The sequence below is a fragment of the Petaurus breviceps genome, unplaced genomic scaffold (genome assembly GCF_028583685.1).
Source record: "Petaurus breviceps papuanus isolate PSGF00001 unplaced genomic scaffold, PetGlider_PUasm1.0 470, whole genome shotgun sequence".
Classification (NCBI taxonomy): domain Eukaryota; kingdom Metazoa; phylum Chordata; class Mammalia; order Diprotodontia; family Petauridae; genus Petaurus; species Petaurus breviceps.
In genome coordinates, this window is record NW_027186350.1 from 4,295,933 (window position 1) to 4,363,241 (window position 67,309).

General features: G+C 38.6%; 1 long non-coding RNA gene across 1 annotated transcript; it reads right to left on the bottom strand.

Moving 5' to 3' along the window:
• Positions 1–5,792: 5,792 nt before the first annotated feature.
• Positions 5,793–39,073, bottom strand: LOC138171880 (uncharacterized). Its single transcript, XR_011170993.1, has 3 exons — positions 38,926–39,073; positions 24,357–24,446; positions 5,793–7,057 (listed from the first exon to the last, which is right to left on the bottom strand). It is a non-coding gene; the product is annotated as an uncharacterized lncRNA (long non-coding RNA).
• Between the last annotated feature and the right edge of the window lie 28,236 nt (positions 39,074–67,309).

Genomic DNA, 67,309 nt, shown 5'->3' on the forward strand with positions numbered 1-67,309 from the left:
GTCAACAAGCATTTATTAAGTACTCTCTATATTCTAGGCACTGTAGAGCTAAGGAAAAAAAGAAAGGCAAAAACACAGTCCATGCCCTCAAGAAGTTTACATTCTAATGGGAGAGACAATATACAGATAACTACATACATACAAAATGCAAACGGGATAAATTGGAGGTTGTAATGGCAAGCAAAGAAATAGTTAACACCTTGTTTCAGCCAGTTAGTTGATACCCAGGCTGGAGTCAGCAGAACGAAGAACTGAGAAGAAAACTCTTGTGGTGGCAGAGATGAGGAGAAAACTTGTAATATCCCTGCATTCTACGTTTGTCAGTTCTGTCTGTGTTGATATCTGTTTGTGATACATTGTACAGAAGCCCTGGGACTTTACTGGAAGCCCTGAAAGAGGATTTTCTGGTTGTCTGTTTACAGAAGTCCTGGAGGAGCATTTTGGAGGTCCTGGGACTTCACTGAGGATTTATGTTGACCTCTTGGACCTTATTTGTGGGTCTGTGTTGATTTCATAGGTAGACAGTGAATTGATATGTATGAATGTTGTTTTGGCTCTCTTAAGCTTTGTCTTCCCAGAAACAGGTAGACTGGATACTATGCACTTCAATATGGAATGGGAGCTGGACGTGAGGAGCTGGACAAGGAGCTGAGAGCTGCCTTTGAATCCAGGTGACAGTTGGGTAGATTCAGGCAGGAGCTGGGACCATGGAAGAGGAACCATGGAAGCTGAGAGTCAGCCTCGAGTCAAGATGAAAGAAGACTTTACTTGGATACTGTGTGTTGATTGAGAAGATCATGATTTACTGTGACATAGGGGTGGATAACTTTGACCTTTGTACTTTGTGTCCCTTAAGGAGGACTGCCCCTTAAGGATGATTGAATTAAGGACTTACTGAATGATATCTTTTCTTTAAAACTATGGTGAAAACTATGTAGCCATTTTAGTGATAAGTTACTATGTTATAATATTGTGAATGCTGTACTTTGATTTCTGTCAATGTTTTGTCTTAGTTTGTTACTGAATAAATAGAAAGTTCACTATACTATGTAATCAGAACCTTGAAGCTGTTCACAGCAGCAACCCTCTGGAAAGCTGCTTATGCTTGGCTTTAGAGGCAATCTCAGAATGAAGGCACTTATATTGGGGGTCATCTGGAAAGGCTTCTTTCAGTAGGTCTGATATGAGGTGAGTCTTAAACCAGGGAAAACAGAAGACAGCAATGAGAGGGAACATTCCAGATATGAGGAATAGCTAGTAAAAAGGTACAGTCAGTAAAATGGTATGTCATGTTAAAGAACAGCAAGAAGGCTATTATTGCTAGGTCATAGAATATGATCACTAAACAATTAACAAAAGGAGGTTTACTGGTTTTAATACTGCAAGGATATTCAACAAGCATACAAAATTGGGATTTTGTCAATTTCTCTTGATATGGAAATGCATGTGGTCATCGGGGCACAATATGATGAAGGACATGGTCATTCACGTAGTCTTCAGAAATTCAAGTTGGATTAGCCCCAGTTGCCCACAGATAGTACTTTTTAAGCTTTTAGGAGGCCATGAAGATGCTTTGGGGAAGCTGGAGCCAATTAGGTTCTGGGACAGCTTTGTCTACTTTTAAGGAAAGCTAATCCCTAAGGATTAGAGAAGGAAAAGAACTCTATGCCTCCTTAAGTGAGTGGAGAGTGGGTGAGGGAAAAACAACTGGTTCTGTTACATACCACCCCTTGGTAGCAAGGTCCTAAGGATCTTCTAAAGGGCTTTCTACCATTTAAATGTTTATAGGGTTTTTACTTGTTAGTTCTCCTGGCATTGTCGGTAAAGGAAGGGGGTGAGGATAAAAGAAGGAGAAATTATAGCTACATCTCCCACGGAATCACCACACCGTGTTTCCCCAATAATAAGACACTGTCTTATTTTTTTTGGAAAGAAAAACACCAGAGAGCTTATTTTCAGGGGAGGGCTTATGTTGTCCTGCCTCAGCTCTCCTCCGCAGCACTGCTCTCAATGGCGCCAGCAAGCAAAACACTGGGGAAGAACAGGATGACGCTCTCACTGCTGCAGTTCTGATTGAATGCAGCTCAGAGCGCGGCAGGGGGGACAGTGCATACAGAGGGTACCGTAATGTAGCGTGTAGTGCAGGGGAGCACCTTTACTACAGTAGCAATCTCAATAGGGCTTATTTTCGGGGGAGGGCTTATTTTAGAGGAATCTTACACAGTAAGGGGAGGGCTTATTTTCGGGATAGGTCTTATCAGGGAAACATGGTAATAGGAGGAGGAGGAGGTAGAGGAGGAGGAGAAGTAAAAGAAGAATGATATGGAGGAGAACCAAAGCCAAAGATCCCCTTCCCCCCTACCTCTAAAAGAATCAAGTCTCAATATCCATGTGGTAGATGATGGCAAATCTTTGCAATTCATGGTAAGTCTTCTAATGAAAAGTGAAATGTGGATAACTATTAATCCTGTCTCAAGGATATATACAAGATATGTTGCAAAAATACCAATAACAAGTCTTGGCAACATTTGGATATGGGAGGGGATGAGGGAGAGAAGAGTTGGGGATGACACCTAGGATTTGAGTCTGATGGATTTATAGAAATCCAGGAAGACCTCTATGAACTGATGCAAAGCGAAGTGAACAGAACCAGAAGAACAATTTATACCACAATAATAACAAAGACCAACAATTTTGAAAGACTTAATAATTCTGATCAATGCAATGACTAACTATGATTACAGAGGACTAATGAAGTTCTGTTCTTCCAGCTTCCTAATAGAAAGGTAATGGATTTAAGATACTGAGTGAGCCATACATTTTTGGGCACAGACAATGTGAAAATTTGTTTTGCTTGTCTATGCATATTTGTTACTAGAGTTTTCTTTTTCTTTTAAACTGAGAGTAGGTAGGAGGGAGAGAAAATAAATGCTTGTTAATTAAAAAGTAAAATTAATGAAAGAAAAAAGAGGAATTATAATTACAAAGAAAAAAATAGGCTATTGCTCTACACAGGACTACTGCTAGAGATCATCAAGATTAATTCTCCTGTATTATTGCTCACTTTCATTCTCCCCCTGTCTTAAAAGTGTTGCTTGCTTCCAGTGGCTTTTCCTTACTCTTGCTATCAGCAGATACTACTTGCAATACTTTTCTTGATTGCTGGTCTTTCTCCAAATCTCCACTGTAATTCCCTTCACCCTTCATCAGGTGTTAGTTATCATCTTACTACTGTTGCTCTGCTCTGCTCTCCTTGCCACTCAGATGTCCTTCTATCCACTGCCATCTGCAGGATGGCACTTCCTTTCTTCCTGATACCATCATTTCTTTTTTTCTCTTTTAAAAATTTATTTTTATTTTTTAAGTAATAAATGTTTTTACAAAATTAACCTGTCCTTCCCAATTCCCCCTTCCCCCACTGAAGAAAATTTAAAACAAACAAGGTCAAAAAAATAAATCTTTCAGTAAATATCTACATAGTCTGACAAAATAAATTCCCACATTAACTATGTCCAAAAATTACTATCTCTTTCTGCATTTTAAGTTTGCTACCTTTCATTAGGTGAGTAATATGTTTCATCTTCATTCTTCTGGATTCATGGTTTATCATTGCACTGATAAAATCTTTCATTTTTTTCTCTATAATATCGTTGTTTTTATATAAATTATTGTCTTAGCTCTGCTCACTTTCCTCTTAGTTCATAAAGCTCTTCCCAATTTCCTCTAAAATTTTCCATTTCATCATTTCTTAATGCAAAATTGTATTCCATTGCATTTATATACCACAATTGATTTGATTTTTTCATCAGTTTCCAATTTTTGGCTACCACAGACTGCTATACATATTTTTGTATATGTAGATCCTATTCTAATGTTTTTGGTTACAGTTTGGCAACTTTCTGGGTATAGTTCCAAACAGTTTTAAAGAATAGCTGGATAAATTCACAGCTCCACCAATACTACACCAATGTACCTGTTTTCCCACAGTCCTTCCAATATTTGTTCTTGTCTTCTTTTGCAGACTTCTCCAATTTGTTAGATGTGAAATAAAACTTCAAGGTTGCTTGAATTTGCATTTCTCTAATGATTAATGATTTAAAGTGCTTTTTTTTCATATGATTGTTGATATCTTGAAATATTTCCTTCAAAAAATGCCTGTTCATGTCTTTTGACCACTTATCTATGGGGGAATGACTCTTATTCTTTACAAATTTGCATCAGTTCTTTATAGATCTTGGAAATAAGAATTGTATAAAAAAAATTTGTTGCAAAGATTTTTTCCCCAAGTTTTGTTTATATTAAATCTTTTTAATTTTATATGATCAAAGTTGTCCATTTCGTCTTGTATGATTTTATCACACACCAACATTTCCAAGGAATCAAGCTCTCTAATGATGGCCTAGATGGGGACTTCACAGAGTATGTTTTTATAGCTTAAAAAAACAACCCCCCCAAAAAAACAATCCCTAAAAAAATTATATACCCACATTTCCAAATTTAAAATACATACTCCCTTTCCCACACTTGATGGGCAAAACCAGGGGTAAGGAACTGCAGCCTTGAGGTCACATGTGGCTTCTAGGCCCTCAAGTGTGGCCCTTCAACTAAATCCTAACTTCATAGAAGAAATCCCCTTAATTTTGTAATGTAAAACTTGGACTCAGTCAAAATCTACACCCAAGGACCTAGAAGGCCACAGGTTCCCCACCCCTGGGCAAGACAAATTGACTTTCTTGCTGCACCTCACACATGACATCCCCATCTCCATGCCTTTTCATAAATGTAGACAATGGCATATCAAGTGGACTGGAGACAAGAGTAGAGTTGACCAAGACTTAGGTGAAGAGAGCTATGTCATGTGAACCTAGAAAGAGGCATACACCAAAGGCTTATGTGTCCGCATGAGCCTGAGAGGTAGCAGAAGGAACCAGCACCATAAAGCATCACTGAATTTGTCTTGTGGTTTGTGCAGGTTCTGACCTACAGGTGGTGGGGTGCAGTGTAGGGGAGTGGGGAAGGATAACCCTAGTGACCTAGAACCATGAAAGTTGGTGTTATAACTCAGAGAAACTTTGTCCCTATGGGAAGATGAGGAGAGTTTTTCTTGACTATTGATGGGCTGGGGTGTGGATACTTTCTACATTTTGTTGAATAAATAAACCTTTAATTGTCTTTAATGCCTTTGTTAGTCTGTTTATAGGGCTACTAAGGACTCTTTGGTGAAGAACAAAACAACCTGGGACCTGAAATCACCAATGTCTCTGAGTGGGGTCACAAACCAGAGAGATTTTGTGTGTGTAACTTTCAGAATAATATTCATATGCCAAGAGGTATACTCAGGCACCAGGTCTACAATATAAATATTGAATGACATAAAGGAAGTTTCATTTCTGTGTTAAAAACTATTTATATAAGTCTCTAAAAGGAATAGTCAACTATTTTCATGTGTTCCCTTTTGTCCTTCTCTGCTGATCAGAAAATTTAAGCATGAATCAATTATTCCCAGTTCTAGTTTTGAAATATCCCAGAGTGTTTCCAGTTATCTCAAGAACTATTGTGGAATTCTCAAAGAAAGTCATAATGCAAAACTTAATTTAATCCTATTCAGAAAGTAAATATGCAGCATCAGTAGGAAAGAAGCAAAAGAGAACTGAGAAACTGGCTGACAGTTTGGTAGTATAACAACCACCAAAAAGTTGTAAATCACTAAGAGGAAAGGAATTCAGCTTTTTGTAAAACCCTAAAGTTGGAGTGAACACAATGATGTCCTACTTCTGATTGAAAGGGTATTTATAAATAATTAATGTTTGTTTTTAGAGGGCGATGGTTTCAAAAGGACTAGTTCTTCCATTTTTTAAGTAAACATGGGTTTCAACTATGCCCCAGTTTAAAATTACAGTGACTTTCAGTACGAACAATGGCAACATTCAATAATAACATTCGTGTTTATAAATGTAAACATTTCCCTCCAATGACAGTCCTGGACCAATAATTGAACCTATTGTAAAATTCTATTTGAACTGGTAAATGGAACATTCTAACTGAACCTTTAAATATCTGTTTGATTTTTTAAAAATTTATGTAAAATTAATTTTTAGAAGGAATGACAAAGATAAAAAAAACTATTCCTCATATTATTCCTAAATTTCACAAATATCTCAATCCATTACAAAGTAAAAATTTTTAACCCATTACCAACAATCTCAATAAAGAATTTTGAATTAAATGCTATCTGGATATTGAACAAATATTATACATTTAAATCAAGTTAATTATGTTATGTGTTGTACTTAGCTGCCATGGAGAACACATAGAAAGAAGGACAAGACAGGATTCTGCCATCATAGAGGATATAATCTTTTTAGGGAGGCACAACATCATAGGATTTAGTCTAGGAAGACAACCTAGCATCCTGCTAGATCAACTCCTGCATATTTTTATTTAAAAATTATGAATGTTTTTGATGTTATATCACTTTCGTTTTCAAACATATTTGTAAGGGGGGAGGATTGAGTCACACTGATACCTTTATCTGGTGAGAACATAACTCAGTTGAACAATGTTTGTTTGAAGTATGAGCTAGCTATGAACAAGGCCTAGATGTCTCCTTGAATGAATCAGTTGTAGTCTTTAGACTAAGTACAAAAAAATTCCTAGATCAATTTAAATGTCTTTGAAAATCACTGTATAAACTGAAATAAGTTGCATAAGAAGCATGATCAGATTGGTTGATAAAACTTGGTCATACCCTATGAGTTATAGATAAAATATTAAGCAAGTTTGGAACCAAGGACTTTGGGCATATAGTAACTTAGGTAGCAGCCTTCTATCCAAGTCACTGAGAAGGAATCCCTTGGGGGGAAGAAGAAGAATCCCAGGCCTGGACTCAACCTTCGTATCAGTCTCAGTTTCCTCCCCAGCTCTCCCCCGCTGGCTTAAGGAACACCTCGTGAATTTTGGAGGACCAGAGGATTCGGACTTTTTCATCAGCATTCTAGCAGTATCTCTAGGAGAGCAGCAGGTGATAGTGGTGTCTCCATCAGGAATAAGAGACAAACTGAATGAAAAAAGAAAAGACAAGTTCAAGGCTCTACAAGGGGACCATCCAAAAAACTCAATCATACCTTAGAAGAACTTCTAGAAGATTCCTTCCTAAGGACTTCTGGGAGCGATGAGTTATACCCTTTGCCACATGAGCTCCAAGTTTGAGCCTACTTTCCTCTGGACCCTATGATTTTGTTGGAGTATTTTTGTGGCAGAATGTGTCACAGACTTTGGAAAATTGTTTTGTACCAATTACATCATCATAGTAAATTATTGTTCAGTCATTCAGTTGTGTCCAACTCTTCATGACCCTATGGACACAGTAGGCCAATACTATCCATGAGGTTTTCTTGGCAAAGATGCTGGAATGATTTACCGTTTCCTTCTCCAGGGGCTTAAGGCAAGCAGAGGTCAAGTGACTCACCCAGGATCACACAGCTAGTATCTGAGTTCAGATCTGAGCTCAGGTCCAGTACCCTGTATACTGACCCACGTAGTTGCCTCCATCATTAGAACCTGGCTCTAAAAGCTAAAAAGTCTAATTATGTGATATCAATCGATAATTATGGGGGAAAACACATTGATGAGGACTTCAGAAAGATACTCCCTAGCCTTTACTTCAGGCCTGCCCCTAGAGTTTTGTAGAGACTAGAATTTAACAAATGGCAGACTGAGGTAATACTCCCATTGAGATATCTTTTATTAGCAGCTGCATGTAGCTTGGTAACAAAGGGTTCTTGGGTACCCTCCATTTGAACCATAAGACTCCAAGGCCAGCATCTTTTACACCTAGATGTGTCTTCCTTCTGACTGGCCTGACAGTACATAATTTGGACCTCCCCTGGCAACCCTGATTGGTAGATATTTTAATGAGGAGGCAGGCTAAGAGCCTCAGCTCCTTCCTATTATTTCATTGTTGGGGTGTGGAGCAATGGAGAAATCCCCTGGGGAGGGCCTTAGCTTAAACTGGCTTCTGTTTACAGGGTAAACAGAGGATAGAGGCCCCACCCAAAATAATTAACAGATGCCATAGGGCTGGGAATAATTACCTTATTCTATTACACCCTTCAGGAAAGCTACCTCTTCTTCAGAGGTTGGAGTCTGAGGAAATGGATATATTCACATAGAAATATTGGTAATAAGTACAATCCAGCATTAATTTTCCTCAGTTTTGAGGGGTCAAGTAGCACCTGTCCTCTGAGGACCTTACCTGTCAGTATGAGTTGGGATTAGGAAAGTAAACCTGAATTACATATTCTTCCCCACTCCCCTAGCCATTGAACCATCTCTTATAACAATGAAGCAAATCCAACCAACATATCAACCACATCTGGCAATATTTATAATATTCTACAACCATAGTCCTCCAGTTCTGCTAAAAACAAAGGCTGTACATTTTCTTAGCTCTCCTCTGGGGCAAATCTTGCTCTTTATCATTATACAGTCTTCAGTTTGTTTTTTGCTACCATTCTTTTGTTTTTGCTACCATTCTTGCTGTTTACATTATTGTAGTGTGCATATTGTTTTCTTATTTCTGCTTACTTCCCTCTGCATTAGTTCATATAAGTCTTCCCTTCTCTAAATTCTTTATAGCTAGGGCCCTCTTCTTCTCCAAGTACTGAACTCTCTTTAAGTCCCTTCCTTTAAGTCCCAATTAAAATCTTACCTTTAACAGGAAGTCTTCCTCAACCTCTCTCAATTCTGGTGCCTTCCTCTGTTAATTATTTCCTATTTGTCCTGTACATAGCTTGCTTTGTATATATTTGTTTTCATGTTGTCTCCCCCATTAGATTGTAAGCTCCTTGAGGGAAGGGACTACTTTTTGTATGTCCATTACTTTTTGGTACTTTTCCTTCTATTTTCAATCTTCTTGGCCCTATCCTCATTTCCTACAAGAAGAAACTGAAACCTGGAGATGTTAAGTGACTTGAGTAAAATTCCAAGGTATTGGTGTGGTTTGGGGTTGCTTGGAACTCCAAAATATCATATTCTGCTGGGAAAGAATTCAAGCACTCAAGCCTTCTTTCAGTCAAAATAGCAAGGTTTATTGTAATTTGGCAGGCAAGATTCCTAGTGAATCTGCAGCTTGGTGGGGGTGAGATTGATAAGTATATACAAAATAGGAGCAGTGAGAAAGTCTGGATGGGATTAAGGAGTGGTAAATAGACTGGGGTGGGCCACAGGCAGATAGCGAAAGGAATTAAGTACTCTGGGGTAGGTCTGTTAGAGAGCAACAGTGAAAGGGCTATTGGGTATCTAGGTGGACTGGGATGGGCCAGAAACTGGGAGAGAACTGCAAGGGACTGTGTTGTGTGGGAAAATTCAAGGACTGGGTTGCTGAACTGTATGAGAAAATTCAGAGTCTAGGTCCATCACCCCATAAGTATCAAAGGCAAGATTTTAATAGGGGGACTCCTGGGTCTGGATCTAGTGCTCTTTCCAAACCATGCTTCTTCTTAATAAGCAATTAATTAATGATAGAAAGGTTTTTTTAATTGAAAATATTAGAAGCAATTAACCACAAGCAATTATAAATTCTTTTTTTTTTGTTGAGTCATTTCAGTTATGTCTGACTCTTTGAGATCCAATTTGGGTTTTTTTGCTTTTTTGGAAGGGGGAAAGCAGGGCAATTGGGGTTAAATGACTTGCCCGAGTTCACACGGCTAGTAAATGTTAGGGCCAGATTTGAACTCAGGACCTCCTGGCTCCAGGGCTGGTGCTGGAGTGCCATCTAGTCGCCACTATTTGGGATTTTCTTGGCAAAGATACTGGAGTGGTTTACCACTTCCTTCTTCAGATCATTTGACAGATGAGGAAACAGAGGTAAACAGGGTTAAGTGACTTGCCCAGGTTCACACAGCCAGTAAGTGTTTGAGGCCAGATTTGAACTCAGAAAGATGAGACTTCCTGACTTCAGGTCTAGCACTCTATCCACTGCACCAACCAGATGTCCCATTAGTTCAATTACAACATGATTATTTGCAAAGCTAATAGGATAGATATGAATTCAGAAAAAGAAAAAATTACCGTGTGTTAAAGGTTTGAGTCCTAATTCTGGCTACTTGCTCAGTTGTTTAATTTGTGTGAATTTGAGTAGGTCATCTCACCTTTTTGGGTCTCTCATCTGTAAAATGGGGATATTATATCAGATGATTTATGAAGTTCTCTCAAAATCTACATTTCTAATAGCAGTGATGGTATGGAGGGGGTGAGAAGAGCTATTCAAATATTCCTATTTGCCCTCTTCAGTCTACTATTGACTTATTGCCTGAATGGGTTACTGAATATAAAATTTCTCATCTATTTTGGGAAGTTGTATCTAAAGACTGATATAATTCTGTCTTTTTTTAGTCCCCATTAAGAGACAGCAATCTGGTAAAATGCATCAACAGTATTCGTTCTAGTTCTCCCTTCTTTTTGAGAAGGCTTCTTGCCTTCTTATTTCCAGTAAGTACACTCTGTCTGGGCAAAGGCCTGTGATTAACACTACTTATAGAGACAAAGTAAACATTCGAAACAAAGAAAGGCAAATAGACTCTCCAGTGCCCAGAAAGAGCGATTCCAAGCTTCTATAAGGGAGCTCATGGGGGAATTGGGGGGGGGGGTCTGGGAAGGCTGTATGGGATTAGGTTCAGAGGGGATTTCAGCAATAAAGCCTTCTTGTTGCCCTGTCAATCCCCACCCCTGATCTACATAGTTCCAGAGTCCTGGCTCACTTTGTGATGGCAACATCTGCCCACATTTTTACTCTCTCAGCTCCACATGCCTATTCCCTTGGATTCTCCTTCTCTGGCTCCATGCATCTTCTGGGTACCTTACTGAGTGCCTCAAGAAAAATTGAGTTCTGCATGGAGTCTAGCAGCAAACTAATTGGATTGTACCTTTTAAGAGTCATCAGGGGGAGTGGAGCCAAGATGGGGGAAAGGAAGCAGGAACTTTTCTAAGTTCCTCCATGAATTCTGTCACTAAATTTTAAAAAATTAATCTGAATGGACTTTAAAGTAACAGAACTCGTTGGAAGAGGGAGTGTGGCAGATTCCCAGCCCAGGAAAGTGCCCAGGTCTGGGCAGGGGGAGCACAGAGCACTCAGGGGCTGCACCAGCACGGACCTGAGAGCAGACTCCAGTAGAGTGAGAGCAAGCTCCAGCCAGCAGACTCATCTACCACAAGGATGCTTTGCAGCCATTTCACCACAGGATGGAGGATCTGTTAGAACTGAGTAAGAGAAAGCACAGGGCCCAAAGAAGCGACAGCAGCTTCTCCTGGGGCTATCAGCCCACAGCCTGGATGTTTAAAAATCACCTACCTGATTTTCCAGGAGCCAAGATGGTGGAGTAAATCCTAGCTACTCTGATTCCCCCTCCCTGACCCAGAAAACCCAGAGATAAATGTCCCACACAGAGTAAAATACTGAATTAATGGAAATAGCCTCAGGTGCAGGAGACCTAGAAGAAGGGCTTAACTGAAGAAGTACTGAGTCTGAAGTGAAGGGTAGGAGAGGTCCCAACAAGCCCCACCTCAGTTGACCAGCAGGAGATCCCAAAGCCCCAGGTGATGGAGCCAGCAAGCACTAACAACAGAAGCCCAGGTGTGCCTTAGCACCACCAGGGGAATCTGCAGACAACAGCGCTGCTGGCTGCCAACTGCTGAGCCTGTAGCTCAGCTGTGAGCCTCAGGGTAACTGAGGGGAAACACTGAGGGTCCTGGCCTTCACCTCAGTCTAGACACCCAGAAGCTACAGCACACAAAGTTAACAAACAAACCCCTACTGCCCAGCCTGAGAAGCATGGTACATCTGTACCCCAGAAGCAGATATCCACTCTAAAAACTCAGGACATAGGCAATCACAATGGGCAAGAAGGAATCTGTCAAATCAAGAATGATACGATCCTATTATAGTGAGCAAGAACAACCAGATTCAGAGGACAACATGGACTCTATACTCATACCTGAGACCACATAAGGAAATATGAACTGGTCTCAAGCCCAAAAAGCATTCTTGGAGGAGCTCAAGAAAGATTTTAAAAGCTAAATTAGAGAGGTAGAAGATAAATTTAAATCTACACTGACCAAACTGGAAAAAAAAAGTCACTGAAGAAAATAAATCCTTAAAAAGTAAAATTGGTGAACTTGGATGGGAGGTTCAAAATCTAAATGGAGAAAATACTTCCCTAAAAATGAAAACTGAACATATGGGAAAGGAGCTTCAAAAACTAACCAAGGAAAATAATTCACTAAAGATTAGAATCAGTCAAATTGAAGCCAAAGACTCTATGATGCATCAAGAGTCAGTTAAACAAGCAGAGCCAAGATGGCGGAGTAAAAGCAAGACCTTCCCATGGCTCCAGCTTCCACCTTCCCCAATCCATGTAAAAAGGGGACTTTAAACAAACTTTGGAGCTGCAGAACCCACAAAATGACACAGAGAAGCTAACCTCCCACTGAGGACAGCCAGGCAGGCCGGCAGGAATCAGCCAACACAGTGTTCTGGGAGCGGAGCCCAGCCCCACCCAAGGCTTTAGCCCCAGGGCATGCCTGACCAGCTGCTGGCCAGAGGGACTCCAGATCAGCAGCAGCTGTGGCCATTTCCAGATTTATCAACACATAGACACAAAAGACAAAGTGATAAGTCAGTACAGTCTGGACTTTGGGACCAGTAAGTGGGAGTGCATGGCTTTTACCCCCAGGGCGAAAAGCCACTGAGACACCGGCACAGCTAGCCAGCGCAGCGTGGCAGCTTCAGCTCTTGGCTTGCAGAGTGTAGGGGGACCAAGCACTAGTCTGAGGGGTAATCCCTCTTGCTTTAACCTGCTTGGATCTGGATTGCAGTCTAGGGTGGTGGTTCTTGGGTGTGTGTCCAGCTTGCCAGAGCATGTGGAGACCTCAGAGAGGGCACCCATCTAATACCTCCAGCAGCTGAGAAAACCCCAGCGTTTGGGACGAAAGCTCCTCTGTCTGGTGGCAGAGTCCTACTGTGGCAAAAAGCCCCAAAGTCAAGTAATTGAGTGGCAAAATGAGCAGGCAAAGGAAACAAAGCAGACAGAAGATTTCAACAATACACTCCTATTTTAGGGACAAAAAGGAGCAAAGCATGGAACAAGAGGAAAACAGTGAAGTCAGAACTCCTGCACCAAAAGCTTCAAAGGAAAATACAAGCTGGTTACAGGCCATAGAGGACCTTAAGAAAGATTTTGAAAACCAAATAAGACAAGTGGAGGAAAAATTGAGAAGAGAAAGGAGAACAATGCAAGAAAATTATGAAATGAGAGTCAACAGCCTGACTGAAGAAAATAATACCTTAAAAAACAGACTGACTCAAATGGCAAAGGAGGCCCAAAAAGGCAATGAGGAGAAGAATGCCTTAAAAAGCCAAATTTTGCCAAATGGAAAAAGAATCTTAAAAACTCAATGAGGAGAATCATTGCTTCAGAATTAGATTGGAGCAAATGGAAGCTAATGACTTTATGAGAAATCAAGATGCTGTTAAACAGATCCAAACAAATGAAAGAATAGAAGGCAATGTGAAATATCTCATGGGAAAAACCACTGACCTGGAAAATAGATCCAGGAGAGATAATTTAAAAATTATTGGACTGCCTGAAAGCCATGACCAAAGTAAGAACCTAGAAATCATCCTCCAGGAAGTTCTCAAAGAAAACTGCCCTGATGTTTTAGTACCAGAGGGCAAAATAGAGGTTGAAAGAATCCACCGATCACCTCCTGAAAAAGATCCCAAAAAGAAAACTCCTAGGAATATTATAGCCAGGTTCCGGAATTCCCAGATTAAGGAGAGAATATTACAAGCAGCCAGAAAGAATTTGAATATTGTGGAAACACAATCAGGATAACCCAGGATCTGGCAGCTTTTACACTGAGGGATCGAAGGGCTTGGAATATGATATTCCGGAGGGCAAAGGAGCTGGAATTAAAACCAAGAGTCACCTACCCAGCAAAACTGAGTATCATGTTTCAGGGGAAAATATGGTCATTCAGTGGAATAGAGGACTTTCAAGCATTCTTGCTGAAAAAAAAACAGAGTTGAATAGAAAATTTGACATTCAGATACAAGAAGCAAGAGAAGCATGAGAAGGTAAACAGGGAAAAGGAATCAAAAGGAACTTATCAAAGTTGAACTATTAACATTCTTACATGGAAAAACAATAATTGTAACTTATGAAACTTTTCTCAGTAGTTTAAGGGATTAGAAATATCTATATTTGTCTATATATGAGGGTATATGGGCATATGAATACCAAAAAAAAAGAGTCAATTAAACAAAAAACAAAGATTGAAAAATTTGAAGAAAGTGTAAAATATCTCACTGGAAAAACAAGTGACCTAGAAAACAGATCCAGGAGAGATAACCTAAGAATTACTGGTCTACCAGAAAGCCATGATGAAAAAAGCAGCCTGGATAACATCTTCCAAAAGATTGTCAAAGAAAACTGTCCAGAGGTCCTTGAATCAGAGGGCAAAATAGTTATCAAAAGAATTCACCTGCCTCCTCCTGAAAGAGATCCCAAATTGAAAACTCCAAGAAATATAGTAGCCAAATTTCAGAATTTCAAGGTCAAGGAGAAAATACTGCAAGTAGCCAAAAAAGAAACAATTCATATATCATGGAACTACAGTCAGGATTACACAGGATCTAGCAGCTTTTACATTAAAAGACCAGAGGGATTGAAATTTGATATTTTGTAAGGCAAAAGAGCTAGGACTGCAACCAAGGACCAACCACCTGTCAAAACTGAGCATAATCTTTCAGGCAAGGAGATGGTCATTCAATGAAATAAGGGACTTCCAGACTCCCAATGAAAAACCCAGAGCTCAATGGAAAATTCAATCCCCAATTACAAGACTCAAGAAAGACATAAAAAGGTAAACAAGGAAAACACACACTCACACACACACATAACTTTGGATTCAATAAAAGCAAACTATTTACATCCCCATATGAGAAGCAGATACCTGTCAACGTTGAAATTTATATAATTATAGGAACATTTAAAAGGGATATACATAGAGGGTGTGAGTAAACTAATATGAAGATAAAAAACCTTATTAAGAGGTGCAAAAGGATTGTAATGGGAGAAAAGGAAAGGATGAGGCAGAAAAAGGTAAACTATGCCACACAAAGAGGCATAAAAACATACTATCGAAGAGGGAAAGGAAGGGCAGCCAGGTAGTGCATTGAGTAAGAGCGCATGCCCCGGAGTAAGGATACCTGGGATCTGTTCCAGCCTCAGATACTTAACACCCACACAAAATAACTGGACATGTAACCTTTAGCAAGTTATTTAACCCCAATTGCTTAAAAAAAAAAAGAAAGAAGAGGGGAAGGAGGGAGGAAGATGAATATCATATGAACTTTATTCTCATTGGTTCTGGTTCAAAGAGGAATCAACATAATCAGTTAAGTTTAGGATTCTAACATGAAAAGACACAAAAACATTATAATAAAGGGGAAAGAGGGAGGGAGAGGAGCACTGCATGTTATTTTCTTTCATGGGTTTGGGTTGAAGGAAGGAATAGCATACTCCATTAAGTATAAAAATCCATTGTGCCACATAGGCAGTTGAGAGGTAAGGGAGAGGTAAAAAGGGGGGGGTGGGTTAGAAGAGAGGGAAATAGTAGTAAGGGATAGGGGTAGGGGGGCGCAGGGAGGGAATAGTGAGGGAGGCAGTGGTCAAAAAGAAAACTCTTAAGGAGGGGAAGGGAAAAGGAAGAAACAAAAACATAAACAGAGGAGGGAACAGGATGGAGGGAAAGACACAGATAGTAATCATAACTGTGAATGTGAATGGGATGAACTCTGCCATAAAACAAAGGCAGATAGTAGAATGGATTAAAAACCACAATCCTACAATATGCTGTCTACAAGAGACACATTTGAAACTCGGGGATATGCACAAGGTAAAGGTAAAAGGCTGGGGTAGAATATATTATGCTTCAGGTAAAGTAAAAACAGCAGGGGTAGATATCCTTCTCTCAGATAAAGCAAAAGCAAAAACAGAACTAATTAAAAAAGATAAGGAAGGAAGCTATATCCTGCTAAAAGGCACTATCGAAAATGAAGCAATATCATTACTTAACATATATGCACCAAGCAGTATAGCATCTAGATTCCTAGAGGAGAAGTCAAGGGATTTAGAGGAAGAAATATATAGCAAAATTATACTAGTGGGAGACCTCAATCTCCCCCTCTCTGAACTTGATAAATCTAACCTCAAAATAAACAAGAAAGAAGTTAAGGAGGCAAATAGAATTTTAGAGAGGCTAGACATGATAGATCTCTGGAGAAAAATAAATGGGGATAAAAAGGAATATGCCTTTCTCTCAGGGTATGTTGCACATACACAAAAACTGACCATGTACTAGGGCATAAAAACCTCACAATTCAATGCAGAAAGGCAGAAATATTAAATGTATCCTTCTCATATCATGATGCAATAAAAATCATATGCAATAAAGGGCCATGGAAAAATAAACTAAAAACTAATTGGAAACTAAATAATTTAATCCTAAAGAATGAGTGGGTCAAACAAGAAATTATAGAAACAATTAGTAACTTCATTCAAGAGAATGGCAATAATGAGACAACATACCAAAACTTGTGGAATGCAGCAAAGGCAGTTCTTAGGGGAAATTTTATATCCCTGAAAGCATACATTAATAAATTAGAGAAAATAGAGGTCAATGAATTGGAGAGGCAATTGATAAAGCTAGAAAAAGGACAAATTGAAAATCCCCAATTAAATACTAAATCAGAAATAATGAAAACCAAAGAAGAGATTAATAAAATTGAAACTAAGAAAACTATTGAATTAATAAATAAAACTTGGGGTGGCCAGGTGGCACAGTGAGTAAGAGCACTGGCCCCAGAGTCGGGATGACCTGGGATTGAATCCAGGCTCAGACACTTAGTACCCACCCAGAAACACTTGGCCGTGTAACCTTGAGCAAGTTACTTAACCCCAATTGCTTTAAAAATAATAAATAAATAAAACTAAGAGCTGGTTTTATGAAAAAATAAAATTGATAGACCTTTAGTCAATATAACAACAAAAAAAGAAGAAAACCTAATTACAAGTATCAAAAATGAAAAGGGTGAATATACCTCCAATGAAGAGGAAAATAAAACAACAATTAGGAATTATTTTGCCCAATTTTATGCACATAAATTTGACAATCTTAGTGAAATGGATGAATATTTATGAGAATATAAGTTACCTAGATTAACTGAAGAGGAAGTAAATTACTTAAATAACCCCATCTCAGAAAAAGAAATTGAACAAGCCATCAATGAACTCCCTAGGAAAAAAATGTCTGGGGCCCCAGATGGATTTACTAGTGAATTCTATCAAATATTTAAAGAACAATTGATTCCAATACTCTCCAAACTATTTGGGAAAATTGGTGGACAAGAAGTCCTACCAAATTCTTTTTATGACACAAATATGGTACTGATACCTAAATCAGGAAGAGACAAAATGGAGAAAGAAAATTATAGACCAATTTCTGTCATGAATATAGATGCAAAAATTTTTAATGAAATATTAGCAAAAAGACTACAGCAATTTATCATAAGAATAATACACTTTGATCAGGTAGGATTTATTCCAGGAATGCAAGGATGATTCAATATTAGGAAAACCATCAGTATAATTGACCATATCAACAATAAAGCTAGCAGAAACCATACGATTATCTCAATAGATGCAGAAAAGGCTTTTTGACAAAATACAACATCCATTTCTATTAAAAACACTAGAAAGTATAGGAAAAAATTGAGTTTTCCATAAAATAATAGGTAGCATCTATTTAAAGCCATCAGCAAGCATTATATGTAATGGGGATAAACTAGAAGCATTTACAATAAGACCAGGGGTGAAACAAGGATGTCCACTATCACCCCTCTTATTCAATCTGGTACTAGAAATGTTAGCAGTAGCAATTAGAGAAGAAAAAAAATTGAAGGAATCAAATTAGGTAAAGAAAAGACTAAGTTATCACTCTTTGCAGATGACATGATATACTTAGAGAATCCTGGAGAATCAAATAAAAAACTACTTGAGACAATAAATAAATAGGGCAAAGTTGCAGGATATAAAATAAGTCCACATAAATCCTTGGCATTCCTATATATTGCTAACAGAATCCCACAGCAAGAGATAGAAAGAGAAATACCATTTAAAGTTATTGTAGACATTATGAAATATTTGGGAATCTACCTGCCAGAACAAACCCAGGACCTATATGAACACAACTACAAAACACTTTTCACACAAATAAAGTCAGATCTAACTAATTGGAAAAACATCAATTGCTCGTGGCTGGGTCGAGCTAATATAACAAAAATGACAATTTTACCTAAATTAAATTACATGTTTAGTGCCATACCAATCAATCTAGCAAAAAGTTACTTTATAGAGCTAGAAAAAATAGTAACAAAATTCGTTTGGAAGAACAAAAGGTCCATTATATCAAGGGAATTAATGAAAAGAAATGCTAGGGAAGGTGGCCTAACCATACCAGATTTTAATCTGTATTAAAAAGCAGCAGTCATCAAAACTACTTGGTACTGGCTGAGGAATAGAGTAGTGGATCAATGGAACAGACTGGGCACATGAGACTCAGTAGTCAATGATTATAGTAATCTACTGTTTGATAAACACAAAGACCCCAGTTTTTGGGTTAAGAACTCACTATTTGACAAAAACTGCTGGGAAAACTGGAATACAGTATGGCAGAAACTGGTTATCTAACACCATATACCAAAATCAAATCTAAATGGGTACACGATCTAGGTATAAAGGTTGATACTGTAAGTAATCTGGGAAAGGAAGGAATAGTTTACCTGTCAGATTTATGGAGAAGGGAAGACTTTATGATGAAACAAGAGTTACAGACCATTATAAAATGCAAAATGGATAATCCTGATTACATTAAATTGAAAAGTTTCTGTACAAACAAAGCCAATGTAACCAAGATTAAGAGGGAAGTGGGAAATTGGGAAAGAATTTTACAACCAGTGTCTCTGATAAAGGTCTCATTTCTAAAATATACAGAGAATTGAGTCAAATCTATAAGAATACAGGTCATTCCCCAATTGATAAATAGTCAAATGATATGAACAGGCAATTTTCAGAAGTAGAAATTAAAGATATCTATAAGCATATGAAAAAATGCTCTAAATCACTATTGATTAGAGAAATGCAAATCAAAACAACTCTGAGATACCACATCTCACCAGTCAGATTGGTTAAGATGTCAAAACTGGAAAATGACAAATGCTGGAAAGGATGTGGAAAAATTGGAACACTAATACATTGTTGGTGGAGTTGTGAACTGATTCAACCATTCTGGAGAACAATCTGGAACTATGGCTATAAATAATTTCATATCCTTTGACTCAGTAATAACACTTCTAGGGCTTTATCCCAAAGAGATCATAGAAGTGGGACGAAAACCTGTATGTACAAAAATATTTATTGCAGCTCTTTTTGTGGTGGTAAAGAATTGGAAATTAAGGGGATGCCCATCACTTGGGGAATGGATGGACAAGTTGTGGTATATGAATGTAATGGAATACTATTGTGCTATAAGAAATGAGGAGCAGATGGACTTCATATTTACCTGGAGAGGCTTATACAAAATGATGTGGAGTGAGAAGAGCAGAACCAGAAGAAATTTGTACACAATTACAGACACAACTTATGTGTGATGACCAACTTTGATACACTGGACTTTTCTCAGCAATGCAAGGTTATAAGACAACTCCAAAGGACTCATGATGGAAGGAGATGTCTACATTCAGAGAAAGAACTAGAAAGAACAGAGTTTGAATTCAGACTGAAGCAAACTATCAGCTCTCTTTCTTTTTCTTGTTTGGTTTTGTTTCCTCTTTCTCATTGCTCATTCCATCCGTTACAATTCTTTACAACCTGAGTAATATCTAATGTGAAAGTATTTGCAGATCCTATGTTTGATTGCATGCTGCATGGGCTCCTGGTTGGGGGGGGGGGGTGGAGGAGAGGGAAGGGGAGAAATCTTGAAACTCAAGGGATTGTGGAACTGAATCTTGTAAACTAAAAGTAAACAAACAAATTAATAAAGAAAAAAATAATAATTTAAAAAAGAAAATTAAAAAAAAAAGAGTCATCAGGGATGTGACCCATCTTTATTTGTGCTTTCTCTCTTATGATTCACTAGGAGGACTTTATTTGTACCTCATAAAAGGATCACTTATTGTGGTCACAATTTTACAGTTGTTTTAACACTTCATTATTAGCCTTTTTTCTATAATTATGTTCTAAGCTTTCTAGATCAATTTCCTTAAAGTTTCCCCCTCCCCCATTTTATTATTTATTTTAAACATTCATTTAAAAAAAATTTAATTCTGTATTCTCTTCCTGCCTCCTGTCCATCCTCTACCAGTTCAGAAGGCAAGATATGTGACCTCAATAAAAATGTGAATTATGCAAAATATTTTTCCATATCAGTCATTTTGGGAAAAAAAAGGCAAGAAAAATAAAGTAAAAAAAATAATGCATCAGTCTGCACTCAGAGTCCATCAGTTTTCTCACCCTGAAAGTGGATAGTATTTTTCATCATAAGTCCTTCAAAATTGTTTTGGATTACTGCATCAATCAGAAAAACTAAATCATTCACATTTGATCATTGTATGTGGTTGTTACTGTATACAAGGTTCTCCTGGTTCTGCTCACTTCACTTTGCTAGTCTGAATCTATAAAGGTTTCCTTGAAGAGAGGTGGAATGTGAGTTGAATCTCAAAGGAAGGATAGAATTTTAGTAGGTAGAGTAAAGGTAAAAGTCAGTTCCAGGATGAATCAATTTTTAAAATTAAATTTTATTTATTTGGGGAGTATATTTTAAGTTCTAAACTAAGCATCTTCCTTCCTTCCTTCCTCCCTCCCTCCACATCCCATGCTAAAGAAGGCCACCATTTCTTTTTTTTTTTTAGCATTTTATTTTTCCAATTACATGTAATGATAGTTTTCAACATTCATTTTTATAAGATTTTGAATTCCAGTTTTTTTCTCCCTCCCTCTCCTCCCCCCTCCTCAAGTCAGCATGCAAACTTATATAGACTATATATGTACAATCATATTAAACATATTTTCACATTAGTCATGTTGTTAAAAAAGAATCATGGTTTTTAAAGGAAAAACCATGAGAAAGGAAAACAGAAACAAAAAAAAAAGAGAGAAAATAGTATGCTTTAATCTGCATTCGGACTCCATAGTTCTTTTTCTGGATGTGGTTGGCATTTTCCATCGTGAGTCTTTTGTAATTGTCTTAGAATATTATATTGCTGAGAAGAGCTAAGTCTATCAAAGTTGTTTATGGTACAATGCTGCTATTACTGTATGCAATATTCTGGTTCTGCTTACTTCACTTGGCATCAATTCATATAAGTCTTTCCATTTGTTTTCTGAAGTCTACCTGTTCATCATTTCTTATAGCACAATAGTATTCCATTACATTCATATACCACAACTTGTTCAGCCATTCCCCAATTGATGGGCATTCCCCTAATTTCCAATTTTTTACCACAGCAAAAAGAGCTGCTATAAACACTTTTGTGCATGTGGGTCCTTTTCCCTTTTTAATGACCTCTTTGGGATACAGGCTTAGTAGTGTTATTGCTGGATCAAATGGTATGCAAAGTTTTATAGCCCTTTGGGCATAGTTTCAAATTGCTCTCCAGAATGGTTGGGTCAGTTCACAACTCCACCAACAGTGCATAGTGTTTCAATTTTCCTACATCTTCTCCAATATTTAAAATTTTCCTTTTTTTAAAATCACATTAGCCAATTAGATAAGTGGTACCTTAGTTGTTTTAATTTGCATTTTCCTAATCAATAGTGATTTATAGCATTTTTATATGATTATAGACAGATTTAATTTCTTCATCTAAAAACTGCCTGTTCATATCCTTTGACTATATCAGTTGAGGAACAACTTTTATAAATTTGACAAAGTTCCCTATATATTTGAGATATTACACATTTATCCAAGAAACCGTCTGTAAAAAGTTTTCCCCAAATTTTCTGCTTTTCTTCTAATCTTGGATACATTAATTTTATTTGTACAAATACTTTTAATTTAATGTAATCAAATTATAAATTTATATCTCACAATGCTCTCTACCTCTTCTTTATTAATAAATTATTCTATCTATATATAACATAATGTGTTCCATGTTCTTCTAGTTTATTTATGATATTTCCCTTTACATCTAGATCATATATCCATTTTGACCTTATCTTGGCAAATGGCATAAGTTATTAGTCTATACCTAGTTTCTGCCAGACAGCTTTCCAGTTTTCTCAACAATTTTTTTTTTACCAAATAACTAATTCTTATCCCAAAAGCTTAAATCTTTACATTTGTCAAACACAAGGTTACCATAATAATTTACTACTATGTATTGTATGTCTACTCTGTTCTACCTTTCTATTTTTTAGCCAATACCAGATAGCTTTGATAATTACTGCCATATAATAAAACCTAAGATATGGTGCTGCTAAACCTCCTTCCTTTAAATTTTTTAAATGAATTCCTTTGATATTCTTGACCTTTTGTTCTTCCAAATAAATTTTATTGTTTTTTTCTCAGTAAATTTTTTTTGTAATTTCATTGGGCTGGCATTGAATAAATAGATTAGTTTAGACAGAATTATCATTTTTATTATATTTGCTCTGCCTGTTCATGAGCAATTAATATTTTCCCAATTTATTTAAATGTGACTTTTTTATATAAAAAGTATTTCATAATTATGTTCATGTAGTTCCTGGGTTTATCTTGACAAGTATACTTCTAGGTATTTTATGCTGTTTATGGTTATTTTAAATGGGGTATCTCTTACTCTCACTTCTTGCAGGGCTTTGTTGGTGATGCTGATGATTTATATGGGCTTATTTTATATACTGCTAGTTTGTTAAAATTATTAATTGTTTCAACTAGCTTTTTAGTTAAATGTCTAGGATTTTCCAAGTATATCATCATATAATCTGTATGATCAATCAATTAATATAAGTAACTACTATGTATGCACTACACTAGGCTCTGGACATATAAAGACAAAAATGAAAAGATCCCTGCCTTCAAGGAGCTTACATTTTATCATGGAAAACAACATGCACATGTCTGCCATAGCCCAGGGACCCCTCAAAAGCCTTTGAGTTCACATGAACCAAGGTCAATACTAGAGATCTGACTCCCATGGAGGTCAGGTTTTCTGTCCAGTCTCTGATCTCATCCTGGAGTAAAACTCCAGGGAAATCTTTAAAATAAAGATTAGGTAATACCTCCATCAGATTGTGAGCTCCTAGAGAGCAAGGACTATCTTTTGTCTTTTTTTGTATTCCCAGTATTTAGCCCAGTCCTAGCATAGAGTAAGTGCTCAATAAATGTTTATCAATTGACTGGCATATGTCTCAAGTTTTCCAATAGACAGGTAACAAGGCCTCCTCCCAAAAAAGAATTAAACTTACAATGTGACTGTCAGGTGTAGGTCAGCATTTTATTTCCTCCCCCAACAGAATCTGTATAAGGTGCAAAGGACTCACAAATGTTTGTTGTTGAATCGTTTCAGTTTTGTCCAACTCTTTGTGACCTCATTTAGAGTTTTCTTGGCAAAGAAGCTAAACTGGTTTGCCATTTCCTTCTCTAGTTCATTTTACACATGAGAAAATTGAGGCAAACAGAGTTAAGTAACTTGCCCAGGGTCACACAGCAAGTGAGTGTCTGAAGTTAAATTTGCATTCATGAAAAGGAGTCTTTCTGATTCTAGACCCTGCATTCTATCCACTATGCCACCCAACTGCTCACAAGTTATTATCGACAAATAAATGAAAAATGAAACTCAAAAAGTCCATTACACTCATTGTCCTACTCTGAAAAGTAGTGGCCCTTTCTGAGATCGCTGAATAGATACTTCCCATTTTCTTTGGAACTGTACTATTTAAGCAAATCCCAGCAATTATCATAAAGAGTTGGCAAGGTCTGGATCTGCTGGCCCCTTATCACATGCCTTTAGTACTCTGAATGCAGAGTGATGTACTTGGTAGCCCTATCCTCCTAAAAGCATACTGTTAAGAAAATCATCTTCCTTGAGTAGCAGTCACAATTCCAGAACTCCCCAATTCAAGATTACCTATGAGGTAACCCCCAAGTCTAGGAATGTTCATTTCTCAGGTTTGCTAGTTGCTGACTGATGCTCAGAAAAGTAAATAGAAAGGAAAAGATTAGCTAAGGAGGTCTAAGGAATCCAGTATAAAATTCACCTGGATAAGCTTATACCAAGCTTGCCATGTTCTTCTGTTGCACATCTCCATTGCTGCTGGTAAGGGAGGGAGGAATCTTTTCTAGAAAACCTAGGGAAAATGAGGTAGAAAAGAGTAGAGAAATGATATAGTTCATTCTCACAAACCATGGGGTGGGGGAGTAGTGTGCAGCTCCTCTGAAAGGAGTTCATCCCCCTGACTTTCAGGCTCAATCATCTTCAAGCCCCTTGTTACTGGGTACCAGTCAGAGGATTTCATTGTATGCTCTCAGAAGGGGAAAAGGCTCATGTCTGGCTCTGTAAAAGATTCCCTTCCCCCACAAAAATTTACCCTGAAATCTCATCAAATTAATTGGGTGTGAGGGGAATCCATCATATTGATCAAGGTTTCCCTGATGGTTAGGGAGATCAGGAAAGATCTCATTAAGGATCTATCATTTTAACTGAACTTTAAAGGAGAATAGGGATTTTGAGAGATTGTGGAGAGGGCATGAATCCCCGGCATGGGGGATAGACTGCACAAAGGAAATGGGAGCTATGGCATGTTTGGAATGGAACCAGTTTGGTTAGATTGTATATTACAGTGTCTGAAGAGAAATGATGTATATAATATACATGGAAAAGCTGACTAGGTCCAGAGTGTAAAGGGCTTTAAAATGACAAGCAGAGGAGTTTTATTTGATCCTAGAGGTAATAGGTAACTACCAGGGGTAATTAAGCAGGGGAGTTCCATTGTTAGATCTGTGCTTTAGAAATATCACTTTGATGGCTACATGGAAGATATGTTGGGGAGGGGAAACACTTGAGAGAGGGAGACTTAGGAAGCTATTATAGTACAGGTAAAAGGTGATGAGAGTTTAAATTAGGGTAGTGGTAGCCATAACACGAAGTGAAGGGAACAGATGTGATAGATTCTATGAAGCTAGAATTGGCAAGACTTGACCAATTTATGAAATTGTGAACAAATCTAAAGATGTTAGATATATGAAAATGAATGAAGAATCAAGCTCTACTCCAAGGTTGTGAACCTATATGATTAGAAAGATGACAGTGCCCTTGACAGAAATTGAGAAGTTTAGAAGAAAGATGAAAGATGAAGAATTCTGTTTAGGACATGTTGAACATGAGATATCTTTGAGACATACAGGATGAAATGTCCAATAGACAGTTGATGAGGTGGAACTGGAAATCAGGAGAGAGACTATGTTGGATATTTAGATTTGCATGTCATTTGCATAGAGATTCTAGTTGAATCCATGGGGACTGAGGAACTGATGACTAAAAAGAGAAAGAAAAGAAGAAGGTGCAAGATAGAATACTAGGATAAATCCATGCTTAAGTGATCACATATGGGTGATGATCCAGTAAAAGAGACTGAGAAGGAGCAGTCCGATAGGTAAGAGGAGAACCAAGGGAGAACAGCATCATGAAAAGAGGAAGAGAAGGGAATATGAATTTATATTGTGCCTACTATGTACCAGGCACAGTGCTAAGCACTTTTTACAAATAATATCTCACTTGAAAACCCAGAGAAGAGAGGATATACAGGGAGAGAGGGGTGGTCAAGAGATATTTCAGAGAGTTCAAGAAGAATGAGATTTGAGGAAAAGAGCATTGAATCTGACAATTAAAACATCATTGGTAGCTTTTAAGAGAATAAGGGGTGGCTAGGTGTCACAGTGAATAGAGCACCGGCCCTGGAGTCAGGAGGACCTGAGTTCAAATCCAGTCTCAGACACTTAACACTTACTAGCTGTGTGACCTTGGGCAAGCCACTTAACCCCAACTGCCCTGCCTTCCCCCCTCCAAAAAGCAAAAAAAAAAAAGTAGTTTCAGTTGAGGGATGCACTGCAAGGGGCTGAGAAGTGATGGAGAGTAAAAGAAGGAATGACTGTAGATAGCTTTTTCTAGGAGTTTGGCTGTGAAAGAAATGAAGATTATTTGATGATAGCTTGAAGGGATCATAGTGTCAAATGACGATTTTTTTAAAGTATGGAGGTGACTAGATATGTTTATATGCAGCAGGGAAAGAATCATTATATGGAGACAAATTGAAGATGAGATAGAGACAGTGACAGAGAGAGAAAGAGAGAGACAGAGAGAGAGAAAGACAGAGAGAGACAGAGACAGAGAGTCAGAGAAAGAGTCTGAGTGACAGGCACACAGAGAAAGACAGGGAGACAGAGAGACAAACAGAAAGACAGAGACAAAGAAGAGGAGAGGAGAGAATATAAACAGAGGAGATGGAATCAAAATGAGTAAAAAATGTAAAAAAATAATATGGTGCATTAAGAAGATAGTGAATAAACCAGTTTGACAAAAGCAGAGCGTTCTTATGTGAGAGCATAGGGAGATAAGTCTACAAATGCAGTTTGAAGTCAGATTATAGAGGACTAAGACATTTATAAGCAGTTGTGAATGATTGGAGAATTTTTTGAGCAAGGTGTTAATGTAGTAAAGGAAACCTCCATGTCCTATTATACCTTTATGAAGTGAAAAGATGTTTCCTGGACAATTGGAAGGGCAACTTCCTATATTGGCTTGCTAAAGATTGACCACACTCCTGGTAGTCTTTAAAAAGCTAAATTTGCTAGCCCTGAAGGCATTTGAGGCAGAAAACAGTTCTATGGTGTTTGACCCCCCCTGCCCCTTCAGCAGAGATGGAGGACCCAAGAAATTCTGAAAGGGTAGTCGACAAGCATTGTAAGTTAAGACTGGGTGTGGGAGGGGAAAGATACAAAGAGAGAGACAGAGACAAACACAACACACACACACACACACACACAGAGAATTTATTATATGCTTACTATGTGATAGGACCTGTTCTAAGTGCTAAGGATACATATACAAATAAGTCAATCTCTGGCCTCAAGGAACTTGCATTTATATGGGGAAAGGCAATATATAAAAGGGAGCTAGATGGGATGGAAGGAGGTACAGATGTCTGGTAAGTGAAGTGGAGGGTTGGATCCTGCTAAGATAAGGTAAAAATGTGACAATTTAAATTTCCACTGAAGATGAGACAGAGATTATGGCCTAAGTGGGGAGGAATAGCACAGAGATGGCAGACAAGTGAATTCAAAAGAATTTGAAAGACTTTAAGAAATTACAAAATCCTTGAGAGAGAAGAAACTGTTGATAAATGAACAGATCTTTTCCTCTTTTATCTGCCTTTTACTTTCTATAATCACATCTCCCACGCCTTCTCCATCACACAGAGTAGAAAGAATATTAATTTAGTGGTATTTTGTTGAATCAGTTGTGGGGAGGGGACAAGAGACAATTGCTATAACATAACATAAAGTGATAAGGGCCTAAACTGTGGGATGGTAGCAAAAATGGCAAGAAAGGACAAGTGTATAAGACCCTTCAAAATGAAATTGGCAACCCATGTTGACTATTGAATTCAAGGAGTGTGGAAAGGTAGAAATGTTTTAAAGGAGCCTTCGTGACTGGGAAAATAATACCACTTTTGAGGGGGAAAGGAGGGCAGGTAGATTAAGGAGGAAAGGCAATTTGGAGAGGGATTTAGTTTCAAACATAGCAAGTTGAGGTGATAATAGGATACCTGTCTATATAGAAATGTCTAAAAAGAGGTTTTCAAGGTCGTGGTATGAGGGAGTGTGTCTTTTCTGCTCAACATATTCTTCCAAGAATCAACTATCGATAGTATTGATGTCTATACTCAGAATAACAGCTGGTCTCTTTTTGAGAAGAGAATGGAAAAGGGGCTCAGAGAACAGTTCTCTATTCTCCAGGTTATTGGAAAGAATGAAATGTTACTTTAGAAAAAAAAATACACTTAAAAGAGGCAGCTTTCAAAGCAAAAACAAAATAGAAAACGATCTAAGAGACAAATGCTAACCTGTGTTGGGAAGTTGGAGGGCAAAAAAATGTAAAACAGAAGAAGGACCCCCTAAACATTTGGAGCTACGTAACAGATATGAGGCTCTTCTTTAAAAGAAGGGAGCAGGACCCTCTGAGGAGGAGGCAGTTACTCAAACACCAAAGAATGATGATGCTATCAGGTGAGAAATCATCTAGTCTTAGGAAGAAGAGAGTTATCCGTAATTGGTGGCTGCTTGTTGAGGTGATTCCCTGTTGAGAGGCACCAAGGCAGTTGTTTGTGGACCTGATAGCAACAATACAGAAGTTTGTTAACTTCTAGAACATAAAGCCAACATGTGACAGAAAACCTCCCAGGACAATGGTACACTCATCTGCTGAACATATTGGTACAGATATTGCCAAAAAGGATCTTGGAAAGCATTTTTTCTCTCTGTCTCTGTCTCTCTCTTTCTCCCCTCTCCTCTTTCTCTCTCTCCTCTCTTTTTCCCTATTTACAAACTTAAATTTTTTTTTATTCTGAACTTAACAAATATTAATTAAAACATGTGTTTCCATATATACAGAAAAACATAAAAATAGCTAAAGTCCATTTATTAGGGACCTACTATGTGCCAGTTACTGGGATACCAAGCACTGAGAATACTAAAAGAACCAAAAAACCAGTCCCGGCCCCCATAGAACTAACAATTAAATGAGACAGATAACAAGCAAACAAATATGCACAAACAAGCTACATACAGGATAAATAGAAAATAAATAAGAAAGGAAAATACTAGAATTAAGAGGTATCAGGAAAGACTTCTCATAGAGGGTGAGATTTTTAGTTGGGATTTGAAGGAAACCATAGACGCCAGTAGATGGAGATGAGGAGGGGGAGTATTCTAGTCTAGGCAAGAGGGACAGCCAGAGCCTGGAGCCAGGAGATAGAATATCTTGTTCATGAAACAGCCAGGAGGTCAGTGTCACTACAGGGAAGAAGGTGTAAGAAGGCTGAAAAGGTAGAAGGGGACTAGATTAGGAAGGGCTTTGAAAGCTTTAGGAAAACCACTTTAGTGGTTGACTGGAGGATGGATTGGAATACGGAGAGACTTGAGGCAGGCAGACCCACCTGCAGGCTATTGCAATAGTCCAGGTATGAGGTGATGAGGGCCTGCATTAGAAGGGTAGCAGAGTCAGAGGAGAGAAGGAGATATGTTTGAGAGATGTTACAAAGGTGAAATAGACCAGCCTGGGCAACAGGTTGGATATGGGGGTAAGACAGGGAAGACTAGAAGATGATATCTAGGTTGTGAGCCTAACGGACTGGGTAGATGGTGTTACCCTCTATAGTAATAAAGAAAGTTGGGGTGGGGTGGACAAGATTTAGATGGGAAGAGAATGAATTTTGTTTTGGATATATTGATTTTAAAATGTCTACTGGATATATAGTTCATGATGTCTGAAGGGCAGTTGGAGATGTGAGACTGGAGGTCAACAGAGAGGTTGAAGAAAGTATACATGAAACTGCAGATCTCTATCATCTACAACTTACTTTTCATTTAAATATAGTATTAGAGATGATCTCTATTTAAATGGACAAGCTGGGAGACCCATGTGTGACTTTGTGGGTTTTATCAGGGGGTGCTTTCCCAGGAGTAGGAACTCAGAGAGAGGAGGAATTGGCAGGCTGTACTCTGCCCCAACTTTACTTCTTTTTGTTTTGTCTTAAATTTATTATGTCACAGAATATATTTCCAGATTTAATATTATTTCTCACAAACACTTGTGGTGACACTGTCCTTATGTTACTGGGTGTCCCTTTGTTTTTAGTATGAGGGAGCAATGGTAGCCACACAGGAGAAGACAGATCTTTCTTAATACAAGGGTTGGGTGCTCCACCCCTAGCCCATTGTTAGGGAGTTGTGTTCACTAAGGACAAAAGCATTAGATATTTCATAACTACCTATCTGAGTGCAGAATAACCATGAAATCAGGTCCTATTTCATAAATCTATCTCATAGACACAAATCAAAATTATATAAGAATCATTCAACTTCCTGAAAACTATGATCCAGATAAAAGCCTGGAACAAATCTGCCTAGATCTATTATAACCAAAGAGCAATATGAAGATAAAAAGAATCTACCAATCACTGTCTGAAGAGAATCCCAAAAGGAAAACTCTCAGGAATGTTCTAGCCAAAAGTTAGAGCTCTGACAAGATCCAAAAAAGAGCATACAAGTCAAGGAATCACAGTTAAGATCACACAAGATCTGGAAGCCACTACTCAAAATGAGAAGAAGTCTTTGTATATAATATTCCAAAAAGGAAAAAGAGATAAGTTTACTACTAAGAACAACTTATTTTGCAAAGTCGAGTGTACTAATAACGGGAAAATGGACCTTTAATAGAATAGAGAACTTTAAAAAATTCCTGATGAAAAGATGAAAGCAGAGTAGGAACTTTAAAATGAAAACATAAGAGGCCAGAGAAACCTATAATGTTGAATTTATTTGCAGTATTGAAAGGAACTGTATGATGGCACAGTGCCAACATTCTACTAGTGGGAGAAGAAACAGGTTCCTAGAAAAACTTAATGTTTTCAAAATGTAGTTAAATAAGAAAAACAGAAGTCTTAAGGTATATTGCTTTTGTACTAAAGGTTTTAAAAAGGGAAAAAGAAGGGAGGGTAAATAGAATATACTAGCATAGAAAGAAAGGGGAACTATTTCTCATAATTTGGTTTGTGAGAAGAATATGTAAATATGGAGGAAAGGAGAGTGATAATGGACAGCAAATAAAATTCTTATGACCAGGCATGATGCTATACACCTGGAATTCTTTCAATAGAAAGAATGAAGCTGAGGCTGATGAATCAATTGAGCTCAAGAGTTCTGAGCTACAGTAGGGTTAAAGCTATTTGGGTGACTGTCCCTTTCTCTCTCCACCAATGGAGGGCCACTAGGCTACCTAAAGAGGGGCAAACCAGTCTGCTAGTATTGGGATCAGGCCTATGAGTGACTGCTATACTTCCAGCCTGACTGAGATAGGGAGACCTAGTGTCAAAAAAAAATCACTGTTATCTGAAATGGAGAAAAAAGGTTTGAACACACACTCACATTCACAAATAATTTGGCGTAGAAATACATCAAACTCAATATCAAAACCTGTGGGGTTGGGGAAAAGATGTGTTAAGAGGAAGGATAATACCAAAGAAGGAATAGACAGAAGCCAAACAAATTTGCTTACCCTGAAGGAAGAGTTAAAAGGAGGGAGAGGAAGGAAAAGATCTAAAATCTAAGGAGTCCCTTAGATAATCTCTTAGTCAATTGGGGACTGGAATATTACTGATCCATAAGAAATGACAAAAGAGACAATTCCAGGTTTGGATAATTTCATCTTGGATAATATGAACTGATGCAGAGTGAAATGAGTAGAACCAGGAAAATAACTGATGCAAGGACAGCAACACTGTTTAAAAAACAAACTTTAAAAGACTCAAGAATTCTGATCAAAGCAGAGATAAATCATATGTTTCCAGAAGACCTACGATGAAAAATATTAGCCACCTCTTGACAGAGAAGTAATAGACACAAAATATAGAAAGAGACATACATTTCTAGACATGACCATTATGTGGAGTCATTTTTTGACCATGCTTAGGTATATAAAGGGTTTTTTTCTCTCATTTTTTAATTGGAGGAAGAGGAGGGGAGGTTAACAATAGTGATGCCAAGACAAAAAGAGCCATTGAAACATTTTTAAAATGTACAGATAAGAAAAGTTCAGAAGGAAGCACAGATTTGCAGTACAGTTGTGAGAATAACACATAAAATTTATTATGTAATTTTTTTTAAAAAGCAAGAATATGAAATGGAGTTTTATAGTCCCATAGATGAATACTCTTGTGTGTGTGTGTGTTCTTCTGTGTATGTGGAAATATTCTTTTTTGACATTTACGTTCCAAATGAAACAAAAAAATTTTAACTGTCAGTTAAGACAGAAAGAGGTCAATAATTGCCACCAATGTATACTACAGTCCACCTAGGCAGAAAGAAAAAATGAATTAGTCCCAAAAATAGATTACTAACAGAGACATGATGTAGTAATGATGGGGCACTTCAGTTTCCCAGACATCTTTGGTAACTTTTTCTCTATCTAATACTAAACATTTATTAAGTCTTGGCTTGCTTTAATGATAATTTCACTCTTCAAATGGGAGAAGCAATGAGGTGAGCAGCATTTTTCAAACAGAAGTCCTGTCTGTTGATATGTGTTAATTTCTCAGACAGAAGCCCTATCTTGTTGGTCTTTAAGAGTGAATTGAGCTGAAGAACAGAGATCTGCCATGGGAAGGAGGCTTAGTTTAAGAGCTTAAGCTTTAAGCCCCTATTAAAGTGGATTGAGATGATGGTGCTGGTAATGTGTATAAATATTGTTATAACCCTATTAAGCTTGTTTTCCTAGAAACAGAAGTTGTGGGTAGGAGCCCCTGGAGTCTTCTGTCAGACAGAAGAAGGAAGAGCTTGGAGTGGAGCAGTCCCTGGTCTGCTACCCATAAAGGATGTGTTGTGTTAGGGAAGACCCTAGACTGGGACCCCCTAATTGTGTAAACAAGTATTTTGGGGAATGTTACTGAATGCAAATGATATATCTATGCACCATATGATATACTGTGTGTTATACACACACACACATATGATACGTTTTGCTTAAGAATGTTGTTATGAATGTTATGCTTTAGTTTATTGTTGAATAAATAGAGAGTTCATTATACTATGCAATTATTCTCTTGAAATTATTCACAGCAGCAGTCCTCAGGTGTGCTGCCATGATTGGCATTATAGCAAATCATATAAAACTGGAAAGAATAATTAAGGTTCTGGATGATACAATCCACATTCTGATATAGTACATTATGCTAAATCTAATAATTTAAAATGAGTTAATATTTTTAAAATACTTTAAAGATTTGTAAAGGACTTGCCAAATATTATTTCATTGGATCCTCACAACAACATGGGGAGAAGGGGGCTATTATTATCCTCATTTTTAAGTGACGTGCTCAGTATCACATAGCTTGCAAGTGTTTGAGGCAAGATTTGAATGCAAGTCTTTCTAACTGCAAGTTCAGCACACTATCCACTGAGTCCCCTAATTGTCTCAAAATATAATTGGATTGGATATAGAGCAGAGATTTTTAACTGTGTATTTTTGTGCTTTTTTAAAAAAAATTAGCTTGATAACATTTCAATATAATTGGTTTTATTGATTAAATTTTGTAATTTTATTTTTTATTGATTTTTTGTAATTTTATTTTATTGGTTAACATTTGTATTTTTTTGTAATTTTATTGATTAAAAAGTATTATTCTAAGAAGGGTACCAGAGGTTTCATTGGATAACCAAAAAAGGTTAATAATTCCTGGTATAAAGTCTTACACTTGGATTAAAAAACCACCTTCCAAAGTAGATGATGGGAGAGGTGTGTGTTGACAGCAATCCATTTGAAAAAAGGGGGTTTTAGTGAACCCTAAGCCCAATAAAAATAGACAGTATAATCTTGGACTATATTAAAAGAGACATAGTACCCAGGGAGAAAGAGATCTTAGACCCCTTCAGACCACGTCTGGAATATTGTGTTCAGTTTTGGATAACACATTTTGGAAAGGACCCTGGGAAGCTGAAGAATTCATAGAGGAAAAAAACTCAAATGGAGGAAGGATTTAAGATAACGCCATATGAATGAAAAACATTTCTTAAGCCTCTCTTACATACCAAATATTGGGAATACAAACACAAAAGTGATAAGCGCCTGCGCCCAAGAAGCTTACGTTCTAATAAAGAGGAGACAATGTAGATATAGGGGTCTAGCGGCCAGAGAGAAGTTTGCAAAGTTACAAGGGTGATAAGTAAAACCAAAAGGAAGTTGCCATGCCTTCTCCAGGAGTAGAGGACATTGAACTGATTATTTTTCTGGAAAATGGGATTGGTGAAGGTAGGGAAAGGAGAGAAGAAGATATGATATAAATGACAAAGCAGATGGCAAGCAGGTGGCTGGAATGGAGTGTGAAGCATGACTGGAGCTAGCTAGAATATAGTGATGAAGTCACCAATTTGAGTTGTGCTCCAGGGTAGAAGTTCCAAAGCTAAGAGTGTTTAGTCCCTCAGGGCAAGGTCTTTGGAGGTCAGGTGATATGGAAGGTACAGTAGCAGGGTAAACCTTGTACCTACATGCATGTACAGCAGAAGGCCAGAAAGTGACCAGGATAGAAGGTGAATCAGTTGAAAGAACTGAGAAAGATTAACCCAGAGATGAAACCATTTAAGTGGTGGGGGAAATGAGAGGGAGGGGAATCAGGAAAGACCTCTTGCAGGAGAGGACAATGGAGCTTAGCTTAGAGGGAAACTAGGGATTCCACAAGATAGGAATGAGGAGGGAGAGCATTCCAGGAATATCCAAACAACGGTATGGGAAACTTGAAATGTGTATTTTGGCCAGAATGTAGAACACACAGCAAGCAATGTATAAGTCTGGAAAGAGAGGTGACAGCCAGATTGTGAAGGGCCTTAGATTCTAAATAAATAAATGTGTATTTTATTCTTGAAGAAATTGGTAGTCACTGAAGCTTCTTAAAAAGGAAAGTGACAAAGTTAGACCTGAGGTTTAGAAATAACAATTTGGCAGCAAAGTAGAATGTGGCTTGGAGAGGGAAAAGACTTGTTTGTTCAGTTGTTTTTCAGTTGTGTCTGAACCCCATGTGGTGTTTTCTTGGCAAAGATATTAGAGCTATTTGCCATTCCTTTCTCCAGCTCATTTTACAGATAAAGAAACTGAGGCAAACAGGATTAAGTGACTTGCCAAGGATCACACAGCTAGGAAGTATCTGAGGCTAGATTTGAACTTAGGAAGATGAATCTTCCTGGTCCTAAACCCAGTGCTGTGTCACTGTACCACCTAGCTGCCCCAGGGAAGAGACTAGATACAAGGAAATTGATTGGGGGTCTACTCCTATAGTCCAGGTGAGAGGTAATGAGGACCAGAATTGGGATGGTGGTAGTATAAATAAAGAGAAGGGGATGGATATGACAAAGGTTGGGAGGTGGAATCAGTAAGGCTTGGAAATGTTTGGAAATGAGGAGACTGAGAATCTTGAATCAAGATCACTTCTAGGATGCAGTCAACTCATCAGTCAATAAACATTTATTAAGACTCCTACTATATGCCCAATGCTATGCCAAGTGCTGTGGTTTCAAAAGAAGGCAAAAGACAGTCCTTGCCACAAGGAGTCCAATGGAGGAGATAACATGCAAACAAATCTATACACAGCAAGTTGTTGTTCAGCCATTTTCAGTCATGCTGGACTATTCATGACCCCTTTTGGGGGTCTTCTTTGCAAAGATACAAGGGTGGTTTGCCATTTCCTTCTCCAGCTCATTTTGCAGATGAGGAAACTGAGGCAAACAAGGCTAAGCCCAGGGTCACACAGCTACTACGTGTCTGAGCCTAGATTTGAATTCTGGTCTTCCTGACTCCAGGACAGAGGCTCAATCCATTGCACCACCTAGTTGACCCAAACAAGCTATGTACAGGGTACATAGAAAATAGTAAACAGGGAAAGCACTAGATTAAGAGGGGTTGGGGAAACCTAGGAGGAAGAGTGTATTTAGGGAGAAAGATAAGGAATTCTGTTTGGAATATGTTAAATTAGCAATGACTTTGGGATATCAACATGGAAATACAGGAGGCAGTTGGATATAGAGGACTTCAGCTCAGGAAAAATATGAGTCAGAAACATCACACACACACACACACACGCACATTCAGTCACAGCCCAAATGCCCCAAACTGGGCTGATTCCACCTCCACAACATTTCTCACACTCATTTCCATCTCTCCACTCATGTGGCCAGTAGCACTTAATTCGGATTCTCATTACCTCTCACCGGGATTACCGTAAGAGCATCGTGATTGGTCTTCCTGTCTCAAGTTCCTTGCCACTCTAGTTCATCCTTCACACAACTACCAAAATGATTTTCCTAAAGCACAAGGTGGGCTATCTCAGGTCCCTCTTTGAAAAGCTCCAATAGCTCCCCTTTGCCTCCAATATTTTGCTGCCATTCAACACTTACAAGCTGTCTCCAGCCTTACCTTTCCAGACTTTTACACACACACTCCATGTTCTAGCTAAATTGGCTATCCTCCCCATGTGACAGTCCATCTTCTATCTCCATGCCTTTGTACAGGATGTCTCCCATACCCATGTAGCAATGAGTGAATTACCCTATAGGGGTCATCCTAGGGCTCCCCTGGAAACTTCTGGAGACTCCAGGGACATGGTGACTTGGCATTTGGACAGAGTTCCCTGACCGCTTCCAGCCACATGGTGACTCAGCACTGAAGTATGCCTGCATATCGGGTTGCATGATAAAGCATATACATATCTCAGACTCTGGAATCTTTTTAATTTTGTAAAAGGGTACAAGACATTAGGGACTACTTTAGGACTCTAGAATTCCAGTATCTAAGTTAGAGATAGGCAGAACAATTCTCGTCCTTGAATTTCACTCCAAAATGTAGGATTCATATTCTCTTATGTTTTTCTATCTTGGAGGCAGATAGAAATGTCCCAGTGATTGTGCCTAAAAATTATCAGAGTCCCAAGTGTGAGAATTTCTACAGTTGTCTTTTTTAAAAAGGAACAACTTGAATCATCAGAGCACTATAGATAGGTCTTGTTATTTAGGTCAAAGAACACTGAACAGAGGCCCTGGGTTCTTATTCCAGCTCCAGTACCAACTAGATTTGTGACCTTAAGCAAAATATGTCACATATGTGGGCCTCAGTTTCTTCATTTGTAGAATGTGAGGATTGGGCTCTAGTCTAATTGATCTTTAGGCTCTCTTCTACCTCTAAAACTTTCATTCTGTTCTAGACTCTCTGAGACAGGCTGGGGAAAAAGCAAAACAGAGAGAGGGTTAGGGACTGCAATAGAAAAATATCTTTTCCTCCTGAGTCATTGCTGTGTACCTATGTACCTGTTCCACCCAAAGGATGCTGATATTATCAATTTACTTCAACTTAATATCCATATATTAAATGTAAGCAGCTAAATGATATAGTTGCTAGAGTGTAGGACTTAGGAAAACCTGAATTTGAATTCTGCCATAGACAATTACTAGCTATGTGACACTAGGCCAACCAATTAAATTCTCTGCACCTTAGTTTCCCCATCAGTAAAATGAGAGGACTCAATGACTTTCCAGATCTAAACCTATGGTCCTATGAACCTACAACAAGAAACTATGTTAGATGCTAGGTATACAAAGACAATAATGAAACAGCCTCTGCCCTTGAGGCACCTGCCTTCTACTACAGGAGATATGAAATAGGCAAAAATAAGTATAAGAGAAGGTAAGGTACACTGCAGCAAAGACAAGAACCAGGCAAAGTGCTCTTAGGAAATTTGAGAGAGAGAATACTTATTGGTGATAATGGGACAACCATAATTTACCTCTGAAAATCGGAACAGGATCTATACTTATGTTTTCCTTGTGCTGTCTTTCTCAACATCAGTCTAACTAACAAACATTTATTGAGAGCTTACTTATACCCACTGTTGTGCCACACTTTTGGGGAACTATAGAAGTATAGGAAATAATCCCTGACTTCAAAGATTTGCAATCTAGTTGAGAAGAAAAGACTAATAGACACAAAACAATTATATGATGCATAAGATAACATGTGTTGAAGTGCCAAATTGGGTGGTCTGTGCTATCAGTGCTACAAGATTACAGAGAAAAGAGAGATTAGCATGAGCTGAAGCCAGGGAAGATTTCATAAACTAGACACTCTTCTTCATTGAACATGCTGTTCTGTCTTTTAAACGTACTTACTAATTATTGTGAAATCCTGGAACTTTCACATAGTTCAAATACTCTCTCAACTTTGGACACTGATGTGATGTCCTTTATCATCCACTGAATACCACTTCATCTTTATTGGCACACATGGGAGGGGTGAGGTACCAGTGACATGCAAACATAGTCACACAAACCTGTTTCAAGCCATGGGAGGTTTCAAGCAAAACCAGTTTCTTTGATATGGACAAACCTTATGTAAAGCTGCAACAAGCTTGAGAAACTGGTTTTAGGCAAAGCTTGTCATGGCAAGAACTAGGTTTAAAAGGGCGGCTTTGAACATTGTGGTCACTTTCTTATTTATGTAAGTGATGCTGTCAGAAACTATCTGCTTGCTGTCCCTTGAACTAATTATACACCCATTTCCACACACCTTCCCAAGCACTTCTGCTCTTCTCAATATAGAACTCACCTTCTATTCTCCCAGCTATAGCTGCTGTGACCCTTAGGATTTATCTGCCCTCGTGTACTGTAGTCAAGATTCTGAGACATTGAGAGAAATAGAAGAGGTATGAAAACCCAAAGACTCTAGGCCCGTAGGATCATTTGCCTGTGTAGCCTCTCACAACCACAGCTACCTTTATTCTCTTCTAAGTAGAAGAAAATAAAAGAGAGAAAGGTTAGTGAAGACACTTCTTGGCTCTCTAAAGGACCAAACTGCAGAGACATGAGAGGTCATAATCCCTAGTGAGAATTTAAAAGAGGGAGTCGGTGCTTTGTAATTCTATCCCCCTTCCTCCCTCTCTCTGTTCTCTCTCTGTCTCCCTTCCTCTGTTTTTCTGTCTCTACCTCTTCCTCAACCCCGACTTTGGGGATACTCACCTTCTCAATCACCGAACTCTGCCTTTCAATCTGACATGGTACTGTGCTTTCAGAGGGATTCAAATCAGTGGCCTGATGACCATCCAGAAAGAAGTTAAATGGAGAATGAAGGCATTAGTAGTACATATCCTTCCCTGAGAACACTGGAGGGAGAATGGTGGGGGAGGGGGGAGGGCAACTATGACATATCATGAGGAGAGTCAGAGAAAGATTCTGACAGCATCCTGGCTGAGGCATAAAATGGGACTTGTCTGGCAAATAGCTAGAAGTTTGAATGGTAACTATTATAGGAAAAACCAGATGATAGGAGACTAGTGTGGTGAGCTGAGAATGTTTGCCCTCTACCTTTTTCCCTTTGAGACCAAAATTCTTAGGGAGGGTGGTGTCAACCCACTATCAATATGGTCTCTGGCTAAGCCTGTGAAAAATTGAGCACAAAAAAGACTTCGTAGGAGGAGTTAGAAAGTTCAGACCCTAATTGTGTTGGTTGTGGCTCATTTAAGCCTAGTTACTTTCAACTCTAGACTGCTTATATTTCAATTTCTCTTAGTAAACGTATTTTGATCTGCATGTGAAAAATTAATCCTTTGTAACCACAACATTGAAAAAGAAAGTAAGATTCTATGGAACTGAGAGTGAGCCAAGTGAATTATAAATTTTAAGATTAACTCATACCTTCAGATTAGATAAAAGCCTGGACAATGTAAGTCTCATCTACACTTGTGAAGAAGAATCTAAAAGGGTCTGTCTGGGGGACTCAGAGCAACAAGGTACTTTTCACACCTGCATAGTTATTTGAGCTGATGATTTAGGGCTTGGCTTGCCATCTGGTGGCTTGTCCAAGCATGGCATCCAGAGTGGCTATTCAGTCTTTCCACACCACCCATCCCCTTTACTGCCAGCCTAAAGACAATTGTTCCTGTGAATAGAGTACAGTATATGCTTTATAATTTTAATGACAAAAAAATTACCGTGGCTGCTTTTGGCTTCTCAGTTGCCTGAAAGTATGTGTTCCTTTCAAGAGAATGCTAAATATTTTAGGACTGACATTGAAAGAAATAACAATTTCTGAGACATATTGGTAATCAGTCAATGAGTATTTACTAAATGATAGAATGTCAGAGCTGGAAGAAAACTTAGAGATTGTCTACTCTAATTTCTTCATTTTATTTTATTTTAATTTTGCCAAAGAAAAGTAAAGTTTATTAAAAGTTCGCTTGTATTAGACACAGAGTAAGTCTGTGGTAGGTCATTCTATGGCACTCTCACAAACATGAAGACAGGATGGGGTCTTATATGCAGAAGGTTGTGGGAGGTATCTAGGGGTAGTCTATAATTTCTTCATTTCAAAGAGAAGTCAAGGATCTTGTCCAAGATCAAGCACTTTATAAGGGATGAAGTCCCATGAAGCCAAATCTTCTAAGAGCAAAGTGTTAAATGCTAGAGATACAAAATCAAAAGTGAAATAGTGCCTGCCCTCATAGAGCTTATATTCTAATGGGGGACAGCAAATTTCTTATATAAGAATAACATATACATGGGACAGCTAGGTGGCACAGTGAATAAAGCACCGGCCCTGCAGTCAGGAGGACCTGAGTTCAAATCCAGCCTCAGATACTTAACACAAAAACTAGCCATGTAACCTTGGGCAAGTCACTTAACCTCAATTGCCCTCCAAAAAGCAAAAAAGAAAAAAAAAGAATAAAATATACAATATGTATACAAGGATTCCCAAAAGAGTTAGTGAAATGTAAGCTTTAACAACATCACAAATATAAATGCTACAAATGTACAAGAACCATAATTTGAAAGGTTAATTGTTCAAACCTCTCTTACGCTTATTCAGTTTTGTGGATTTTGTGGATTTTGAATGACAAATTTAAGGTTTTAATTTTAACAACACAGTATCCTATACAAGGCACACAACAATTCTGGATAATACTTTCTCAGACTAGTGAACTGGTAGAGGACTTTCTCTTGCCTCCCCAGTTAATCTAATCTATCTCCATGGGGCTTTTTTTGGTGGAGTCATGTCAAAATTGTCATGTATACATCAAAACTTTGTTCTTTGAATGATCTTAAGACTTAAGATCACAAATGCAGTCCTTTGTTACTGAACAGCAGCTGATATTTTTATAAAGTTTGAAAATCAACTGGAGTGAGATATATGTGTATGTGTATATATACACATACACACATGTACATATACATATATACACACATATATACTTACATATTTATATGTGCACATACGCATATATAGCAAGACTGTAGTTATACTGAATTTTAATAAGAAATGTCAGTAATTTAAAATTTTAAATAATTTACTTTTCAGATATTGCTTTTTGTAAATTTTTAGCATTTATACTTAAGCATAAGATATGTATACACTTACCCTTTAAAACTTTGTTAACTTTTGGGACAGGACATACAAAGTAGTTTTGAGGGGGTAATATACTAGCAGTTAGAAAAGCTGTATTTTGGGGAAGGAAAGAACTAGGTTTTTAGGAAAGTCTTTATGTAAAAGAAGTTGTGAAGGAAACCAGGGATTCCAAGAGTCTGTGGCAAGGAGGCAGTATATTTCAGGTATGCAGAACAGAAATTAGGCCTATATGGCTGTACAGTAGGTGCTTGAAAAGGAATTTTACCAGGGTGTGGCCACTGTGCATGCTACGGCTTCTTAGAGTCACAGGTTAAAATTGGGTGGCAGGTAGACACCAAAGGTGGATTGAGCAGCCCTGAAAAGAGCTCAGCAAGCCTTGACACCAGAGGTTCTAGTCCTCTCTGAATACCCCATACACCAGACTAAACTAGGTTAAGGGTAAACAACAGGCTTCAAACCCATCAATGAGTTAGGGGGGTGTCTACCCTGAGCATGTGAGGACCTCCCCAAGCAGAAGGCGCAGATGAAAATAATTTGTTCCAATGGCCATGAAAGTGGCTAAAGCAGTAGCTGTGGAGCGATTGGCCAGACATTGAAGATCCAAGTCATCTGCTGCATCCTGGGCCATTGCCAGTTGTCTTGATTTTGTCTTGCCACTGGATTTTGATGACTCTGGAAGAAATAGAGAGACTGACAACTTTATGCAACTCTGCCTCACTTAGATCCAATTCATGCGCCAGTCAAGATATCACCTTGTGATGTCATTGATCTCTTTGAGGACTGAAAGGATGAACAATAAGGGTTCTGTATATCGTCTCTACCCAGAAAGAAAAATGTCCAGAGCAGGTGTTGTGAGTTAAACATTATTACAATAGTTCTTAAATGTGTGCCTCACTACAATTATGGTGGTCTAAGTTTAAGCTTACTCCTTCTCATGGAAGCTGTATTTGTGGGAAGGAGTCAACTAGGTTCTTAGGAGACAGTTTTGTATTAATGGTCTTTACCATGTTTCTGAGAGTCCCTCTTTGGGAACTCAACTTGCCAATTAGAGAAGAAGTTGGGGATTTCCATTATTTCTTCTCCTCCTCCTTTTTCTCCTCTTCCTCCCCCTTCTTCTCCTTCATCATCATCATCATCTCCTCCTCTTCCTCCTCCTCCTCCTCCTCTTCTTCTTCTTCTTCTTCTTCTTCTTCTTCTTCTTCTTCTTCTTCTTCTTCTTCTTCTTCTTCTTCTTCTTCTTCTTCTTCTTCTTCTTCTTCCTAGGACAATTTACTTTTTGTCCTGCATGGTTTTCATTTTTTGTTTCTTGAAATATAGCTCTAGGGGCAGCTAGGTGGCACAGTGAATAGAGCACTGACTCTGGAGTCAAGAAGACCTGAGTTCAAATGTGGCCTCAGACACTTAATACTAACTGTGTTACCTTGGCCAAGTCACTTAACCCCAATTGCCTTGCCTTCTCCCCTCCAAAAAGCAAACAAAAGAAAGAAAGAAGGAAAGAAAGAAAGAAGGAAAGAAAGAAAGAAGGAAGGAAGGAAGGAAGGAAGGAAGGAAGGAAGGAAGGAAGGAAGGAAGGAAGGAAGGAAGGAAGGAAGGAGGGAAAGAAGGAAGGAAGGAAGGAAGGAAGGAAGGAAGGAAGGAAGGAAGGAAGGAAGGAAGGAAGGAAGGAAGGAAGGAAGGAAGGAAAAAATGGGCTTTTAAAAAGCCTATCGTGTTTTAACTAGATTACTTGACTATAGGTCTAAATCCAAATCACCCTGGCTTTCATTGGATGGTTAACAATAGTTGCAACCCAAACCTCAGTGGCTCATTATTTAGGTTTTGATTTAGGTTTAGAATGAGCATAAATAGCAACTGTTTTTTGGGTCTTGCCCACCTGGATTGACATCTTTGTGATAGTAAATTGAGACATCTTTTGTCTCAACTCTTACTCATCACTAAGTCACTGAATGGATTTGGCTTCAGACAAACTGAGATCTGAGAAAAATCTTAATTTGGAAAGGCCAAGTTCACCCATTGCATCCTGGGCCATGGTCTGTCATCTTGACCTTTGTCTTGCCACTGGACTCTGATGACTCTGGAGGACACAGTGAGGCTGGCGACTTTCCATACCTCTGCCTCATTCATATCTAAGTCAAGACATCACCCTCATGATGTCATTGGTCCTTTTTAAGAACAAAGGACAAACAACAACCACCACCACAACATATACTTAGTGCAGCTACTTTTTCTAGCTTTGTTATGTTTTTAAATGCTGCTTTTACTTCCTCAGATGGCACACCGAAGAACAGTGTAAGTCCAAGTATGGTGGATCCATTGTCATTGATGGAAGAAAATAATTTGTTATAGAAATTTGGCAGATCTTCTCCCCTGCCAAACACACTGCTTCTTCTTATTTTATGAGGCAATACTTATACTTGCTATTATGAGGCAATACTACTTGCTAGCTGATAATCTAACTGTACCCAGATAATTAATTTGGAAATTACTACTATATATGTAGCCAGTTATTTCCTACCTGTTGGAATATAATCCACACATATGTTGGTGATCCCCATATCCCATCTCTCTTCTTTTTTTTAAAGTAAATTATTTATTTTCAGTTTTCAATATCCACTTACGTAAATTTTAAATTTTCTCCCCCTTCCTCCCCTCTCCTCTCTCCAAGGTGGCATGTAATCTGATATAAGCGCTACATATACATTCCTATTAAACATATTTTCACATTAGTCATGTTGTGTAGAAGAATTAGAACAAATGAGAGGAAATATGAGAAAGAAAAAACAAAACAAAGTGAAAAAAGAAAATAGTCTGCTTCGCTCTGCATTCAGACTCCAAAATTCTTTCTCTGGGTATCAATGCCATTTCCCGACATGAGTCCTTTGGAATCGTTTTAGGTCCTTGCATTACTGAGAAGGGCTAAGTCTATTAAAGTCAGTCATTGAACACCATGGCTGTTACTGTATACAATGTTCTCCTGGTTCTGCTCACTTCACTCAGCATCAGTTCATATAAGCTTTCCAGGTTTTTCTGAAGTCTGCCTGTTCCTCATTTCTTATAGCACAGTAGTGTTCCATTACATTCATATACCACAAGTTGTTCAACCATTCCCCAATTGATGGTCATCCCCTCGATCTCCAATTCTTGGCCACCACAAAAAGGGCTGCTATAAATATTTTTGTACATGTGCATCCTTTCCCCATTGTTATGATCTCTTTGGGATACAGCCCTAGAAGTAGAATTGCTAGGTCAAAGGGTATGCACATTTTTTAGCCCTTTGGGCATAGTTCCTAATTGCTCTCCAGAGTGGTTGGATCAGTTCACAGTTGGACAGTCCACCAACAATGAATTAGTGTTCCAATTTTCCCACATCTCCAACATTCATCATTTTTCTGTTTTGTCATGTTAGCCAATCTGATAGGTGTGATGTGGTACCTCAAAGTTGTTTTGATTTGCATTTCTCTAATCAATAGTGGTTTAGAGTATTTTTTCATATGACTATAGATAGCTTTAATTTCTTCCTCTGAAAACTGCTTGTTCATATCCTTTGACCATTTATTAATTGGGGAATGACTTGTATTCTTATACTTTTGACTCAGTTTTCTATATATTTTAGAAATGAGGCCTTTATCAGAGACGCTGCTTATAAAAATGCTTTCCAAGTTTTCTGCTTCCCTCCTAACCTTGGTTGTATTGGCTTTGTTTGTGCAAAAACATTTTAATTTAATATAATCAAGATTATCCATTTTGCATTTCATAACTTTCTCTGTCTCTTGTTTGGTCCTAAATTCCTCCATTCTCCATAAATCTGACAAATAAACTATCCCCTAATTTGCTTATATCATCAGCTTTTATATCTAAATCATGTACCCATTTGGACTTTATTTTGGTATATGGTGTCAGACCTTGGTCTATGCCCAGTTTCTGCCATACTATTTTCTGGTTTTCCCAGCAGTTTTTATCAAATAGTGAGTTCTTATCCCAGAAGCTGGGGTCTTTGGGTCTATCAAACAGTAGATTACTATAGTCATTGACTACTGTGTCTTGTATACCTAATCTATTCTACTGATTTACCCCTCTATTTCTTAGCCAGTACCAAGCAGTTTTGATGATTGCTGCTTTACAATACAATTTAAGATCTGGTATGGTTAGGCCACCTTCCCTAGCATTTTTTTTTTCATTAATTCCCTTGTTATTCAGGACTTTTTGTTCTTCCAGATGAATTTTGTTATCCCATCTTTCTTTTTTTTTTTAAGCAATCAGGGTTAAGTAACTTGCTCAAAGGTTACATGGCCAGTTATTTCTAGGTGTGGTGCTAAGTATCTGAGACCAGATTTGATCCCCAGGTCATCCCAACACTGGAGCTGGTGCTCTTACTCGCTGAGTCACCTGGCTGCCCCCCATCTTTCTTCTAAAGAAAATATTCCCCCTCTATAGGCAAAAGATTTCTATGTAGTCTACAAGCTTTTGGTCTATTTCATTTCTTACCCTTGAACCATGTTTTCCAACATATTTTTCAGTGTCCTCTCTATATTATCTTTGTATTTAGGTCACAAAGTAAGCACATGTTTATTTAATTTGGAGACTTTTGTAAAACCCTCCTTATAATCTTTCTACCTCCTTGTCATATTGGTGCATAGGATACACTTATCTTCATGGCAGTCTTTTTGCTAATGGTTATGCATCCTATGCTTAAAACAGCTTGAACTTCCACCTCTAAAATTTCCTGGACTTTTTAAGGTACCAGACAAGGCCGACAAATGCAGAAGAGGCAGGACTGACTTCTTCAGAACTGTTAACATAAAAGGAGTTGCCAGAAAGTCATTAACTGTTGGTGCTGAGTGGGACATTTACAATGAAGACTGTAGACTGTTTTAATGGAACAATTGAAACAATGGAACAATGCCAGGCATCCAGAAAAAGATGGACAATAGACTAACAGCATAGAGATTCTGGGTGAGGATTACTTTGTCTGACAATGGAGTCAAGGACCCCTACACTTTCTCTTTGGGGATGACAATGTCTCCACTTGTAGGAAGGGCATGGCTGCTTGGATGTTAGAAACATCAAAGAAAATCTGATGGAGCCCACTCAGAGAAGAAAGTGTTGGCCATGTGAAAGTGTGCCAGGCAAAAAGGTTGGTATAGATGAAATAGGTGAGCAACTGCCCTTAGGTGATGTACAACATGGCACCAGACCTTGAATCCTCTGGCAGCTTACTGACCAAGACACAGGGAGCTGGAAGTGAGGTTGGTGAGACAATTTTTCCCCTTTTCCCCAACAACTGTGAAAGTAAAGCATAGGAATGTGCTCTTCTAAAAGGTAAAAGGCTAGGAATACATAGTCGAAGACTGGGGGTAAGAGAGAGGGGGAGAGGAGTGGAGGTTTTCAGTTCCTTACCAGAGTAATGAGAAGTAGGAGCTGTAATCTAGAATCTTTTAAATTCTGATTCTATTGAGTAAATGTACTCTAATCTATATAATATGAGTGTATGTTCCTTTGGGTCACACAATGTAGGGAAAGAAGATAAGAATCTTATTGGGAAATAAGGGCATGAGGCATCTTATTCACATCATCAAATACTAAATAAGGTACTCATAAAATAGATCAAGAATCTCTTCTGATTAATATTATTTGAAGACCTTACTTTTTAAATCAGAGATCGAACCAAGAAGAACTTGGGTCAACACAGGGAATCTAGGAGTGTTTTCCAGCTTACCCTCAGAAATCCAGACAGGAAGCCTGTGTTTGCACACATGCCAAAGAGGCTTAGGTTCACTTACTGGTGGTTTATGTAGAGATTGTACTCTGAATAGCTAATCTAGAGCACACCCTTGGAAGGCAAACAGAAACTAATGTCTACCCACCTATGTAAGGCACAGGTGCTTCTGTAGACAGAAAGCCACCTCTTCCTGGCACTTCTTACGCTTATAAGCATTGTAATATGAGATGACCAAGTGCCCTATGAAATGATATTTGTTGTTGTCCTTGGCCTCCTTATAAAACCAATCCCGCCAATTTTTTTTAAATTTGCTTTTCACAAGTAAACCTGTGAAACACCTTTTCATTTTATGCAATTCTCTTTTGTCTCCAGTTTTCATTTATAGTGAGAAAGTAAAGATTAGTGTAATTTGATTCCTTTAAAATTTGTCCATTGATTGATCACAGGACACGTGGCTCCCATTTAGGGTGTTAATGTTTATAGACAGCATAAAAACTGTGATTCTGAGTAAAATCAAAGGAGAAAAAAATAAACACTCTACTCCACCTTTAGTCTTGTCAGAAGTAATCTAAATTAATTTTATTTAACATAAGACTAATCTAATTCCAAGTCATTTCTGACTTAGAAAGACGTTATGAATGGTAGAGTTCCTCCATACCTTCCGACATGTTGCTACAGGACAATTTTGAGTTAGCGTTTATAGGAATCTCAACCAAGGAAGATCACAAGAGATTTAAAATACATTTTGGGGGTTAACATGCCTTAACAGTCATCCCTCGGTCCCTTCCTAGACCACCCAGTCCTCTAAAGGATGGAAAACAGCTCCTTCCTGTAGTCAATATCTTAACCTTGAATTACAAAAGAGGATTCTATTCTCTAAGGGTCTTGGTGTCAGTCATTCAAGTGGGTGGAAAAGCAAGAATTTTGTCCAGATAAGACCATTCTACCTTCCTTCCCAAAGGGACGAGTCTGGGAAAGGTTTTAGGCAGGAGAAAGATCATTTTTAATTCAAACAATTGTTTCTTAAATATGCTTCTACAGTACTCTCTTACCCTGTTTCTGCCAAAGGAAAAGGAAGGTTGTGTAAAGGACTGAAGGCCATTTTGTATTTTTCTTTGTTTCATGGGTTGTCATGGCCAAAGCAACCATGAAACAAAACATCACCAGGTTGTTAGTCTAGTAATGATAAACTTCTACATACTTAATTAGACTGATCCTGGGAATGTAGACATGGTATATGTCTGGAACTGTACTTGAAGTCATTCCAGGAAGTAGAGCTTGTCCTTCCATTGTTCTGGCCCTCAAGAATTATGGGTCATTTTCATGCTTTGATGAGGCATCATGACAGGATTTTGTGGAGGAGTAACATCTTACCAGGAAATCAGAGGTGAGCTTAATTAAATGAAGCCTCTTTTTAAAAACCTCTTTGCATGGTGTGTGTGTGTGTGTGATCTGTCTATGGTCCCTCACACAGAAGGCAATGACAAGAGACTTGAGGGAGGGAACTGACCTGCTAGTCAGTTTTCCCAGGTTCTGGGGTTGGCCCCTGACCTTGAACTAGAAAGGGGTTGTGGGAAGAGAAGTAGGACCTTACCACTGTTAGCAATAACTATTGACTTACTACCAAGAGATAAGCCCAAGAGTCCTGGGAGTGACAGCACAGCTCCTTCCCCCCACCCAGCAACCAAGTCTGAAGGTCCTGCTTCCAGCCTAACCTTTCTAGTGGACCTGCACAACTTGGCAGTAGGTAGGGGCCAAAATTAAAATAGGCTAAACTTCTTCAGGTCACAGATAGGTTTCTAGCGGCTCACTTTCTAAGTAATTATAATTGATGATCAAACTATTTTGCAAATAAACCATATTGAAAAAGGGAAATTTTGATTAATGTCAATTAATTACACTTATTACTTAAGATTTTTATGCATCTTGAAATCACATTAATGTAAAAAAATTACTTTGCTAAGTGGTACAAGTTTTAATACATTTTCCAGGGTTTTTTTTTACTGTTTACATTTAGTTAATGGGACACATTATACTTGTCAGCAATCAGTTTATTGTACACCAGAATCATATTTGAAATTGATGTTTTCAAAATATCTTCCAAGTGTTCATCTGTTAGAGTTGCTTGTTTTTATTCAAGTTCATAATGGAGAAGGTTGGTGAACAAATATAGGTACTCCCAAATATGCTGAAAATCTGGAAAGCACCATCTTGAAGATTTTTAAACTTTGTCCAAACTCCTGTAGAAGTCTTGAAGCCTGATCTCTCTGTGTTTATTTCGATAAATTGTTGAGCACTGAAGTTCAATAATCTCTAATTGTAATGTGCAGGGAGTTCCTGTGGATCCACAGAGAAAGGATCTTCAATTAACGTAAATTTAATGTCTTCTTTGGATAGTGTCAATCTCTGGCAAACTCCTGTATCAAAAGTTCAATCAATATTTTTCTCTTAATTTGGCATGCTTCCTCAATGGAATATGTTTCATATACATAGTAAAGTGGCTCATTTCTCCTTTTGACAGTTGGCTTTTGAATAGCCTCAGTTTCTCTTTAATTTGCTTTTCACAAGTAAACCTGTGAAACACCTTTTCATTTTACGCAATTCTCTTTTGTCTCCAGTTTTCAATTATAGTAAGAAAGTCAATATTTCTTTCTTTCTTTCTTTCTTTCTTTCTTTCTTTCTTTCTTTCTTTCTTTCTTTCTTTCTTTCTTTCTTTCTTTTTTTGCTTTTTTGGAGGGGGGAGGGCAGGGCAATTGGGGTTAAGTGCCCAAGGTCACACAACTACTAAGTGTTAAGTGTCTGAAGTCAAATTTGAACTCAGGTCCTCCTGACTCCAGGTTCGGTGCTCTATTCACTGTGCCACCTAGCTGCCCCTCCTCAGTTTCATTTTGAAAGCCTTTAGTGCTTTTATCCTCCATTTTGCAAAGTCACCCCCAAAACTTTAATGTTGGAACCCAAAAATCTCCACAGTGACTTCTGGCATACAAAGAAATAGCATGGCAAATATCAGCTGCCTAGTGCTGGAAGGATAGAAAACACTGCGAAAGGATACAACACTCACTCCTCTCAGACTAAAGACAGACTGACGATGATTGGTTGCCGAGGGTCACATGACAAACAGGAGCGAGTCCTCAGTGGCAACCCACCCTCCAAGTTACATGATGGGCACAACAGTGACCAGTGGAAGGTGGGTTAAGCCGAGCCCAGACAAAGCACTCGTTACATTTTTACTTTCTTCTATATTCTCTACATTTTTCTCGAGCTGATGGAAATCCTTTGGTGGGTCTCAAGCTGCCAGTGTGCTATATGTTGCACAGGCCTGCTTTATAGCCATCATCCTGAGAAGCAACTCCTGTGGAAAAGAGCCATCCACCCTCACCAAATGTCAATCAACTGCCCTTCACAGGGCATGCCAGCCAAGCTAGCTTAAGCAGCAAGGCACCCTGCGGCAAGTCAACCTGCCACCACCATTTTGGCCACCATTTCCCCCAAACCCCGACAAAGATAACCCAAGAGCCTTGAGAATAGCAATACTTCTAGCACAATGCACTGTCATCAGCCTGGGAGGCAACTCTGGGTTGATGCAGCATGACCAATATTACAGACACAGCCACTGGGACCCAGAAAAGAAAGGTCTTGCCACCAAAGTCCTTGGCATTGTTAAATAGTTCAGCATCAGTAACCGAAATGATTTTATCAGTGGAAATGACTTTAAGAAAGAGACATTAACATCTGTTTTGCAGCTGCACCTTCAGAATCATCGAGCTTTTTTTTTGGAGGAGGGAAGGGCAGGGCAATTGGGGTTAAATGACTTGACCAAGGTCACACGGCCAGTATGTATAAGGCCGGATTTTAACTCAGGTCCTCCTGACTCTAGGGCCAGTGCTTTATTCACTGTGCCACCTAGCTGCCCCTTTTCTCTGAACTTTTCAATCTGACTTGCAGCTGAAACCTTCCATTTGTGTTGTCTCCCCCCTTAGAATAAGAGCTCTTTGACAGCAGGGACTCTTACTTTTATATTGTAAGCACTTAACACTGTTTTTGACAGAGTAAGTACTTATTATTTTTTTTCCCATTCATTCATTCAGCAGGAACCATTTTAAGTATCACTCCTTAGGCCTGCCAAAGGTAGCATGAGCAGAGTTGTGGCCTGGGGCAAGGGATCTTCTCTTCTCCTCTCCTCTAAATTTCATATCACTCGGACATCTTCCCCTACTCTCTCCTCCTGTGCTCTGGTCTCAGATGAAGAGGTGGCACTTCTTGTCACACATTTACTCTAGATTCTATCCTCTTCCGTCTTTTAAACAGCATCATGCCCATTCTCTCTCCTATTTTCTTATCTCTCCCTCCTTCTCTGAAACCTACAATTGTGTAAATGTTTCCCCATCCTTAAAAAGCAAAACAACAACAACAATAAAACCTCATTTGATCCTGTTAATTATGGTCCTAAAGCCTTCCTTCCCTTCACAGATAAATTCAAGCAAGTTGCTTAGTGCCACTACTACTTCTCTCACTCTCTTAATACACCCTCTACCACCTGGCTTCTTGATCTCATTATTCAACTGAACCTGCAGTCTCCAAATATCCCAATGATCTCGTTTTCCCCCTACTTAATAGAATTTTATTTTCTCCAATTACAAGTAAAGATAGTTTTCAACATTCACTTTTATAAGGTTTTGAGTTCCAAATTTTTTTTCTCCTTCCCTTCCCTCCCCCCTCCCCAAGACAGAATGCAATCTGATATAGGTGATACATGTACAGTCATATTAAACACATTTCCACATTAGTCATGTTGTGAATGAAGAATCAGAACAAAAGGGGAAAACCACAAGGAAAAGAAAGAGAGAAAGTAGTATGCTTCGATCTGTAGTCAGATTCCATAGTTCTTTCTCTAGATCTGAATAGAATTTTCCATTATAAGTCTTGGAATTGTCTTAGATCATTGTGTTGCTGAGAAAAGCTAAGTCTAGTTAATCGTTACACAATGTTGCTATTACTGCATATAATGTTCTCCTGGTTCTGCTCACTTCACTAAGCATCAGTTCATATAAATCTTCCCAGGTTTTTCTGAAATCAGCCTTCTCACCATTTCTTTCTTTTTTTTTAAGCAATTGGGGTTAAGTAACTTGCTCAAGGTTACACGGCCAGTTATTTTGTGTGGGTGCTTATTATCTGAGGCCGGAACCGATCCCGGGTCTCCTGACACTGGGGCCGGTACTCTTACTCGCTGTGCCACCTGGCCGCCCCAGTGCTCACCATTTCTTATAGAACAATAGTATTACATTACATTCATATACCACAACTTGTTCAGTCATTCCCCAATTGATGGTCATCCCCTCAGTTTCCAGTTCTTTGCCACCACAAAAAAGACTGCTATAAATATTTTTGTGCATGTGGGTCCTTTTCCTTTTTTTGTGATGTCTGGCATACAGACCTCATAGTGGTCCAAGGATCCCTTAGTAGACAAATCTTATTGCTTTTTTCTCAATCCTCATCTTGACCTCTCTTTGAATCTGAACTTGACACTATTGGTTACCTTCTTCAGGGTATTTTCCTTTTTTGTTTTCATTTTTTGATCCTGGTATCTCCTGGATCTCCTTCTGTCTCTGTAATTGCTCCTCCTCTGTCTGTTAGGCTAGATCTTCATTCATATCATGCCGACTAACCATGGATGTCTCCCAAGACTGTGTCCTAGAATCTCCTCTGTCAACTTCATACTATCTTATAGTTCACTTTATGCTTTACTTGGTGATATCATTAGCTCCCAGGGGTTCAATTATCTCAGATCTGCATACCCAGTCACATTCCCATGTCACTATTCAGCTTTAAGAAAACTCCAAATGAACAGCCCTAGGCACATTGAATTCAACATGTCCAAAAGAGAACTCTTTATCTTTCCCCAACCCTACTCTCTTCCTAACTTTCCAATTACTTCTGAAGGCACCACCAGTAGCCCAGTGTCCAAAGAGTGCAGTTGATGTCACTCTCAATTTCTCGCCATCAACTTTCATACCCAATCTGTTGCCAAATCTTGTCTCTTTAACCTTCTTTTATGTCTCCTCTTCTCTCATACAATCAACACTTTAGTTCAGGCCCTCATCATCCGTTATACTCTGACTACTGCAATATCCTATTACAATATTACAGGGTACAATGAATAGCGGGCTGTGCCTACAGTCAGGAAGACTCATATTTCTGAGTTCAAATCTGACTTCCAACACTTGCTAACTCTGTGACCCTGAGCAAGTCACTTAGCCCTGTTTGCCTCAGTTTCTTCATCTGTCAAATGAATCAGAGAAGGAAATGTCAAACTCCTCCGGTATCTTTGCCAAGAAAACCCCAAATAGGGTCACAGAGTCAGACATGACTGAAAATGACCGTTACTGCAAAAGTTGATCTCTCAGCCTCAACTCTCTCCTTAAACCAAACCATTCTCTACTATAATGGTGCTAAATATAATGACAGCTGATGGTACAGTAGTTATAATTCTGAGACTGATGTCATCAGGAAGACCTGAGTTCAAGTGTGATCTTAGATATTTACTAGCTATGTGACCCTGAGAAAGTCACTTAATTTCTCTTTGTCTCAGTTTCCTCAACTATAAAATGGGAATAGTAATAGTACCTCACTTGCAGGGTTCTTGTGAGGATTGAATGAGATAATATTTGTGTACTTGGCACATAGTAGGTGCTACATAAATTATTTCCTTTCTTAAATAATTTTCCTGAAATGTATGACCATGTCGCTTCTCCACTTATTAAAATACCACTTCTGACATTTTATATTTTATAATATGATACTTTTCCCCTTTCCAATCTTCTTCTACCTTCCTCCCCTTTACACACTCTATCATCCATCCAACACTGGTTTACTTGCTATTTCTCCCATAGGACATTCCATCTCCAGTCTCTATTCCTTTGGGCTGGCTGTCCCTCAAGTCTGGAAGATACTGCCTTCTTATCTCCATCTCCTAATTTCTCTGAATTAATTAAGACAGCTCAAATACCACATGTATCTACTGGAGGCCTTCCCCTTTGAGATTACCTTTCTTCTACTCTCTGTATGTATCTTACATGTACCTTGTTATGTACATCTTCACAATGTGAGCTTCTCAGAACCAGGAGAGCATTGTACTCAGTAACAGCAACCCTCTGCGAAGACCAACTTTGATAGACTTAACTCTTCTCATCAATGCAAGGGTCTAAGACAATTCCAAAAGACTCATGATGGAAAATGTTATCCACGTGCAGAGAAAGCGTCTAAGTGCAGATCTAAGCATACTGTTTTCCCTCTCTATTTTTTTTTCTCATGATTTTTCCCTTTGGTTTTAATTCTTTACAACATGACTAATGTGGAGGGAAATGTGAGTTCCTTGAGGCCAGGGACTGTTTTTGCCTCTTTTTATCTACAGTGCCTTCACAAAGTGTCTGGCATATAGTTCTTGTTACTGTTTGTCCTTCGTTCTCGAAGAGGATCATAAAATCAGAAAGATGATGCCATGACTTGCAAATGAATTGGGTTTAAGTGAGGGAGGCCTGTGCAAAGACAGCAGCTTCACATTCTGCTCTGGAGCTATCTGGGCCAGGATGCCTGGAGGTGCCCCCGCCCCCTCCATGGCATTTAGTAAGTACTGAAAAAAAAGCTTGTTGATTTGACTTGACTTAACATCCTGAACATGAAGCATGAACTGCACTGAATCTGAATTGCTGACCACACTGATCCAGGAGGAAGAAAATATGCCTGTTTCTCCCCCATCCTCAAACACCTACCCCCACCCAGTCCTCTATCTCTTCTGTGGTTTGTAGCTAAATTCCTTGAGAAAATAGTCTAGAAGAATTACTTTCACTTCTGACCTTATCATTCCACTGAAACTATGCTCTCTAAAATTACTAATGACTACTTAACTGTCAAATCCAATGACCTCTTCTCCATCCTCATTCTTCTCACCCTCTCTGCAGCCTTTGACACTACCCATCACCCCCTTCTCCTCAATAGTCTCTTCTCTCTCTGTTTTTGGGACACTGCTCTCTCCTGATTCTCCTCCTCTCTATCTGACTGCTCCTTCTGTGGAGCCTCTTTCAGACCACTTCCTCTAACCCTAGGTGCCCCATAGGATTCTATTCTGGACCATCTCCTCTTCTCCCTCTATATTACTTCCCTTGGTGAACTCACCTGCCCCCATGGACTTAATTATCATCTTTATCCTGATGTTCTCAGATCTACCTATCTGTCCCATCCTCTTCTCTGACATCTGGTCTCGCATCTCCAACTGCCTTTCACACATCTTAGACTGGTGCCGAGCAAACGTCTTAAGCTTAATATGTTCAAAACTAAACTCATCATCTTTCCCTCTAAACTCTCCCGGCTCTAAAACTTCCCTATTACTATAGAGGGCATCACCATCTTCATTCTCGTATCCTAGATATCACCCTCAGTTCCTTATTACCTGTCTCCCTCACTTGCAATCTGGTGAGAAAACCTGCTGATTTCACCTTTGCAACATCTCTCAAATATACATCCTTCTCTCCTCTGCACCTTATGCACCTTAGCACCTCAGACTTGTATTATTGCAACAATGTGCTGACCTGAAGTCTCTCCCTATTCTAATCCATCTTCCATTAAAGCCACCAGAGTGATTTTTCCTAAAACAAAGATTCTGCAATGTCATCCTCTCTCCTTACTCAATGAGTTCCAGCGGCTCCCTATCTTTTCCAGGATCAAATACAAAATGTTTTATTTGGCATTCAACATCCTTCATGACCTACTCCTCTCCTTCCTTTTTGCCCCACTCCCCTTTCCAATCTTCTTACATCTTACTCCCTGCCAATGATTCTGACTTCCTTGCAGTACCACCAACATGCCCCTTAAATTCTTGTTTTGGGGCATTTCTCTGGCACTCCTGGAATTCATTCCCTTCTCGTTTTCTCCTTCTTCTGGCTTCTTTGGTTTCCTTCAAATCCCAACTCCAATCCCACTTTTTACGGGAAGCCTTCCCCAACCCTTCTTAATTCTAGTACCTTTCCCTGTTAATTATTCCTTACTTATCCTATATAGAACTTATTTGTACATATGTGTTTGGTTGTTGTCTTCCCTATTGTATTGTGAGCTTCTTGAGGGAAATGACTTTTTGCTTCTTTTTGTATTCCTAGTAGTTAGCATAATGCATGGCACACAGTAGGTGCTTAATAAATATTTACTGAATAACTCTCTCCCCTTTTATTCCTCTCTAGAGAAAAATTGAATGTGCATATGTCCCATTAACTGATTCTGTGATCCATTTGACTCTGTTAGGTTCTTTGAGAGGCAGCTAAAGATTGGAAGCTTTGTTCTTTTCCCCAGTCTTTACTTTTTGTCTTAAGTCTTTAAGTCTGTGAAAAAATGTTTTGGCTTATAAAAGCTCCAGTCTGTTTAATTACCAATAACTTGAATAAGGGCACAAACGGTGCAACTATGTAGATGATAAAATATGAGAGGTATAACTAATACACTAGAGGATAAAGTCTGAATCCAAAAAGATTTTGATAAGCTCTATGACTGGGCTAGGGTCAAATTTAATAATGTTATTTAATAGAGATAACTGTAAAGAATCACTCTTGGGTACAAAAAAGAAATCAATTTCAAATTGCAAGATGGAGATGCGTGGTTAAACAGTGATTGTTGCGAAAAAAAATCTGGCGGTCTTAGAGGACTGGAAGCTCAACCTATTTTAGCATTGTCATATAGTAACCAAAAATGTGAATGCCATTTTAAGATGACTTAAAAGAAATATAGCTTATAGGAACAGGGAAAGGATAGTTCCAAATGTCCTCTGCCCTTCTCAGATCTCACGTGGGGTCTTGTGCTCATTTCTGGGTGCCACAATATCAAAGGGACATTGATAAATTGGAGGACTTTCAGAAGAGGGCCATCAGGATTGTAAAGGGACTTGTTTACATCATGTGAAGAATGAATGAAAGAACAGGATGTGTTTAACTAGAGAAGAGAAGATTTTGAGAGACATTATAACTGTCTTGAGGTATTTGAAGGGCCATCATTTAGAGGTGGGATTAGATTTGTTCTGGTCAGCCCCAAAGGACAGAATGGGTAGAAATGGGTGCAATGGGTAGAAATTACAAAGAGGAAAATTTAGGATTGATGTCAGGAAAAACTTCTTAATAATTGGAGCTGTGCAAAAATAGAATTGGCTGTCTCAAGGGTTTGGTGAGTTCTTACTCCTTGGAAATCTGAAAGCAGAAGGCAGATGACCACTTCGTTAAGGATATTCTAATGGAGAGTCCTTTCCTATATGGTTTGGACTAGATGGCCACTGAGGTCCCTTATAAATTTCAAATTCTATGATCTATTAAGAAATTCACTGATGATGATAAGGGTAAGATGAGGAATCTCCTTTCAGAGATAAAAGACATTTTGGCTGGGTGAGAGAAAGAGTTGCAGAAGCAGAAAGGAAGCTTCTCTTATTTCCCACAAATCTTGCAAAACAGTACTTAATACCAACTATGGTATACTTCCTAGTTTGTTTTTTTCTTCTCATTTGTAAGAAAGAAAAGAGAAAAGGAAAGAAAGAAGAAAGGATAGAAGAGAGAGAAAAAGAAAAAAGAAAGAGGAAGGAAGGAAACAAGGAAGAAAGGAAAGAAGGAGGGAAGGAAGGAAGGAAGGAAGGAAGAAAAGAAGGAAGGAAGGAAGGAAGGAAACAAGGAAGAAAGGAAAGAAGGAGGGAAGGAAGGAAGGAAGGAAGGAAGGAAGGAAGGAAGGAAGGAAGGAAGGAAGGAAGGAAGAAAAGAAGGAAGGAAGGAAGGAAGGAAGGAAGGAAGAAAAGAAGGAAGGAAGGAAGAGTCTCATTACGGGGAAATGAAAGACTGTAGTTTGAGATTCTTGGATCTGCTGGCTTTCCCCTTGCTTCAAAAGTATTACCCCTAGAGGAAAAGAGGAGGTGTAAGGAGACCTATAGTAGTCTAGCTGGAAGACATCAAATGGGTATGAATGGTTATCTTATCAATGTTCTCATAGCAACTTAACAGCTGTGTCTAAATCCCCTAACTCTCTCTACATGGTAATTAGATTTGTATAATTTTAAATCAAGTTAGTTTCCAGACTTGCTGCACTACAAATGTTACTCACTTAAGAAACTTTAGTATCTTGACAGGAAAGCAAAAATTTCAATTCATCAAACGTGTAATATGACCTCAGATATTCTTTCTAGATGTTATTAGGAAGCACTTAGAAACACATGATACAGATAAATGGTACAGAGCAAACCTGGTTAACAGCCTTATCCCTTCTCTCTCTTGCAGGTATATATATCATTGCATGGGGTAGAAGAACACTAGGACCCAGGTTCTTAGAAATAACCATGTGTGGATCCTTGGGCCAAGTGTGTTGGTAGCCCCTGAGTAAGCATTACCATGGGTCTTTCCTCTGAGAGGTATGTGGTTCCCAAAAAACCATTAAGCACTTGGGGTTGATTTGTCAAGGTTTCTAGGCAAACGAACCTTATCCTAAAATCTGTAGAATCCATAAGGATCTCAGCCAAATTGTCTGGGTTCATGCCTATAAGGAAGTAGTTTAATTCTGCTTAAAAGTTGCTTTTTAAAAAATAAATATGAATGAGCTTCCATAATATGATATGAGTGAGTGCATGCTCCCTAGGAAGACTCCTTTAAACCCATTCAACCTCAATTACAAAAAAAAACCATCAATTGAATAGTTTTAAAATGTACAAAAGAGAGCAGAAAGATTTGAGAAGGGGACACATACAAAAAGGCAATGTGGACACCACCACATTAAATTGAATATATATGTGTGTGTGTGTGTATGTATATGTGTATATATATATATATATATATATATATATATATATATGGATGGATGGCATTTGGGATTAAGTGACTTGCCCAAGGTCACATAGCTAGTGTCAACTATCTGATACTGGATTTGGATTTGAATTCAGGTCCTCCTGACTGCAGTGCTCTATTTGCTGCATCACCTAGCTGCCCCTGAATATATATATATATATACATATATATGTATGTATGTATGTATATGTGTATATGTATACACGTATATATGCCATACATAATGGTCAGAGTTTTATATGTATTCTTTTTCTGGCCTTTGAATATTCAGAGTTGTTTATAGGCAGTGGGGAAGGACATTTAACCTTAATTTTAAGTAGAAAAAGAGAAATTAAAGATTAAAGGTAGGGGGGAAAAGTAGGGGCCATCTGTTAGAGAATAAAGGAGGGGATGGAATTAAAGTCATATATAGAGAGGCTGACCTTGGAGAGTAGAAGGGCTACCTATTCATCAGAGACTATAGGAGTATTGTAGGAGATTATGACAAGGACTCGTGAGATAAGGAGAAGAGGGAGGTGAGGAGCTTACAGTGAATGGCCTCCATTTTTGATTTACTGTTTTGTTGACTGTCTAGACTTAAGGAACTGTTAATAATGCATATTAAACTTAAAAATATGTGTACATACATTTTTCCTGGAAAGTTCTTAAGCCTACACACCCTTGTATTACTCCAGAAATATTGCTTGAGCAGGAGTGTAGCAGAAGGCTCAGGGAATTAAGGCATCATCTGTGACTGTAGGAAAACAAGAGTAACTGGTACTTAAATAGTGCTTTAAAGTTTGCAGTGTTTTATGTCTGCTATCTCATTTGAGACTCAACACCCCAGTGTGGAAGGCTTTAAGAGAAAAGAGAAAGTCTGGAACAACCAAGAGTGAATGTGAAAGAAAATCAGTCGGGAGAATAGAAGCATTGCCTTACGGCAGTAAGGGTCCAATTAATATTAGATAAAACATCTTTACGATGGACTCAGTCAGCTCAGACTCCTGCCATCTCTGTTGAGCAATGTGTGAGTATGAGCGGAAGAGGCAGAGTATGGGAATATCTAAAGTTTGGGTTTTGATAAGGCATGAGATACATCAGGATGAGGGTGCAAGGGATTTGTTTTACTATCAACTTGGATAAATGGATTTCTCTGAAGAGAAGGAGAGAAAGGGGCAAAGAGGGAGACGGAGAGGGGGAACAATGCAGAGTCAAGCTGGTTCTCTAAGGGGGGAGAGATCAGGAAGGGAAGAAAGTGTAGCCAGAGTAGAGGGCCAGGACCCAGGAAAGTCCTTACCCAGAGGTGGGGGAGTACAAGATGATAAACATTTTCAAGAGCATTAAAGTATAGGGACAGATGGAACGATAGGAAATTGTGATTAGCTAAAGGAATTTCAGAGTTCTTGATTGTGGAAGTAGAAATCTCTCGGGGGATGGCATGATCAGGGATATAACCATTCCTGTGTATAGGTCAGGTAAAGAGGAATAGTTGGTCATGGGGTTTCAGAGGAATCGGAAGTTTGGGGTATTTGAGAGAACAACAAGTATGTTGAATTCTCTTAGAATTAAGAGTCAGAGTTGGGAGAAGAGGAAGATTGTAAACCAGGCACTTAACTCATGGAGAAAGTAGAGAGAATTTCCTGTACATTAAGTAGAAAACAGCCCGTATGGTAACTTGGTTTTTCTCTCTAAATGCCCAGAATCTCCCAGCTAAATCATCCTACCCAGGCCTGCCCTCCTGGGCAATGTCTTAAACTCCATTCTTCTTTTATAATCACCAGCCAACCCTCTAATTTCCTAAAGACAGTAAGTATTGGCCTTATTACTGCTTCACAGTTCAAAGGGTTAAATCAGTCAGCTCCTGGCACAATACCCTGCTGTACCCTTGTTACAGACTCATTAATATGTACATTGACATTGTGTTAATCTTGAAGAGAATATTTTCCACTTCCCCTCCTTATTAAACAGGTGGGGAAACTGCGGCGATTATGTGACTTACATAAGATCACACAGGTAATGGACCCTAGAGTTAGAATTTGAACTCAGGCCCTCTGTCTCTAGAGACAATTCTCTTTCCACTATACCAGACTACCTTATAAAGGGAGGGGCTTATATACTGAAGGATAGAGATTTGGAATGGAGGAGAGTCTAGCCAGATCTGGCCTGAGAGCCTGGGAAAGTACTGAGAGGTAGAGGAATTGTAGGTCACCAAAGGATGATGAACAGGTTCGGGAAGATTAAGACATAGGGAGAGATGGAATGATAAGAGATTGTGATCAGGTAAAGAAATTTCAGAATTCTTGATCATGGAAGAATCCCAAACGGGTCTCCTGTCCAAGTACTAACAAGGCCTGACCCTACTTATCTTCCAGGATCAGACAAGATTAGTAGGGATGTTCTGGACAGTGTAACAATAGACTTATGTATGGGCCGTGATCTTCTTCCCTGAACTCACTGCCACCTTGTGGATGTTCTTAGCGTTAGCATCCTCTCCGGCATGCCTTTACCAAATCTGAATCTTAAGTTGTGCTTCATTTCCGTTTTTTCATTTTCTTTATTTCTTTTCTTCCCATCTTAAGTTTTAAGTAAGAGTTTTGACTTATAAGAGGAGAGTAAATTTTATACATATGTGTATATATGTGTATATCTAATGTGTTCATAGGTAGATGCACACATACTATGTAGATATGTTAGTGTAGCATGTCTAGGGACTGCTCCTTCCTTTTCCACAGCCTCCCTCTTACGTACAGCTAATAAAAACCAAGCATGGGTTTGTAGAATCTCATCAATTCGCTGTGGAAAAATCCTTTTGGATTTAGTATTGATAATTTGGGGGAAGATTAGAGAATTTGCCAGGTCTTGAACAAGAGAATAGTATTTACTAAGGAGTGTGTGTGTGTGTGTGTGAGTGAGTGTGTGTGAGTGTGTGTAGGGGAATAGGGGGAGACAGGAGTGTGGGGGAGACACCCTTCCCAGATGTTTGGTGAAGAAAGGACATTGAAATTTCTTTAGTTACCACATCTGAACCTGACATTGGTGCGGGGGACTCTCTTGGAGATAGAAAGTAGCAGCATTCATGTTCTCTAGACAAGTTTTTGTGATGCTAAATGCAGCAGAGATAGTAGCAAAGGGGAATCACCTGTGGGAGAGGAGATTCCTGGCATGAAGCAGTGATGTGGGGAGAATTGTGTTGACTTTTCCTCTGTAGAGGGCTAAGGACACAAAGTCCAATGATCGTTTAAGTGTGACACCAACTGCTAGGAGTTGCAGAACACTAGCTTTAGTGAACCACTGCAGGAGAAGCTGGGGAATGGTATGCTGGGACATGATACTTGCTGCCATCTGCTAGGAGATGAGCCATTGAGAGGGAGGGATTTCATGGCTCTCCCCTTCTGAGAGCAGCCACAATGAGGAGTGAGGCCAGGCCAGGCTAGCCGGATACCATCAAAGAGAATTTCACAGAGCTGAAGGAACCTTCTGGGAGCCTTGTCTTCTCATGACTGTAAATGACTGAGTCACTATATAGACCTCAAGAGGAGGTTTCCTGGCACACTGAGAATTTAATTAAGTCAATCAAAACATTTATTAAGTGCCAGGCACTTTTAGTGCTAGGCATACAAAAAGAGGCAAAAGACACTCCTCAAGAAGCTTATAATCTCATCGGGAAGAAAACAAATATATACTAGTATCTATATGTAGAATAAATGGGAAATGATTAGTGGAGGGTTAGCAAGCACTAGAATTAAGAGGGGTTAAGGAAAACTACCTTTGATTTGCAGAGGGTCACACAGACAGAGTATGTCGCAGGCAGGGTTTGAACCTAGGTCTTTTTTATGGTGAGGACAGCCTTCTATCCATTTTACCATGCTGCCCCCCAGAGCCTGACTCTTGTATGTCTGCTCCCTTGTGTGTTTTTCTCTACCATACAATTCCATAATGGCATTTCCCCCCTCCTATAATCCTACATGTTGGACTTTAATCCCCCAAGATTCCTGTTCCCAGAGTTTAGAACTTTGGTAGGTGTATATAACCTGTGTCATTCCACCTTGGCTTGCTTCTGATGATCCTTCCGTATAAACATGCAACCAACCCTTATCAACGACTACATAAATGTTTCTTCCTCTTAATTATAGTGCCTTTCCTGTCTGTCTTTCCCTTTCTTTGTATTTCCTAGTGCTTAGCACATTGCCCGGCACATAGTAAGCATTAATAAGTACTTATTGACTAATTGTCCAACTCTACCCAAGGGGCATCATAGAAAGTGGTGTACATCACTCAAGTTATTGTAGCTCACCATTAGAAACACTACCAAATTTCACAAGACAATCTTTCTTTTTCACATGTTGGTTGAGTCACTTTTTCCTTGCCTGTGAACAAATTGTTTCAATTACTCTTGGCTCCATTGACTTTCAGTTGGCAGCTCCTCCTGATTAGTTAACTGGAGCCCTGGGGGTCTCCATTGTGTACTCATTCATTCACATAATGTGCATCAATGCCTATGTCATGAAGATTTAACCTGCTGTCAGGCTTTCTAGAAAATGGTGAGAGTGGTCGGTACTTGGCATATGCAGATGCAGGCATATTTGTCAGCGTAGGCCAAGGATAGGAAAGCACATTGCAAAATGCTTCTGGAATAGAAATAAACATTGAGATGGAACATTTTTAAGCCATGTAAAAATGAACTAAAATTTTGGGAAACAAGAGGTTCAGAAAAAAATATATATATATATATAAATGAAATAAAAAAGAACTATGTAAAAAACAAAACATGAATAACACTTCAACAATGAGTTCATCTCAAGCATTTCATGAATTTCACATGACTCACCCACTTTTCCTCTATGTCTTCATGATTACCATATCAGCAGGAATAATGCTTTGTTGTTCCACTGCCAAATATACATATCAACATAGCCATGACATTCCTGAATGCAAAATATTATACTGCTCATCCTTGTTTGTTGTTCCTATAATAAGATTAATTTTTGTTCCCTTACCCACCTCATATAATCTCATGCCACCCCCCTATATCCTTTCAATCAGTGGTTTGTTTTTCCTTTGAATACTGTTGCTTCCCTCTTTTCCATAGTCTTCATTATGACTTGAATTATTCACAAATCCACAGTAATCTTTAGTAAATCCAAAGACATGTCTCTGAACTACAGATATGGAATCTTCTTCAATAAATTAGTGCTATAAGGTCCTTAGGTCATAGTTCCTGGGAGGGGGCACTGAAAAAAGGTTCAAAGATGAATCTTATCCCTTTGAAAAAAGGGATGGAGTAAAAAAGAAATCAGTGCAGCAAACTGAAAACTTCCTTTTGTGACGGATAGTTACCGTGTTTCCCCGATAATAAGACACTGTCTTATTATTTTTTTTGGACAGAAAAACACCAGAGGGCTTATTTTCAGGGGAGGGCTTATTTTCATGAACATTGACAACAATTTTAATAAACAGGTAAATGTGAACAAAAAAATGTACCTTTATTCAATAAGCAAATCACTGGGGAAGAACAGGATGACGCACTCACTGCTGCAGCTCTGATTGGATGCAGCTTGGAGCGCGGCATGCGTTTCACGGGGGGGGGGGGAATGGTGCATACAGAGGGTACCGTAATGTAGCGTGTAGCGCAGGGGATCACCTTCACTACAGTAGCAATCTCAATAGGGCTTATTTTCGGGGGAGGGATTATTTTAGAGGAATCTTACACAGTAAGGGGAGGGTTTATTTTCGGGATAGGTCTTATTATCGGGGAAACACGGGTAATAATAACTGAGGAAACAATCCAAGCTATATAATTTATTAGCAAAACAGCCATGATAAATGGGTTAATAGACTCCCCAGTGGGTCCAAAATCCCTGAATACAGAGACGGATTTTCATGTACTAAAAACAATCAAATGAGACCAATTAATTAAAAGAAAACAATTAGCCAGAATACAAAATTAGGTAATCTGATTTCTAATTGGAGGAAAGATAAGGGACTTTCCAAGTTGGAAATCATAAAAAAAGAGGTGTCTCACTCCCCTCAAGTGTCTGTATTCAATCAAAGGAACATGGAAACAATAACTGATTGAATGGTAAGGGGCCAGTTTTCAAATATGACATAAGGGTTGCTTGAGCTATATAGTTGTGAGAAAACTCCTTGCATCAGTCTTCAGATCTGCCTTCGTTTCTGGTTGGCATAACCTAAATCCTTGGATGAGGATCTCTAAGCAGCAGGTAGAGGTGCTCCAGCTTCCCAGACAGGCAGGGATATGTTTAAACAATGCAATAAAGTTTTCTTACAATTCCCATAATTGAATAAAGTTTTCTCACAATACAGAAATTGGACTAGACTCATAATTGAATAGAAAGAGAATGAGTAAGGGAACAAAATTTAATCTTATTATAGGGACAACAAACAAGAATGATTAGTATAATATTTTGCATTCAGAAAGGGAATTGAGCCACAAAATGGAATCAGCATGGTTTACTCAATTCCCACACCTTTCATCCTTTTTGATAGGCAATGTTTTAAATGGTCACTTCTCTTGAACTATACTTGAAATGTTTTGAAACGGAATTGTCCATGTAAACAAATATCTAAATCAGTTTTAATGGAAACTTGGGAAGAACTTGATATATTTTTAAAATATGTTTTTTAAATGACTCATATACATAAGGCTTAATGAGAAGCAATCTGTGAACCTAACAAACCATTTTAACAAGCACCTTTTTTTCCTTTGATGTTTCCCAGTAGGAACCTGTACAGCAAAATGGAGAACATGAAACATCTTGGCAGTAGTTCAACACCTTTGTTCTCTTAGCTTAGAGATATGGAGAACAGGATAAAATAGTGTAATTGATGAAGGATGTGAGTGGGCAATGCTGCCATGGTATTCCTCACTGGAGTTTCCCAAATGGTACTGGAGACTTGGTGCATGGGTGGCAAACAGTGTCTCTATGTGTAGTCCCTGAGTGTGCTTCTATATCTATGAAATATGTGTACGTATGTACGTGTGTATATATACATACATATAAACATATATTCATAATATATATGTATGATGGGAAGCTCTAAATATGTTGAACATCAAGTAATACTCCAACAGCTGAGATTTATTTACATTCTAACAGCCAGGAAATGATTAGTTACTGATGTGGGAGGCATTTCTAAATCGGCTATCTATGGTCAGATCATCAATATTTTAGGACAAAGATCAAAAGCAACACCAAATCAGGAGAAATAACAAACATGGAAAGGAGATGATAATACAACTTGGGAAACAATAATCTATTAAACAAATTGTTGATGCTGGAAAATGGAAAATGAATAACAGAACAGACACTGACAGAATATCTCGGTTCTCTGAGGAGATTTAGCTGATTTAAATCAGTTGCCACAGTGAAGGGACAAAAAGAGAAAGGAAAACACCTCCAGCAGTAAACTGTTGGGTCTCCTCATTAAATAGAGAGATATGACCACCAAAGCAATACCAGTTTAGAAGAAAAAAAACTCCTTTGTAAAAATCTGATTGAAAAGAATGATGGAAAATTGATTTTAAGCATAAAATAACAAGAAGTGGTAGAGGGAAAAACAAAATTACAGAAATCTTTGTGAGAATAAAAAAAGTCTTGTCGAGATTTCTACAATAAACTCTTTTTCTCATCAATAATAGTGGAGTTATCGTGTTTGGACTCTCTTATCACATTTCCCCAATGGACTATGTTAGGAAGGAGACCATCACTAAAGAAAACAGAGATGGCAAATACAGATGAACAAAAAAAGTACCCATAGGTGCTGAATGTGTGACAGTTTAGGGGTGGGGAGGGTGTTGAGAGATTGGTTTTCAAGATATCTGGAAGAGGAGAGGATATTAAATGCTTGGAAAAACTCATTGACATTATCACTAAAAATTGTGATTGAAAAATATCAGTAACATGTCTACTTTTCCATCTCTGTAAAATATTTATTTGAATAATCTACACACAAAGGTATTTTTGTTGAAGGCATGAGAAGGTATCCCCCAGAAGGCCTGGGTTTGAATTGTGGGTCCTCCAAGATAATGTGGGAGCAAAAAGAAATTTTATTAAAGGTGGTAAAGATTAAATGGAAAGGATAGAGATGGGAGTGGGGGTCATATTTCCAGCAACAGCAGGAAGCTCCAGCAAATACCCTGAAAACAGCAGTGTAGATGGGAACCTTGTGGCATCACTGATTTGTTCAGGAGGGAGACTTCAAGGAGCCTACTAGAGCAGTCTCTGTTATTTAGATCTCCCCTAAGTTATGCACCCTACAGAGTCAAGCACACATCTACTAGGTAGTTGTCACAAATAAAGGAGTTCTTCTGGTCTTGGACCTGGCAGAGCAGATATTGCAAAGAGTTCTACTGGCAGGTTTCAGGAAGGTCATTATTGCAGTGGTGTGTGTGTGTGTGTGTGTGTGTGTGTGTGTGTGTGTGTGTGTGTG